Source organism: Bufo bufo, chromosome 2, assembly GCF_905171765.1.
Source record: "Bufo bufo chromosome 2, aBufBuf1.1, whole genome shotgun sequence".
NCBI classification, from domain to species: Eukaryota; Metazoa; Chordata; class Amphibia; order Anura; family Bufonidae; genus Bufo; species Bufo bufo.
The window spans coordinates 295,413,723-295,485,811 of NC_053390.1; the positions used below are offsets into that span (position 1 = coordinate 295,413,723).

At 44.4% G+C, this 72,089-nt stretch overlaps 2 protein-coding genes across 2 annotated transcripts; one reads left to right on the forward strand and one right to left on the reverse strand.

Annotated features, from left to right (window-relative positions):
- The first annotated feature begins 19,725 nt into the window (after window positions 1-19,725).
- LOC120990812 (olfactory receptor 6N1-like) lies at window positions 19,726-20,676 on the forward strand. Its single transcript, XM_040419715.1, has one exon. The coding sequence runs from the start codon at window positions 19,726-19,728 to the stop codon at window positions 20,674-20,676; it is 951 nt and encodes a 316-aa protein (XP_040275649.1).
- A 20,359-nt stretch (window positions 20,677-41,035) lies between these two features.
- Window positions 41,036-41,980, reverse strand: LOC120990814 (olfactory receptor 6B1-like). Its single transcript, XM_040419716.1, has one exon. It carries the CDS (start codon window positions 41,978-41,980, stop codon window positions 41,036-41,038), a length of 945 nt encoding a protein of 314 aa, XP_040275650.1.
- Between the last annotated feature and the right edge of the window lie 30,109 nt (window positions 41,981-72,089).

Genomic DNA, 72,089 nt, shown 5'->3' on the forward strand with positions numbered 1-72,089 from the left:
CAGATTTGGATGTAAATACCCTCAAATTAAAGCTGACAGTCTGCAGTTAAAGCACATCTTGTTTGTTTCATTTCAAATCCACTGTGGTGGTGTATAGAGCCCAAAATGTTACAATTGTGTCGATGTCCCAATATTTATGGACCTGACTGTATATAGGGGAGCAAATCCTGCACTTGTGGCCCGTTGCTAATGGAGATCCCCAGCAAAAATGCATACGGTGGAGGATGCCCGCGGCGAACCACAAGTACCACAATAGACATCCTACACAAGGTAGCAATTGTGTGGATTTTATAATCAATATAACAATATAACAAATTAATAGCAAAGACAGGTGCACTCTGCAGTCTAACTAAACCCTCAAACTGATTTTAAAATTGAGAGATTAGTCAACATGTCCTACGGTGTTGAACATGTCTAAGCCCGGGCACCACGCCAAGGTTTCTCAAGTAGCCCGGGACCTAACACTCTCCTACCTGAGCCATATGGGCAATACCAGGAGCCAGTGGGCAAATTACAGGAGCATGAGGCCGACTCACAAACAACTCACCAGTTACCTCCAGCATGTAACCATGCTTGCAATGAGGAGGAAGAGATAAAGAGAAAAAATTAAAAAAGAAAGCTAAGAGAGAAAAATATGAGTCCTAATAGAACTCAGAGTGTTATACACCAGTGTTGAGGACAATTGGAGCACTATTGATTAGGACAGAATGGAATTGAACTTGAATCCAACTTTTTGACTGAATTGGACCCAAAATTGGACCCAAAACTAATTTCAATAGTCTTACTTATCTCTACTCAGAATTCCTATGGAGCCTTTGGTTCCTTGCACAATTATTCACACTCATAAGTCATACACTACTGCACTGCATATGGGGACAAGTAACAGGAGTGAGGTAAGTATTTTCTTCCTTCATCTCTCTGTGTTTAGAGCGCCACAGAGGAACATTATTACTATGGGGGAGAACTATCTGCAAAGGTAGCACTCAAGGGGAGTATTATTACTATTGTGGGCACTATAGCAAGCACTTTTACTAATGGGCGACTCTTTGAAAGACTATCATTATTTGCAGCCCTTTGGGGGTACATTATTACTATTGGAGCACTAATTACTAATGGGGACACTGAATAATTAGTATTGGTTGCACTTTTGAGGTATTCTTTGTAAAATAACTTTTGCTGGTATCATATGGGAATATTTTGACTGCTAGGGGTGCAGTGGCCGGGTTTGGGGTAGCCCCAACTCTACACTATGCTGGAACACTGTCAAGGTGTCACCACGTGTTGCTGCTCTCCAGAAGGGATGCTTCTTTATTGGAGGAATTCGGGTATAAAACAATACAGGTGAGGCATTGGGCTGGCTTCTCTAATCTCCTTCCTGGCAGAAGAAGGATTTGATGCTGAGCAAAGGCCTGAGCTAGCTTTTCCTCTTTCTCTTCAGAAGGCTGGTACCCTGGTCCAAAGCTGGAGATCCAGGGTCTGTGGCAGCATATCCCCATCTCAGAATCTTCGTCTGGTCACTCAGTAGTCTGGCAGAGTCTCCTCCCTGGCAGAAGAAAGGTTTGATGCTGAGGAAAGGTCTGAGCTAGCTGTCCCTCTCTCTCTTAGAAGGCTGGCATCCTGGTCAAGTGCCCACAGTCTGTAGCTCAGTAGTCCGGGTGGCTCCTTGGTCACAGGGCTAGTGACCCATGGTCTGTGGCTCAGCGTCCTCATCTCAGCATCTTCTTCTGGTCACTCATGCAGGATGGCATGAGTCTCTCTTCCAAGCACTGGTCCCTAACTACAGCACACTAGGGGCTCTGACTGCTCTTCTTATATACAGTTTTTGCTAGACTATAACCTTCTAGTGGGAGGGGTGGAGTGGAGAAACTCAGCACAAACGGATACATTGTTTCAGCTCCCGTCTGGTATAGACTTACATTAAAGCTTATATGATACTCAATGGCAATGACACAGCAGGTTTTCCAGACAAAAACAAGTTTCCAGACATACTGTCACTACCAGAGCTTTGGGACGTTCTCACAGCTCTGTTTCTCCACCCCTGTGATGATGTCACTACTAGAGCTGGGAGGAGTTCTCACTACTCTGTTTACTTTTGGTTTCTTTCACCACAGCTGTCCTTCATGTGTTTGATTTTCCTCTCTTTATATCACCCCTCCTCCTATGATAGGATGTGGATTATAGTTCTCACTTCAGTTGTAGCTCTGGCTTTAGTTTCTTCACTTGTAGCTATCAGTTCACTGGACCTGTGTTCTGCTGCAGCTAGCACTCCGGATATTGCCAGCCTGTCCTTGGATCCGTCTTCTCTGCGGCTGCAACACCGTCAGCTAAGTGTGCAGACATTGTTGTGTTCCTGTTTATTTTCTGACTGGATCTGAGGTGGCCACGGTTCCCTCCATATACTGAGTAGGGCACTGGTGGCCGTGCCCCTTCCACTATTGTAGGGGTTACAGTGGTCATTAGTCTTAGGCACGTGGGCATGCCTCTTTCCGCCATTTGGATCCGGGCATGTGCTTTAGCAGAATAGGGAGAGCGTTGAGGGTCGGACAGGGGTCACCCGTTATCCTCCCTAGTTCTGGGTCCAGTCAGTAGCTCTGTACTGTGTATAACTATTGTTGCCCACATACAGCCGTGACATTATAATCCACCAAAACCGTCCTTTTTTGACATGGATCCGCTTTCTGGCCTGGTTGACCGCATGCAGGGTCTTTCTTTGGAAGTAGCGGATCTCCGTCAATCTATGACTCAGCTTCAAGCATTGGGCCCTGCTCCGGCTCATGGAGTCTGTTGCGAGCCAAAGGTCTCACTTCCGGAGACGTTCTCCGGGGGCAGTGAGAATTTTGTTCGTTTCAGAGAGGCATGCAAACTCCATTTTTGCTTGTGTCCTCACTCTTCTGGTAATCAAGAGCAGAGGGTGAGGATTGTCATCTCCCTGCTCAGGGGTAATGCTCAGACTTGGGCTTTTTCGCTGCCATCAGGGGATCCCTCCCTTCGATCCGTGGAGGGATTTTTTGTGGCCCTGGGGCAGATTTATGATGACCCGGATCGTGTTGCTCTGGCCGAATCTAACCTACGTGTTTTATGCCAGAACAAACGGTCTGCGGAGCTTTATTGTTCTGAATTTCGGAGATGGGCAGCTGATTCGGGTTGGAATGATGCTGCACTCCGGAGTCAGTTCTGTCATGGTCTCTCGGAGAGATTAAAAGATGCGTTTGCTTTCCATGAGAGACCAACGTCCTTAGAGTCTGCCATGTCATTGGCGGTACGCCTTGACAGGCGTCTAAGAGAAAGAAACGAGACCTCTCTGTCCAGCCATTGTCAGTCTAGGGGAAGTGGTGCGGACTCTTTCAGTGTGCAGGGGCCTCATCCTGTCTCGCTCCCCTCTGAGGAGGAGCCCATGCAGCTAGCTCGACTTGCCCCTGATAAAAGAGGATTTAGTCCTCAGAGTATGGTCTGTTTTTGTTGTGGGGGCATAGGTCATTTGGCAAATGTTTGTCCATCTAGGAGATTCTTGAACCGTACTAAGAGCGATAATAAGAGAAAAATCTCAAAAGGTAAATCATCAAGTTCTGCTTCATCTGCTACTTTGGGCAAAGTTGATGTAGGATTTGATGCTTTTCCTCTGACCTGCAGTTCCCGTTTTCTCCTGTCTGCCAGGGTGGCGCTAGAGAGCAAAGTCATTTCTTGTGAGATTTTTGTCGATAGTGGAGCGGCCGTCAATCTTATTGACACTCAATTTGTAGCCATGCATGGTTTTCAGGTTTGCACATTAGATAAAGATATACCTGTTTTTGCTATTGACTCTGCTCCACTCTCACAGAGATCTCTGAAAGGCATTGTTCACAATATCCGGCTAGCTGTAGGTGACACTCATGTGGAGGATATATCTTGTTTTGTCCTTAACGGATTGCCGTCTCCTCTAGTTTTGGGGTTACCCTGGCTCACTAGACATAACCCCACTATTGATTGGCAAGGAAGGCAAATAAATGAGTGGAGTGACTTTTGTAGAGAGAATTGTCTCACAGCGACTTTTGCAGAGGTGTCTATTAAAACGGTGCCATCATTTCTCTCTGATTTCTCGGACGTGTTTTCCGAGAGCGGTGTTCAGGAGCTACCTCCTCACCGGGAGTTTGACTGTCCCATTAACCTCATTCCCGGCGCCAAGCTGCCAAAAGCACGCCTCTACAATCTCTCACAACCGGAAAGAATCGCTATGCGAACTTACATCTCCGAGAGTCTCGAAAAGGGGCATATTCGTCCCTCAAAGTCACCTGTGGCCGCGGGTTTTTTTTTTGTTAAAAAGAAAGATGGCTCTCTGAGACCTTGCCTAGATTTTAGGGAGCTGAACCGTATCACGATTCGCGATCCCTATCCCCTTCCTCTGATCCCGGACCTCTTCAATCAAATTGTTGGGGCCAAGGTGTTTTCCAAATTGGATTTGAGAGGCGCGTACAACTTGGTCAGGGTCAGAGAGGGGGATGAATGGAAAACGGCCTTTAATACCCCTGACGGGCATTTCGAGAATCTCGTTATGCCTTTCGGCCTGATGAATGCTCCGGCCGTCTTTCAGCATTTTGTTAATAGTATTTTCTATCATTTAATGGGGAAATTTGTATTGGTGTATCTTGATGATATTTTGATTTTTTCCCCTGATGTTCAGACCCATCAGGATCATCTTTTTCAGGTTCTGCAGATTCTGCGGGAAAATAAATTGTACGCCAAGCTGGAGAAATGTCTTTTTATGGTATCTGAGATTCAATTTCTGGGTTTTCTCCTCTCTGCTTCTGGTTTTCGCATGGATCCCGAGAAGGTCCGTGCTGTACTTGAGTGGGAGCTTCCTGAGAATCAGAAGGCATTGATGCGCTTTCTGGGTTTTGCGAACTATTACAGAAAGTTCATTTTGAATTATTCCTCTGTTGTCAAACCCCTCACCGACATGACAAAAAAGGGGGCGGATTTTTCCTCTTGGTCGGAGGAGGCGCTTGCAGCCTTTTCTAAGATTAAAGAGAATTTTGCGTCTGCTCCCGTCTTGGTGCATCCCGATGTTTCCTTACCTTTTATTGTTGAGGTGGATGCTTCCGAGGTGGGTGTGGGTGCGGTTTTGTCCCAGGGCCCTTCCCCTGCCAAGTGGCGACCCTGTGCCTTTTTCTCTAAAAAACTCTCCCCGGCAGAGAGAAACTATGATGTGGGCGATAGGGAGTTGTTGGCCATCAAGTTGGCTTTCGAGGAATGGCGCCATTGGTTGGAGGGGGCCAGGCACCCTATCACCGTTTTTACCGACCATAAGAATCTGGCATACTTGGAGTCGGCCAGGCGTATGAATCCGAGACAGGCCAGATGGTCTCTGTTCTTCTCCAGATTCAATTTTGTTGTTACATTCCGACCTGGGATAAAAAATGTGAAGGCTGATGCTCTCTCTCGCTGTTTTCCGGGAGGAGGAAACTCCGAGGACCCGGGTCCCATTTTGGCGGAGGGGGTAGTTGTTTCTGCTCTATATTCCGATTTGGAGGCCGAGGTCCAGGCTGCCCAGACTGAGACACCTGCCCGTTGTCCTTCTGGGAAGTTGTTCGTGCCTCCTGAGCTACGTCACAAACTCTTTAAGGAGCATCATGATACGGTTCTTGCTGGTCACCCCGGGAGTAGAGCCACGGTGGATCTCATTGCTCGGAGATTTTGGTGGCCGGCTCTTCGTAAGTCGGTGGAGGGTTTTGTGGCTGCTTGTGAGACGTGCGCTCGCGCTAAGGTCCCTCGTTCACGGCCTTCAGGTTCCCTTCTCCCGTTACCCATTCCTTCCCGTCCTTGGACACACCTGTCCATGGACTTTATCACGGATCTTCCTCGTTCCTCGGGGAAGTCGGTGATCCTGGTGGTGGTGGACCGTTTTAGCAAGATGGCTCATTTCGTACCTTTCCCTGGTTTACCTAATGCTAAAACGTTGGCGCAAGCTTTTGTCGACCATATTGTTAAATTGCACGGCATTCCCTCTGATATTGTTTCCGATAGAGGCACGCAGTTTGTGTCCAGGTTCTGGAAGGCTTTCTGTTCTCGCCTGGGGGTTCGGCTGTCCTTCTCTTCTGCTTTTCATCCGCAGTCGAATGGTCAGACTGAGCGCCTCAATCAGAATCTGGAGACATATTTGCGCTGTTTTGTTTCAGAGAACCAGGAGGATTGGTGTTCATTTCTCCCTCTTGCTGAGTTTGCTCTGAACAACCGTCGTCAGGAATCTTCTGATAAGTCACCATTCTTTGGTGCATATGGGTTCCATCCACAGTTTGGGACATTCTCGGGAGGGGCTCTTTCTGGTTTACCTGAGGAGGAGAGATTTTCCTCGTCTTTGTCTACCATTTGGCAAAAGATTCAGGGTAATCTTAAAAAGATGAGTGAGAGGTATAAGCGTGTGGCTGATAAGAGACGTGTGCCTGGTCCGGACCTGAATGTGGGTGATCTGGTGTGGTTGTCTACTAGAAACATTAAGTTGAAGGTTCCCTCCTGGAAATTGGGTCCCAAGTTTATTGGGCCTTATAAAATCTTGTCAGTCATCAATCCTGTTGCCTTCCGTCTTGATCTTCCACGGGTTTGGAAGATACATAATGTATTTCACAGATCTCTCTTAAAACCATATGTCCAGCCCACGGTACCCTCCTCTTTGCCTCCTCCTCCGATTTTGGTTGATGGCAATCTGGAGTTTGAGGTTTCCAGAATTGTGGACTCTCGCATGGTCCGCGGTTCTCTTCAGTACCTCGTTCATTGGAAGGGTTATGGTCCTGAGGAGAGGATGTGGGTTCCGGTGTCGGACATTAAAGCCACTCGCCTCATCAGGGCATTTCATAGGGCTCATCCTGAGAAGGTGGGTCCTGGGTGTCCGGAGTCCACCCGTAGAGGGGGGGGTACTGTCACTACCAGAGCTTTGGGACGTTCTCACAGCTCTGTTTCTCCACCCCTGTGATGATGTCACTACTAGAGCTGGGAGGAGTTCTCACTACTCTGTTTACTTTTGGTTTCTTTCACCACAGCTGTCCTTCATGTGTTTGATTTTCCTCTCTTTATATCACCCCTCCTCCTATGATAGGATGTGGATTATAGTTCTCACTTCAGTTGTAGCTCTGGCTTTAGTTTCTTCACTTGTAGCTATCAGTTCACTGGACCTGTGTTCTGCTGCAGCTGGCACTCCGGATATTGCCAGCCTGTCCTTGGATCCGTCTTCTCTGCGGCTGCAACACCGTCAGCTAAGTGTGCAGACATTGTTGTGTTCCTGTTTATTTTCTGACTGGATCTGAGGTGGCCACGGTTCCCTCCATATACTGAGTAGGGCACTGGTGGCCGTGCCCCTTCCACTATTGTAGGGGTTACAGTGGTCATTAGTCTTAGGCACGTGGGCATGCCTCTTTCCGCCATTTGGATCCGGGCATGTGCTTTAGCAGAATAGGGAGAGCGTTGAGGGTCGGACAGGGGTCACCCGTTATCCTCCCTAGTTCTGGGTCCAGTCAGTAGCTCTGTACTGTGTATAACTATTGTTGCCCACATACAGCCGTGACACATACCTAAAACCAAACATTTAAAAAGGTCAGGCTGTCTGCTTTTTGTGGTAAAAAAAAAGTCTGGGTTTTTCCCTCCAAAACAGGTTGGTAAACAAGTCTGGGGTTTTTCCCCTCCATAACATGGTCTTCTTTAAACCCTATGGCAGCTGTGGAAAATTACCAGCTTCTCAATCAAAGCCCTAACAGTCTCTTAGTATTCATTAACCCTTTCCTCAGAGCCATGTAAATACAGTGATAATGTCACGACCATGGTTATGGTCGTGACTCCTGATCCGCATGCAGTTGCCTGCGGTTTGGTTTTTGTCAATCACATTGTGAGGGCGGCTGGATTGTTGCCTCACATGTGGTTGCCGCTGGCAACATGTTTATACTTGGCAGTTTAGCAGCCTGAACTGTTGCTAGGCAGCTTGCTGCAATCTGCATGCGGTTGCACCTGGCAACCTGTCTCTGTAAGTGTGCCTTTTTATATGTTTGGTGTGCACGAAGTTTGGGTGTGTGCACTGTGATAGTTTCCCTTCACTTGTGGCTTCCCGAGGCAACGTGTTGTATTCTGTACATGTGGTGGCAGTGTCTCGGCCTTCTGGCTGACTCCCAGGACACGGTTGCCATGCATGTCGTTGCCTGCGGTAGCTGCAGTGTGATAAGGGTTTGTACACTTCCCCTGCATGTGGCTGTTTTCCCTTGCCTGGTCTAGGAAGGGTTAACTCCCTTCTATGTGTGTGAACACTGGGTGTGTCTGTGTGGGTGTGGCTACTTGGGCCTATATAGCCTCTTCTGAGAGAAGTAGTCAGAGGGGTACTTCAGCCATGGTCTGCTGGAGTCATCCTCCTACTTTATACCATCTGCCAGTGAGGGCCACCCTTGTGGGCTAGCAGGGATTATTAGGTTCCGGTGTATGAGCCCTTCCACCATCAGGGTTGGCTCATATGGTTAGGAGTCAGGGTCAGATTAGGAACGCGATAGGAGGTGACCTGCTCCCTAATTCTGTCGTCCTGGCCGAGCAGCCACTAACATCTTCTGACAGCGCACGGCTGAGGGTTTCCCCAATCCTCAGCCGTGACAGATAATGAACAGGATATATATCACAACATATATGTAAAATACAGTAACATAGTATTAAACAGTGCAAGTTAACCCTTTTAGGTGAAATAAAGTAAGAAGATTAAACTTTGCATAGGGGAAATAGGCAAATGTCCAAATGTCAAAGTACTCCCTGCTCCAAGGCACTACACTCTCCCCTACTTTAACTGTGGTGTCCTGACACAGTCAGGACTATTTAACAAAAAAGATTTGTGCAACAGGGAACCAACTATGTATATTGTTTGAGATAATCCAGCTCTAGGGGGGCCTTCAATTTTCCCCAAGGTTTCAGGCTCTTAAATGTTACGAACTGTATTCATCATGGGCTTGTTGTGTTCCACTTCGGATTGGTTGATGCTGTAATCCATCTGACAATGATGTATCCTGGTAGTTGGTTCTATGGAACATGCAGAATGCATGTGGACAGGATGCATGTGGCTGATTAAGGCTGTTGTCATCAAGTTGGAATTTCGCAGAGATTAGCAAGGTCTTCACTCACCGCTGGGGTAGAACAGGATAGCAGGTACTGTATTCAAATCGCTGATTTAGGACAAGTAGGGCTAGGCGCTCCCCATTTTTTCATTGGCTCTCTAGCCGGCATCGGCACCTGTAGCAAAAAAACTCAAAAGAACACCATTAACTGGGCCGAACCAATTACTGGACTGGCAAACAGTATCACTAATATAGTCATCATGCACAATATACATGGTGTACATGAGAAAGCCCCTTCTCAACATGGTCATTACAGTATGTCAAGCATCAGTTTGACCCCTTTTCACTTCACCCTTTACAGGGCTGACCTTAAAGCCTTTTATCATAGCTTTCAGCAATACAATAATATTTTACAGATACAGATCTTCAGCATTATCAGCAAAAATGGGCAGCATCATAGATGAACCTTAGAAGCATAGGTATAGTCATACAATATATCATCACATACAGTCAGGTCCATAAATATTGGGACATCGACACAATTCTAACATTTTTGGCTCTATACACCACCACAATGGATTTGAAATAAAACAAACAAGATGTGCTTTAACTGCAGACTGTCAGCTTTAATTTGAGGGTATTTACATCCAAATCAGGTGAATGGTGTAGGAATTACAACAGTTTGCATATGTGCCTCCCACTTGTTAAGGGACCAAAAGTAATGGGACAATTGGCTTCTCAGCTGTTCCATGCCCATGTGTGTGTTATTCCCTCATTATCCCAATTACAATGAGCAGATAAAAGGTCCAGAGTTCATTTCAAGTGTGCTATTTGCATTTGGAATCTGTTGCTGTCAACTCTCAAGATGAGATCCAAAGAGCTGTCACTATCAGTGAAACAAGCCATCATTAGGCTGAAAAAACAAAACAAACCCATCAGAGAGATAGCAAAAACATTAGGCATTGCCAAAACAACTGTTTGGAACATTCTTAAAAGAAGGAACGCACTGGTGAGCTCAGCAACACCAAAAGACCCGGAAGACCACGGAAAACAACTGTGGTGGATGACCAAATAATTCTTTCCCTGGTGAAGAAAACACCCTTCACAACAGTTGGCCAGATCAAGAACACTCTCCAGGAGGTAGGTGTATGTGTGTCAAAGTCAACACTCAAGAGAAGACTTCACCAGAGTGAATACAGAGGGTTCACCACAAGATGTAAACCATTGGTGAGCCTCAAAAACAGGAAGGCCAGATTAGAGTTTGCCAAACGACATCTAAAAAAGCCTTCACAGTTCTGGAACAACATCCTATGGACAGATGAGACCAAGATCAACTTGTACCAGAGTGATGGGAAGAGAAGAGTATGGAGAAGGAAAAAAACTGCTCATGATCCTAAGCATACCACCTCATCAGTGAAGCATGGTGGTGGTAGTGTCATGGTGTGGGCTTGTCTGTCTTCCAATGGAACTGGTTCTCTTGTATTTATTGATGATGTGACTGCTGAAAAAAGCAGCAGGATGAATTCGGAAGTGTTTCGGGCAATATTATCTGCTCATATTCAGCCAAATGCTTCAGAACTCATTGGACGGCGCTTCACAGTGCAGATGGACAATGACCCAAAGCATACTGCAAAAGCAACCAAAGAGTTTTTTCAGGGAAAGAAGTGGAATGTTATGCAATGGCCAAGTCAATCACCTGACCTGAATCCGATTGAGCATGCATTTCACTTGCTGAAGACAAAACTGAAGGGAAAATGCCTCAAGAACAAGTAGGAACTGAAGGCAGTTGCAGTAGAGGCCTGGCAGAGCATCACCAGGGATGAAACCCAGCGTCTGGTGATGCCTATGCGTTTAAGACTTCAGGCTGTAATTGACTGCAAAGGATTTGCAACCAAGTATTAAAAAGTTAAAGTTTGATTTATGATTATTATTCCGTCCTATTACTTTTGGTCCCTTAACAAGTGGGAGGCACATATGCAAACTGTTGTAATTCCTACACCGTTCGCCTGATTTAAATGTAAATACCCTCAAATTAAAGCTGACAGTCTGCAGTTAAAGCACATCTTGTTCGTTTCATTTCAAATCCATTGTGGTGGTGTATAGGGCCAAAAATTTTAGAATTGTGTCAATGTCCCAATATTTATGGACCTGACTGTATTCATACAAATGCAGTTCTGACCCATAAATCACATAACAGAAATGTGGATGGAACATTTAATCTAGGTATCTGGCTGGTTTGATACCTTTGGTGGCTCTTTCAGATCTTCTGGGCTGTGTGTCGATCACAGGATCAGAAAGAGCATTGTTGGTGACCTCGGCACTGGAACCACAAAGTTCAGGAATACTAGACACAGGTAATTACATTTTTTGTTACCATCCACCATTCTAGAATTGAAAACCAGTTAAAGGGGGTCTCACTGACTGTAGCTGTTTTAATGTAATTTCCAGTAATACATTTTCAGTTGGTACATTTTCTTGAGACATAAGGGTTTCTTCCCCAAGTTCCGTCGATAAACACAGCTTCAATTGATTAAGGTAAACAATTTTTAGGTTCTTATCACCCTGTTTATTTATCTGATAGGTTTCAGCAGTTGGTATGGCTTTGATCTCGTAGGGCACAGATTCTCATTTTATTCCAGTTTGACCTGTGTTGTTTTCATAACCATACTTGATCTCTTACACATAGTGGTTTAGCCTCGGCTTTGGCATTATAGTCATCCATTTGTTTTTGTTGAGCCTCCTGGGTTGTTTCATTAGTTATTTGTTGGATCAGTTTGAGGCGCCTCAGTTGCTCTTTTGCCCAGTCAGTTTGTGGTAACCGGTTGTTATCATGGTCAGTTGGCACACTTAGCAATATGTTGGCCGACAACCAACTTTTGTGTCCAGACATTAATTTATAGGGTTCTTGTTTAGTTGAACAGTGTGGTGTATGGTTATATAGCAAAGTCAGTTTAGATACCCATGTCGGCATTTCTCACACTCTGGAAATTTATGCAATAGATTTATTATGTTTTGGTTAATTTTTTTCACATAAACCATTGCATTGTGGGTTATAGGCAGTTGTACGTATTTTTTTTTATATTGTACAATGTGCACATTTCTTGGAATAATTGTGACTCAAATGCTGAGCCTTGGTCAGTCAGAATCTTTTCTGGTGGTCTGTAGACCTCAATAAACCTCTTTTCAAACACATCCACAGTGGTTTGCGCTGATAAGTCTCTTACTGGTATCACCATGGCATACTTGCTATAATGGTCAATGATTGTTAGAGCGTACACATACCCATCTAGGCTGGGTCTTTAATTTAACATGGTCCAAGGCAACAAGCTCAAATGGTCTATGACTCTCAATTGGGTGCAGTGGTGCTTTTTGTCTGGGCTGATCATCCCTATTGATGGCACAGATAGGACACTCGCAAAACCATTTTTCCATGTCATTTCGCATTCCAACCCCAAAAAATCTCTGATTAGTGACTCTGTTTTCTGGCACCCAAAATGTCCTGATTAATTGTGGTATGCATCCAGGAACATATGGGCATCCTGTCTGTGTACCAAAATCTGTTTAATATGGTCATGTGTCAGAGGATCAATAATTCAAAATTCGACGTTTGAGCTGACCCTTCTCATAAAACAGGTGTTTCCTCTGTCTCAGCAGTTGACTTTCTCTCTGATGTGGTTTAAGGCTCTTACCAGATTGTAGCACAGTCCATAGTTCCTGTAGCACTCTGCTTTCACGTTGTAATTGGGTCCAATCCATTCTGGCTGCTTGTGGATGGATGGGATTTTGTTGACTGGCCTCTCTGTTAGTGATAGCAGGGGCGTAGCTATAGGGAGTGCAGAGGTAGCAGTCGCTACCAGGCCCAGGAGCCTGAGGGGGCCCAAAGACCCTTGTGCCACATAAGAAGACACCAGTATTATGGAAAGTGCATGCTGGTCAAGTTACACCTCTGGCTAGAGGGTAGGGGTTAGGTCAAGAATTTGGCATGGAGGGGATTTGGGGGTGCTGTTTAAATTTTTGCCTCCCTGGCCACAAAGCACTGAGGGAAGGGGGGCCCAAGCTGAAATCTTGCACCAGGGCCCATGAGCCTTTAGCTGATAGTATCTTGCTTGAGCCCCAAGATGAAAAAGGCTGGCATTTCAACGTCTTCCTAGTAGTCATCAGGCAGGTTGGCTGGTGCACCTATAGGAAATCTCGACAGTGCATCAGCATTAATATTACATTTCCAGAACAGTATTTGATGGTAAATTTGTAATTAACTAATCTAGAGACCCAGCGCTGTTCTATGGCACCTATATGTGCAGTGGAAAGATGAATCATCAGGTTGTTGTCTGTAAAGGCCACAAATTCTGTAGCAGTCAAATATTCCCTAAATTTTTCTTTAACCGCCCAGACCAAGGCGAGCAATTCTAGTTTAAAAGAGCTGTAATTACAGTCATTCTCTCAGTAGGCCTAAGTGATCGACTGGTGTATGCAATGACTCGTTCATGTTGGTCCTGCACTTGAGCCAACACTGCTCCCAAGCCATTTTTACATGCATCGGTATACAGTCTGAAGGGTTAAGTATAGTCTGGGTAAGCAAGAATAGGGGCTTCGGTAAGTTTCCATTTCAGATGAATAAAAACTTTTTCCTGAGCATCAGTCCATACAATAGTCATCTTATTTGAACCTTTTTTATTAGGCTGGCCTTTTAACAAGTCCTGCAAAGGGGCTGCATTCTTAGTAAAATCTTGAATAAATCGCCTATAATATCCAGCAAAGCCTAGAAATTTCTTCACCTCATAGATATTGGTAGGTGCGGACCAATTTTTAACTGCAGCGAATTTATTGGGCTCAGGGAGGACTCCTTAGGCACTGACCACATGCCCTAGATAGTGCACCTCAGACTGCAATAAGTGGCACTTGGATGGTTTTACTTTGAGTCCATGTTTTACGAGTATAGCAAATACTTCAGACAGGTGTTGTCAATAGTCTTTATAGGATTTAGAGTGTATAATATTATCCAGATACAATAGCACAGTCTTAAAGTTTTTGTAACCTAAGCAATACTCCATGAGACACTGGAAAGTGGCTGGTGCATTACACAGGCCGAATGGCTTATCATTTAACTCATAAAGTCCCATAGGTGTGGTAAAAGCTGTCTTTTCCACTAGTTAAATCTAAAGTAGAAAAGAATGCTGCAGAGCCTAGGGCTGATAGGGACTCTTCTATTCTAGTCAAAGGGTACATGTAGTTCGCTAGCTGTTTCAGTTGCTGGTACATGCCTGGTGGTATGGGTCTGTATCTTTCTTTAATGGGTAGGTGGGACCCAGTAGGGATGGTGTGTTGGATCACCTCTACTTTCCCAAAGTCTGTGGGGTGTCTACTAAAATCAGCCTCATTCTCCTTAACAACCTTCAGGACACCCTCCTTCCACTTAGCAGGGGTGTTCTGATCCACAATGTGCAGTTGCTACCACCAGAGACCCTCTGGACATACTTCCGTCTGGCTGGCAGACTGAGTCATGTGCTTGTGGCAGACCCCACAAGGGGAACACTTACAGTACAGATGCTTAAATGTTGCTGGTTCACCTCAGATACGGGCTGGGGCGTTCCTGTAGTTGCCACTGGCTGTCTTGATCCACTGGAGCTGGATCCACAATAACTGCTGGTGCTGGATCGGATACTGTTTGTGATGCCGAATTGCAGTGACCGGGTTTGGGGTGGCCCCAACGCTAAGCTGGGTCCCCCGGACACTGTTGAGGTGTCACCACGTGTTGCTGCTCTCCAGAATGGATGGTAAGGCATGGTGCACCCCAATGGGAAATGTGGCAAAACCAACCTCGCCACTGGGTTTTGGAAAGGACTGGCTGCTGGCCTCTTGCCCCTGGATTATGGGCCATATACTAACTTTTAAACCCCTGAACCTATTCAAGTGAATTTTGGATAGGTTTGTCCCAAAGTTATACTGTTTAAATTGATGTTAGATATATGTATGGCCAATGTAAACTCACAAAGTTGTAACAATTTATAATAAGTGTAACTTGTCAGCTTGGGAGGAAATGCTGGGTGTGTTTCTATTGTGCCATTGTCCCATTGTGTGTTTAAAGGGTGATGTCTGTTCTGTTGTCCTCACATGTGTATTGGCGATCTCCCTTTGTCCTCAGAGATAATTGGATTGCTCCTCAGGTTGTCTCCGGGACAGAGAGGAGGAGACCATGATGCATTGTGGGGATATGTTGTATCGGTCCTATGTCACAAATCTTCCTTCTGGTCCCCTAGGGGCGTGTACTTACATTGTATGTGTTGTAACATATTGATTGGCTGTATTTTAAACCCCTGTGGGCGGACCTGTATTTGCAACAACTGTAATAAAAACCAGGCTGGGTGTGCCAGCACCTCAGACCACTGCTTGACCCTCAACACGGAGCCTTGTCTCGTTATTGGGGGGATCCGCTGTATGCTGTTAGAGACTGATTGCCAGGAGTGTAAGCTGATTCCTGTTCGTCTGCTAGCAGCTATTCGTGAGGTTCCAGTTTGGAGTGCTATTTTGTATCCAGTTCGGGGGTTTGGTGTTCTGCAGTAGCTGGGCCTGTCTCTCAGAAAGGGGCATATCGCCTGAACGGATTTTAACCACTTGTCTGCTGAAACGGTCCGTTACAGGAAATAAGTCCAGAGAGTCAGGGTCTGCAGTAAACCAGGGTGCTTCTTTATTGGAGGAATTCAGGTACAAAACAATACAGACGAGGCATTGGCCTGGCTTCTCCAGTCTCCTCCCTGGCAGAAGAAGGATTTGATGCTGAGGAAAGGCCTGAGCTAGCTGTCCCACTTTCTCTTCAGAAGGCTGGTACCCTGGTCCAAGGCTGGAGATCCAGGGTCTGTGGCAGAGTATCCCCATCTCAGGGTCTTCTTCTGGTGACTCAGTAGTCTGGCAGAGTCTCCTCCCTAGCAGAAGAAGGGTTTGATGCTGAGGAAAGGCCTGAGCTAGCTGTCCCTCTCTCTCTCAGAAGGCTGGCATCCTGTCAAGGGCCCACAGTCTGTAGCTCAGTAGTCCGAGTGGCTCCTTGGTTACAGGGCTAGTGACCCATGGTCTGTGGCTTAGCATCCTCATCTCAGCGTCTTCTTGTGGTCACTCATGCAGTATGGCATGAGTCTCCCCTCCAAGCACTGGTCCCTAACTGCAGCACACTAGGGGATCTGACTGCTCTCCTTATATACAGTTTTTGCTAGACTAGAACCTTCTAGTGGAAGGGGTGGAGTAGAGAAACTCAGCACAAACAGATACATTGCTTCAGCTCCCGTCTGGTATACACTTACATTAAAGCTTCAATGATACTCAATGGCAATGACACAGCAGGTTTTCCAGACAAAAACAAGTTTCCAGACATAACAACATAGCTAAAACCAGACATTTAGGGTCCGCAATACACCCGGCCGGCACCCCATAGAACTGCCTATTCTTGTCCGCAACTGCGGACAAGAATAGGACATGTTCTATTTTTTTATGGCACCGCGAACCAGAAGTTCGGGGCAGCGCTCCGGAAATGCGGATTCGGACAGCACATTGTGTGCTGTCCGCATCCATTCCTGCCCCATAGAGAATGAATGGGTCCGCACCCGTTTCGGATAATTGCGGAACAGGTGCATACACATTCTACGAACGTGTGAATGGACCCTTAAAAGGTCAGGCTGTCTGCTTTTTGTGGTAAACAAGTCTGGGTTTTTCCCTCCAAAACATGGTTGTAAACAAGTCTGTGTTTTTTCCCTCCAAAACATGGTCTTCTTTAAACCCTATTGCAGCTATGGGAAATTACCAGCTTCTCAATCAAATCCCTAACAGTCTCTGAGTATTTATTAACCCTTTCCACAGAGCCATGTAAATACAGTGATAATGAACAGGATATATATCACAACATACAGTATATGTAAAATGCAGTAACACAGTATTACACAGTGCAAGTTAACCCTTTTAGGTGAAATAAAGTAAGAAGTTTTAACTTTGCATAGGGGAAATAGGCAAATGTCCTAATGTCAAAGTACTCACAGCTCCAAGGCAGTACACTGGCATTCTGCTTGCCATAATTATTTTTAGGGGTAGAGTTTTGGTGCTATTACTATTGGGGGCATTCTGGTTTGCAAATATTTTTTAGGAAAGTTCTGCTTGGGCACCATCACTCTCAGGAGCACAGTAATCTACTTGCCAAAATAATTTATTTTTGTTCACATAGTGAACATTAGAAAATACAGTATATGTTGAAGCTGGAAATCTGCTAATTTATATGAAATGAGCATAGCTAAATGTCCCTTTTGACCACTAAAGAATGCAGCTCTTTTGGACCTTAAATCTCCCATCGCGAGATTACGGCGATCTGACTTTCTGAGCAAGGAGGAGATTCGTGGATACAGGCTCCTTCACAGGGGGGCGTGGCTGGGCTCCAGAACGGTTAGTACAGCCCCTTGGGCTCCTTACCAGGCTGATTTACATATATATATAAAATAATTTTTTACACTCAATAAAACTACTCAGAGATATGGGACATGTATATTGCGGACATGCTAGCTGCGATCTAGCCGTGCATGTATCTCTATAGGGTAAAAAGAGATGACAGAATCTCTTTAATTTAGTGCAAATCTCATGGACAGACTTGTCCAACAAAGTGACAGAACTTATGAAATATAGCAAACGGCACAGAATATCAACACAGACTATATTAGTGAGTGCCATATAATTATCTTATCTACACATTGGTCAACAATAGACAGAAAGTGATCAACCCCTTTAAGGTCCAAAAGAGCTGCATTCTTTAGTGGTCAAAGGGACATTTAGCTATGCTCATTTCATATAAATTAGCAGATTTCCAGCTTCAACATATACTGTATTTTGTATTCCATCTTCCAAGTGTAGGTCATGATGACCATGGATGCAGACTTGTGATAACTCATTTACTTATGCTGCACCCATACAGATGCTCTGGGAAAGAGTCTGGTTGTCCAGTCCACTAATCAGCTGGAGATCAAATCTGGAAAAGATATGAAATGATAACCTAAATTGTCACAACCTCTCTAAGACCTTTACTTGAAGACAAATAATATCTCTAAAACAGTAATATCCAATCTATAGCTCTCCAGCTGTTGCAAAAATACAACTCTCAACATGTCCTGACAGCCTGTAGCATGTTCAGGAAGCTGTAGTGGTAAAAATTCATTAGGTGCCATATTTACTGTATGAAGCCACCGCACCACTTTTCCTGAAATGTGCAACATTGAAATAGATATTCTCCTCAGACATTTATGGCATATCCACAGCCTGAGAGAAGCTGGTCCAACCTCTGGGACATCTCAAGAACAGGTGTTTCCTGTGTTCAGAAACATGTAAAACATTCCCAGTCCGACATCTGCCAAGTTGAGCAATATATAGAACGTTGCCCTACTTTCACAAACTGGAGCATTGAATAGTTGGTGAATCTTAGTAAATGTCTTGGTAAATGCTTTCCAATATTGGTTACTTAAAAGGGTTGTCCGGGTTCAGAGCTGAACCCGGACACATCCCCATCTTCACCCCTCTGGCCACCCTGATATGAGCATTGGAGCATTTCATGCTCTGATGCTCTCCTTTGGCATTTTTTAGAGATCCAGTGATGTACAGGGCTCTCCATGGGGACTGATAGGTGGAGGCTGCCACATAGCAGTGAGCCCGGGGATGTCACCGGCACTAATTGGTGGGCTTTAGTGCTGCCCTAGCCTGTAAAACAGCTAGGGCAGCGCTAAAGCCCGCCCATCAGAGCCGGTGATGTCACCGGGACCACTGCTGGGTGGTAGCCTCCACCTAACAATGCGCCAATGTAAACAAAAGAGCCCTTGCCCTATGCCCCAATGCTCTGATGCTCATATCAGGGGGGCCAACCGGTGAAGATGGGGATATGTCTGGGTTCAGCTCTAAACCCGGGCAACCCCTTTAAAGGGTTTCTGTCACCCCACTAAAGTGATTTTTTTTTTTGGGCTAGTTAAATTAGTTATATAGCGATATCTGAAAATATAATAGTGTTCCTTACTTTGATCCAGCAGTTTAGTCAAAAAACGAAGTTTTATCATATGCAAATTCGGTCTCTACCAGCAAGTAGGGCGTCTACTTGCTGGTAGCTGCTGCAGAAATCCGCCCCCTCCTCTTGTTGATTGACAGGGCCAGCCGGGATCTCCTCCTCCGGCCAGCCCTGTCGGCATTTCAAAAATCGCGCGCCCGTGTTGAATCTGCGCAGGCGCTCTGAGATGAGGAGGCTCGTCTCCTCAGAACTCCCTCAGTGCGCCTGCGCTGATGACGTCTTCTATTTCGATGATGTCATCGGCGCAGGCGCACTGAGGGAGCTCTGAGGAGACGAGCCTCCTCATCTCAGAGCGCCTGCGCAGATTTAACACGGGCGCGCGATTTTTGAAATGCCGACAGCTATAGACGCCCTACTTGCTGGTAGAGACCGAATTTGCATATGATAAAACTTCGTTTTTTGACTAAACTGCTGGATCAAAGTAAGGAACACTATTATATTTTCAGATATCGCTATATAACTAATTTAACTAGCCCAAAAAAAAAAAAACACTTTAGTGGGGTGACAGAAACCCTTTAAGAATATTTTCCATAATTGCTATACAACAGAAATTTTCTTTCATTAATCTTTCATCTATTTTACTTCTAGCAACTACTCAATGAAATGGGAGGAGGAATAAATCAAACATTTGTGACAGAATTTATTATCTTGGGATTCCCCAGCCTGAAGAAGCTGTACCTGTTTCTGTTTCTGCTTTTCCTACTTATCTACTCATTTACTGTAACGGGCAATATAATAATTTTTATCACTGTGCTAACAAACTACAAACTGCAGATCCCTATGTTTTTTTTCCTTAACCATCTGTCTGCTATGGAAATATGGTACACGTCAGTCATTGTACCTAAGATGTTGTCCACGTTTGTGACAAACAATAGGGCCATATCTTTCAAAAACTGTATGATTCAGTTGTATCTATTTAGCTCCCTTGGAGCTTCTGAGTGTTATCTACTAACTGCAATGGCCTATGATCGCTATCTGGCTATTTGTAATCCTCTGCATTATTCTTCCAAAATGACCAACACAACCTCACACCATTTGGCCTCTGGGGCTTGGGTTGGTGGCTTCCTGTCTCCAATCCTCCCAGTTGTATTAATATCAAAGCTTGTTTTCTGTGGTCCTAATCAAGTTAACTACTTCTACTGTGATGCTCAACCTCTTCTCAAACTTTCTTGCAGCAGCACTCAGTTTACAGAGACAGCCATCTCTGTATTGGCTACTGGCCTTATATTTAGCTCCTTTGTCCTAACTGTACTCTCCTACATGTTCATTATTTCCACCATTTTACGGATCCCTTCAGCCATTGGAAGGAAAAAGGCCTTTTCTACATGTGCTTCCCACCTGACTGTTGTTATGATATATTATGGCACAATAACAGCCATGTACATGCAACCTATGTCTAGATTCTCACTAGACATCAACAAAGTGTTATCTTTGCTGTATACAGTGGTGACTTCTATGTTGAATCCCATTATCTACAGCTTGAGGAATAAAGAGATGAAGGACTCTGTGACAAAGTTTTTCAAAAGAATAAATAAAGGGAAGGACTTTGAATAAAACTTAAGACTTTATTTGATTTTGTGCACTTATTTAACTAGGTTTCAATGTATTTTGCTTGTTGAAACAAAAGAAAAATGTGCCATGGTCATTATTAGGCAAAAAGCACACATACTGTTTATGTACTTACATATCTAATGTACCTACATACAGTAACAGCCATCAGTTGCATATGGGCATGTGCTAGTGTTTCTGCTATATCTGTACATTAATGTGGAAGTTTGAAATTGCTAAGAAATGCTAGAAATTTAAATTTAAGAAATGAAATTACTAAGAAAAAATAATAATATGAATAGCATAATTTATCATTCTTAAGAGGTTATCCCATGAAACGTAGGTATTATCTATCCATATAGATAGGTGATAAATTGGGATCAAGGGGGGAACCCAGTAATCCCAAAGATGAGGGTTCCCTGAGCCCCCACTCTGAATGGAGATGCAGCGTGCATGTCGGTTCACTCTATTCATTTCTGACAGAGTGCTCCAAACAAGTGAAATTGAACAGTAGACTGGCATGTGCACTACCACTCCATTCAAAAAGTGGACTCAGGAGCCTCTAGTTTCTGGGAAAGCTGAAGGTCCCAGTGGTTGGATCCCACTTGATCGGGTATTTATCGTCTACTCTGTGGATAGGAGATACTGTAAATAAATTTTTCTATAAATCAAAACATGCATTTTCAAATAGCTACTTTAATAATACAGACAGCTACCTATAAATACAGGTGCAATACAGGTGTCTGTATTATGTATTATATGCTACAAACGAATATCGCCCGTATGGGTGATATGAGATACCGGCGCTGGGTGACGGACTTAATAGTGCTCCCAATATAGAGCTTTAAGGTTCTTTACTAGTTCTTCCTTTTCGTTGTAGGGCCTGTAGTCTGAAGGATATACAAAAATTGCCCTGTCAGTGTCCAATATAAAAAATAGGAGTATTCTCAGATACTTGTAGGAGTACTGCGATAAACATAAAAGTAAAAGTGTACACTGATGTTGCTCTGTGCGGTCAATTACCTGCTTGAGGTCTTCTGTGGACTTAGGAATTGCCGCCCTTATCTCCTGCTACTTGGTATTCCTCTCTGTTGGGATGCTGCAGAGAGCGTCCTCTTCGTTCACCTCCTGACACCAGCGCTGCTCCGGTCGGCTGCACGTACCATGCAGGGGAACCTGTGAGAAAGTTGCACGGGAAACCACTATTGGTGACGTCACCGTGGAAGATACCGAAGCCTCCGTAGGTCAAAAAGAATCCGATGTGTTTCAGAGCCTGCCGGGCTCCTTCGTCATAGACTTATACATGCTTAATACTCTTTTCCACTCCTCAGATGGAAAAGAGTCCATTTGAACCAGTCCTACTCCTATTAGGAATTTCAGGTGTATTCAACATGGCTGCTCACTCACCCCAGCCCTCGCTATAAGACTCATGACTATTCCCCTTAGAATTGCAACATCAGTGGAGTCACTAAAGACCAGTGCCATCTGCCACTGCTCTGCCTTTCTGCCAACATGTTATATACCATATGGCTGCTGCCACCACCACCGCACTGCTACTCCTCACTGCGAATCCCCTACTGCCACCAATATTAATGCTACACAGCCACTACTACTACTACTACCCCTAAACAGCTGATCTACTGATTTTTCTGTTCCATGCTATGCTGCTACTACTGCCACTACTGTTGTGGCCACAAGCAATCATTCTCCTGTTGCAGTGTTTGTAGCTTTTATGAAGAGCTCTCAGACATTCTGGGGGGAACAAAGAACTGGTTTACTTTACTTGGGGTAAAATAGCAACCATTAACTGTAACATCATCAAGATTGAGACTATCAGAGATAATATCTACATCATCCCCAGACAGTATATACCCTGGAATAACTGCACTTGAATAAACAGTGATGCTTATTACAGCGCTATCTACTGTCATTAACTTCAGCTGTTTGCTTAATATACTCACAGGTCTTTCAGATCCTCAGTGAAAATCACACTGTTGCTAACAATAATAATTAGAGATGAGCAAATTTTTCAAAAATTCGATGACTTATTAAGATTAGGGATGAGCGAACCCGAACTGTATAGTTCGGGTTCGTACCGAATTTTGGGGTGTTCGTGACACGGACCCGAACATTTACGTAAAAGTTCGGGTTCGGTGTTCGGCGCTTTCTTGGCGCTTTTTGAAAGGCTGCAAAGCAGGCAATCAACAAGCGTCATACTACTTGCCCCAAGAGGCCATCACATCCATGCCTACTATTGGCATGGCTGTGATTGGCCAGTGCAGCATGTGACCCAGCCTCTATTTAAGCTGGAGTCACGTAGCGCCGCACGTCACTCTGCTCTGATCAGTGTAGGGAGAGGATGCAGCTGCTGTTAGGGAGAGATTAAGCAGGGATTAACTCAGCAAAAACACTTAATGAAGTGATCGATCTACAGCTGTGAATCATTCAACTTCTGCTAGTTAATTGCTCACTGTTTTTAGGCTGCCCAGAGCGTTTTTCTGTCACTTTTTTCTGGGGTGATCGGCGGCCATTTTGTGTCTTGTGGTGCGCCAGCACAAGCTGCCACCAAGTCCATTTAACCATCAATAGTAGGTGTTTTTTTTTTTGCTATATCCTACATCAGGGGCTTGGCTGTGCTTATTGTCACCCCTAGAAACTCAGGATAGAATTTTCTATATTTTATTGAGGTGTCAAATTCACTTGCAAAGATAGCAATCCTCTAAATCTGGTGTTCCAGCTGTGGCTAGCCAAGTGTAATACTGTCTGCTGTCTGGCAAAGGATATATTTTTTTATGGGGTGAGATTCAATTTCCAAAATAGCAATACCCTAAATCTGGTGCTCCAGCTGTGGCTGGACAAGTTTTTTTGTGTCCGTCAAAGCATAGTTTTTGTTCTGGGTTGAAATTCAATTCCCAAAATAGCAATACCCTAAATCAGTGGTTTCTGCTGTTGCAGGCCAAGTTTAAATCTGTCCGTAAAAGGTTTTTTTACACAAACTGTTAAATTACAATTGCTGAAAGCATAAGCCTTTAAATTTGCACGCACTATTGTGCATCTAACATAGTGTATTTCTGTCCGTAAAAGGGTATATTACATTCAAGGTGCAAATTCAAGTGCTGATAGGGTCATCCTAAATAACGTCACACGCTACCGTGCATCTCCAAGTGTAATTCTGTCCGTAAAAGGATACCTTTCATCCAGGGCCTAAATACTAGGCCTACAATTTATATTCCCCTAAATCTGTGGTTACTGCTGTGCCTGTATTAGTGTAATACGGTACTTAAATAGATAGCCAGATAGTGTTAGGTGCCTGTAAAAAAAGACCTGAATTTGAATTCAATACATTGGGCCAAATAATTTTTTTCTAATTGTGGTGAACGGTAACAATGAGGAAAACATCTAGTAAGGGACGCGGACATGGTCGTGGTGGTGTTAGTGGACCCTCTGATGCTGGGAGAGGACGTGGCCATTCTGCCACAGCCACACATCCTAGTGAACCAACTACCTCAGGTCCCAGTAGACGCCAGAATTTACAGCGATATTTGGTGGGGCCCAATGCCGTTCTAAGGATGGTAAGGCCTGAGCAGGTAGAGGCATTAGTCAATTGGGTGGCTGACAGTGGATCCAGCACGTTCACATTATCTCCCACCCAGTCTTCTGCAGAAAGCGCACAGATGGCGCCTGAAAACCAAGCCCATCAGTCTGTCACATCACCCCCATGCATATCAGGGAAACTGTCTGAGCCTCAAGTTATGCAGCAGTCTCTTATGCTGTTTGAAGACTCTGCTGGCAGGGTTTCCCAAGGGCATCCACCTAGCCCTTCCCCAGTGGTGGAAGACATAGAATGCACTGACGTACAACCACTTATGTTTCTTGATGATGAGGACATGGGAATACCACCTCAGCACGTCTATGATGATGACTAAACACAGGTGCCAACTGCTGCGTCTTTCTGCAGTGTGCAGACTGAACAGGAGGTCAGGGAGGAAGACTGGGTGGAAGACGATGCAGGGGACGATGAGGTCCTAGACCCCACCTGGAATGAAGGTCGTGCCACTGACTTTCAGAGTTCAGAGGAAGAGGCAGTGGTGAGACCAAGCCAACAGCGTAGCAAAAGAGGGAGCAGTGGGCAAAAGCAGAACACCCGCCGCCAAGAGAGTTCGCCTGCTACTGGCCACCGCCACCTGGGACCGAGCACCCCAAAGGCAGCTTCAAGGAGTTCCCTGGCGTGGCAGTTCTTCAAACAATCTGCTGACGACAAGACCCGAGTGGTTTGCACGCTGTGCCATCAGAGCCTGAAGCGAGGCATTAACGTTCTGAACCTTAGCACAACCTGCATGACCAGGCATCTGCATGCAAAGCATGAACTGCAGTGGAGTAAACACCTTAAAAACAAGGAACTCACTCAGGCTCCCCCTGCTACCTCTTCTGCTGCTGCCTCGGCCTCTTCCTCCGCCTCTGGAGGAACGTTGGCACCAGCCGCCCAGCAAACAGAGGATGTACCACCAACACCACCACCTCCGTCACCAAGCATCCCCACCATGTCACACGACAGCGTTCAGCTCTCCATCTCACAAACATTTGAGAGAAAGCGTAAATTCCCACCTAGCCACCCTCGATCCCTGGCCCTGAATGCCAGCATTTCTAAACTACTGGCCTATGAAATGCTGTCATTCAGGCTGGTGGACACAGACAGCTTCAAACAGCTCATGTCGCTTGCTGTCCCACAGTATGTTGTTCCCAGCCGCCACTACTTCTCCAAGAGAGCCGTGCCTTCCCTGCACAACCAAGTGTCCGATAAAATCAAGTGTGCACTGCGCAATGCCATCTGTGGCAAGGTCCACCTAACCACAGATACGTGGACCAGTAAGCACGGCCAGGGACGCTATATCTCCCTAACTGCACACTGGGTAAATGTAGTGGCGGCTGGGCCCCAGGTGGAGAGCTCTTTGGCGCACGTCCTTCCGCCGCCATGGATCGCAGGGCAACATTCTTTGCCTCCTGTAGCCTCCTCCTCCTACTCGGCTTCCTCCTCCTCTTCTTCCACCTGCTCAGGGGTAAACATCAGCAGGCCATTCTGAAACTCATATGTTTGGGGGACAGGCCCCACACCGCGCAGGAGTTGTGGCGGGGTATTGAACAACAGACCGACGAGTGGTTGCTGCCGGTGAGCCTCAAGCCCGGCCTGGTGGTGTGCGATAATGGGCGAAATCTCATCGCAGCTCTGGGACTAGCCGGTTTGACGCACATCCCTTGCCTGGCGCATGTGCTGAATTTGGTGGTGCAGAAGTTCATTCACAACTACCCTGACATGTCAGAGCTGCTGCATAAAGTGCGGGCCGTCTGTGCGCGCTTCCGGCGTTCACATCCTGCCGCTGCTCGCCTGTCTGCGCTACAGCGTAACTTCGGCCTTCCCGCTCACCGCCTCATATGCGACGTGGAACTCCACCTTGCACATGCTGGACAGACTGTGCGAGCAGCAGCAGGCCATAGTGGAGTTTCAGCTGCAGCACGCACGGGTCAGTCGCACTGCGGAACAGCACCACTTCACCACCAATGACTGGGCCTCCATGTGAAACCTGTGTGCCCTGTTGCGCTGTTTCGAGTACTCCACCAACATGGCCAGTGGCGATGACGCCGTTATCAGCGTTACAATACCACTTCTATGTCTCCTTGAGAAAACACTTAGGGCGATGATGAAATAGGAGGTGGCCCAGGAGGAGGAGGAGGAAGAGGGGTAATTTTAGCACTTTCAGGCCAGTCTCTTAGAAGTGACTCAGAGGGAGTTTTTTTGCAACAGCAGAGGCCAGGTACAAATGTGGCCAGACAGGGCCCACTACTGGAGGACGAGGATGAGGAGGAGGTGGAGGAGGATGAGGATGAAGCATGTTCACAGCGGGGTGGCACCCAACGCAGCTCGGGCCCATCACTGGTGCGTGGCTGGGGGGAAACGGAGGACAATGACGATACGCCTCCCACAGAGGACAGCTTGTCCTTACCTCTGGGCAGCCTGGCATACATGAGCGACTACATGCTGCAGTGCCTGCGCAACGACAGCAGAGTTAATGTGTGCGGACTACTGGGTTGCCACCCTGCTGGATCCCCGGTACAAAGACAATGTGCCCACCTTACTTCCTGCACTGGAGCGTGATAGGAAGATGCGCGAGTACAAGCGCACGTTGGTAGACGCGCTACTGAGAGCATTGCCAAATGTCACAGGGGAACAAGTGGAAGCCCAAGGCGAAGGCAGAGGAGGAGCAAGAGGTCGCCAACGCAGCTGTGTCACGGCCAGCTCCTCTGAGGGCAGGGTTAGCATGGCCACAGCTAACTGCACCACCACCTGATACGGAACGTGTTAGCAGGAGGCAGCATTTCACTAACATGGTGGAACAGTACGTGTGCACACCCCTCCACGTACTGACTGATGGTTCGGCCCCATTCAACTTCTGGGTCTCCAAATTGTCCACGTGGCCAGAGCTAGCCTTTTATGCCTTGGAGGTGCTGGCCTGCCCGGCGGCCAGCGTTTTGTCTGAACGTGTATTCAGCACGGCAGGGGGTGTCATTACAGACAAACGCAGCCGCCTGTCCACAGCCAATGTGGAAAAGCTGACGTTCATAAAAATGAACCAGGCATGGATCCCACAGGACCTGTCCATCCCTTTATAACTACCTCCCCTTAACAATATATTCTTGTACTCCAGGGCACTTCCTCATTCAATCCTCTTTTTTTAATTTTACCATTATATTGAGGGGCAACCCAAAGTTGAATGAACCTCTCCTCCGTCTGGGTGCCAGGGGCCTAAATATCGTAAACTAGCCTGTTCCAATGGTGGGTGACATGAAGCCTGATTCTCTGCTATGGGACCTCTCTCCTCTGTCTGGGTGCCGGGGCCTAAATATCTGACAGTGGCCTGTTCCAGTGGTGGGTGACATGGAGCCTGATTCTCTGCTATGGCATGAAGCCTGATTCTTTGCTATGGGACCTCTCTTCTCTGTCTGGGTGCTGGGGCCTAAATATCTGACAGTGGCCTGTTCCAGTGGTGGGTGACATGAAGCCTGATTCTCTGCTATGGGACCTCTCTCTGTAGTGTCCCACTAGGTAAATGTGGGCACTACACAAGGGTTAATATGATTTTTATAATTGATATGATGTGTTATGTGTATTTTCCTGTGTTATCTGGGTATCAGGCCTGTTAGGGTGTAGTTCCTCCTCCTAGACATTAGAGGGAGCTAGGGAACCCCTAATATATATAGTTAGGCCCAGACAGGAAAGAGTAGTGTAATCTAGGTGGCTAGAGAGTGCAGACTAGCCAGCCTGAGGATATTGAGCCAGAGTTAGCTCAGAAGATTATCACCAGGGGAAGAGTTGCCTCCTGAGAAACCAAGTTCCCATAAGCAGAGCAGAGCCTGTATTCCAGCTAGACAAGTAAGCTGAAGGGCAGAAGGATTTACATAAAGCAAGGATATATACCTGAGGAAGTTTTCTACCAAGGATAAAGCCAGCATTAGGGCATACGGGCCTTGGGATAAAGACAGCCACGAGTTCTGAGGAATAGTGCACAGGATTTCTGAGGAGAAGAGTGCAGCCTGGTCTGTAAGTGTTGTTTTACCCTCTGAGTATCTTGCAAAGAACATTGTACCTGCCATTGATGTGAAAGCCTGCTTTACACTGGTGCATTACCTGGAACTTTACAAAAGACTGTATAAAGTTAACTGTTTCCAGTAAAGGAAGTTTTGGTTCACCATAACAACGTGTTACTCACTTATTACCACTATTATCAACCGGTGTGCCACCGTTACAGGCACTGGCGTCACAAACCTTAAAGGGACCTTGCCCTAGGCACATTAAACATCTGCAACATCCAGGGCACCTCACCCACCATCAGGCCTGGTCCCTATGTACAGAGAGTGCCCCAGAGGACTTCTGTGCCAGCCTCTCCATCACTGCTGTACGCCTGCCCAGGGTCTTCCTACAAACTGTGAGTAACCCATAGCAACCCTTGTTTGCCTAAGTAACCGTGACCTCATATCGCAATACCCTGCTAGGCTGCGTACTGCATATTTTGGCGTCACGAACAGGATCCGATCATTCCTGCGCCATTGTGGAATATAACCTGTGTGCGGTTATTTGCCCATAAAGTGACTAAGCCCTGACTGTTATTTGAAAAATTTCTGGGCCAAAGAACTGTAATAATCGCGGTGCGAAGATTGTATTGCTGTGGACTGTTTGCCGTCTATTTAAGCCACCGCTTGCTGTCAGTGAATAGACAGCGTTACACTCAAAGATGGCCGCCTAAATTGGACTGGATTATTTGTGCGCCTCGTTGTGTCCGTTTGGCACGAAAAAGACAAAGAGAAGGTACCGCCCAGCTTGCAAGAAGGAAAAACGCCGCCCTGTCTGGAAATAAGATACCGCCTACCTTGAATCCCGGAGCTCCAAGAGGCCGCGCCTACCTTCTGATGCTGCGCGTGGGACTCCCGTCTGACGTAACCACGCATCTCGCAAGATTTGGATCGAACATCACCGGAGTAAGTAAAAACTTTCATATTCACCGGCCCCTTTATATACCCGCACCGGGGAGGTCCCGGCCACTGCAAAGAGACGCGGGAAGGTCCCCCACTAGTGATAAGAGACTTAACCCGGGGGGAAGTACGTCCACCTTAGATCCGGTGTGCTCCGTTGTTTCTTAAAGGGCCATACCCACTCCATAGCCTCCTTAGCAACGCTATGTCCGCACCTGAAGAAGCGGGGCAGATGGCCCCCGATGTGCCTTCTGAAGTGCACGCAGCTGATAATAGGGCGCCTGCCGCTGCGGCAGCATCAAGCCTGATGCCACTGACCATGCCATATTATTTCAGGGCCCCCTGGTTCCCGCGATATTCCGGGAAGCCCATAAATTTGTGGAGGGAGCTAAAGATCAGGGTGATGGCAAGAAGACCCTCCAACCTGAAAGATTTGGAGCTCATTGCTAAAGATGAATGGGCAAAAATACCTGTGGAGACATGCAAAAAGCTGTTCTGCAATTATAGGAAGCGTTTGATTGCTGTAATAGCCAATAAAGGCTTTTCTATTGATTATTGATTATTGAGAAGTGTATGAATAATTTTGGACTGGACACTTTTTGCTCGAATGTAAATAAAAGCTGAGAAATGTTTTTTTCCACAATAATGCCTCTTGTACATCGTCTTATTATCTTTTGGGAGACACCTATGTCATTTCCCGTCACAAAATTACTTGCTGGTTGAATAAAAGTTACTTTAAGTCAAAATTTGCCAGGGTTATGAATAATTATGGGCAGCACTGTAACTATGTAACTATGTCTTTCCTCCCTATATCATCGGGCTGGCTCCTATGGCAGGTACTTATCCACCTCCTCCTTCATGGATACGGTCCTATCCCCAACAGCAGCAGGGCACAGCATCACTCACACTCACCTCCTTCCCATCACATGTGTCAAGTCACACTGTGTTGGAGCTGATCGGCCTGGGTGACAGAAGCCACACTGGCAAGCAGTTGCTACAGTACATCAAGCAGCAAACAGTCCACTGGCTATCACACCGCCAACTCCAACTGGGCTAAGTGATTAGCAACAATGGGCACAACATCCTGGCCATCCTGAACCTGGGGAAAATAACACATGCACCCTACATGTATTATTTTATTTTTTTTATTCACTGGTTTGCGCAAGGTGCTGGCATTGTCCAGGTGACTTCCTGTCTTTTCAGCTATTTTCATGTGGTGAGGAACGCTCTCCTGGACTTTCAGCATCTAAATGGTCTGCAGCTACACCACTTAATCCACGGTCTTCACACTCGGTTGAATTCAACATTGCATATGCTTAAGTGTCTGTACAAGCAGCTGAAAGCCATGAACGATTTTGTCATGCACCAGACCACCTTAGCAAGGAGCATGTGTTGGTTACAGGTCGGGCAGTGGCAGCTCATGCCGTCCATGCTGCAGTTGTCCCTCATCAATCTAATATGTATTTTTAAAGAGATGCTGACTCTCATGCAACAGGTAGCAATTAAAGAGGAGAAGGAAGAACAGCTAATGCATCTTGCTGCCTGCCCTGTGGCTTTTGGGGACCCACAATGAGAAACTCCCATGGGGAGGAGGAGAAGGTGCTGCTACTTGAGGAGTAGAAAGAGGAGTCAGATCTTAGGTCTGATATGTGGGTTTGATTTGAGGTGTGATCTGAGGTGAGATATGGGGGTCTGATCTGAGGTGTGATATGGGGGGCTGATCTGAAAGGTAAGGGGGTACTTCTTGTACTGACGCACATTATAAGGGGGGCATTTTTCTACTGGCACACATTATAAGGAGAATTGTGGTCAGGACCTAAACGATTGGAAGATGCCCAACCACCACCCCCCTACCTAATTGGCCTGAGGTGTGCCTTGGCCTCACTAGGTCGGTATGCCTGAAAAAGGGGGCATACCCTGAATGTGATGGTTGAATGACTGAATGAAGAATGGGAATGGGTGGGCAGGGGACGTCCGAATGCCGACGTGCTGCCTGGGAGAGCCAGACTGCTTAAGACAGGTACCGGCCCCTCCCACAAATCCAGGCTAGCCTGCGGCCAGCCTTAACACTTGTGGTCAGGACCTAAACGATTGGAAGATGCCCAACCACCACCCCCCTACCTAATTGGCCTGAGGTGTGCCTTGGCCTCACTAGGTCGGTATGCCTGAAAAAGGGGGCAAAACCCACCAGTGAGGGAAGGATTGGCCTGAGGTGCTACTCTGCCAATGTACTGAATGCTTGGACCAGCTCCGCTTGTGGCTCCGGGATATACCGTACAAAGCACCCCGAGCGCCAGCGCCCCAAGTGTTCAATGATATGCACAGGGACTCCATGCTGGACGCTGCGGATGCCGCACCGATGCGGAAAGAATGCCCCGAGAATTGAGCCGGATTCAATCCTACACTGGTCAACAGGATGCGAATATGTTTGATTACCTGGCTGGACGTCAGTGGACCAACAGGGAATGGAAGTAATGGGTCGGTGGGGCTGTGAAGACTGAGGGCCAGCAAGAGGTTGTCCAAGACTGTCACTGGACACCATGCGTTTGTGGTCTGGAAGAACTTTAACTACATGGCCGGGACCTACCTGCCTTGTTCTGTTGTGAGGCAACTGCAAATGAGTTACTGCCCATCCTGACTAAATCTCCCTTGCGGAGAGCCACCGCCCCTTGTCTGGCCTGTGTCACTTCACCTGGTCTTAAAAACCCGTAAAACGCCAAGTACATCGCCGCCTTGATCACCAGGCTGGGAAGGACTCCGAATGGTGACAATGTGAGAACTTCCGACAGGCTATGAAACGTGTCCCCCTTGATAGGTCGACGGACCAACTTGACCGTGACCTGGCTTTTTTGAATGCCTCTGAGGATGGCCTTGATCGGGTGAGCTGAAAATATAGAGTGTCTGTCTGGCTCTTGAAGTGCCAAAAAAAATGCTGCACCCCAGCCAAATATAGCCTAATGGTGTTGTAGGATAAAGCCAATACCGAATGACAATAAGACACGAAAGCCACCATATACTTGACCTGACCTGTGTCACCTCTAGGATATGCCAACTTAAAGTTCGAAAAACCACCCACGCTCGGCGGTACGACCGCAACGTACTGGCCGACAAAGACTTGGTAATGAGTGAACTGGCGACCCCAATCAGAGAGTCTAATCCAAGACCAGCAGCCGCCAGTCCGGTACCGGGGTGCCCACTGAGTCTGCTTCTGGGTTCTGTAAGAAAAAACGAGAAAATCAAAACGAGATAAAGCATCAGCTGCAACGTTGCTGACCCCGTCCAAAAACAGGGCATGAAAATGAAACCCCTGTCCCAGAGCTATCCAGGTCAATCTACGCATGAAAGACCTGATGAGTAACGATTTAGATCTGCCCTTGTTAATGATCTCTGCGGTCGCCATGTTGTCAGTGTGGAAAACCACCGTGTGACCCGACCACCTATGCCCCCAGACTATAGCAGCTGCTACGATAGGAGAGATCTCGAACAATGCCGACATCTGAGAAAACCCCGGCACCTGTAGCACGTGTGTGGGCCATGAGCCGGCGCACCAATGTGAGCCAAATATGGCCGCGAAACCTACCGAGGCAGCCGCGTCTGAAAATACGTGTGGAGAATCAGAAGTGGCCCTCGGAATAACCATGGAAATGCCGTTCCACCCACTGAGAAATCTGTCCCACATGAACAGATCTGCTCGGGCGTTCGCATTAAGATGCACTGATGCGTCCAAATCACTGGTCTGTTGTAATAAGACTAGCAATCTTGAAATGAATGATCTACCCTGAGGAATGATCCTCATGGCAAAGTATAACATGCCCAACAGAGACTGCAATTCTCTCTTGGTGCAAACCTGAGACATGAGCAAGGAACGGACACCTGATTTGATTATGTCGAGTTTGTCTTGTGGCAGACTGGCTGACATGGCACGTGAATCCAGAGAGATCCCCAAGAACGTGACAACCTGCGCAGGCCCTTCTGTTTTGTGTTCGGCCACTGGAATGTTTAACTCCTTGAAGACCTGCAAGAGAACCTGCAAGTCAACAGGTGCCTGTGAGGGTTCTTCGATCAACAGAAAATCATCCAGGTAGTGAATGACATTCTGGCAACCCTGTTCCAGCAAAATCCATTCCAGTGCCTGCGCTAACCTGTCAACAGACTGGGGCTGCTCTAGGAACCAACGTCAACTTGGTGGGGAATAGTACGCATCTCTCCATTTGATGCCATGCCACTGCCAGAGAGATGGGCTAATGGACAGCAGTTTGAACGCATCAGAGACATCTGCTTTGGACAGCCAAGCCCCCATGCCTGTCTGAAGAATGACCTGGATAGCCTGGTCTACGGAAGTATACTTCAAGGAAAATTCCTCGGACGGAATCAACGAGTTGGGACTAGGAACGTGGGAAGAATGTGTAGCAGACAAATCATGAATCAAACAAATTTATTGGAATATTTTCCCTGCACCACCCCCACCGGGCTCACCCTCCAAGTGCAGAAAGGAGGGGACTGGAAAGGACAATGATGAAACCCTTGTCCAGCTCAACTGCCAAGAGTGAATCCACCAGACCAGCATGTTTAGAAGCCGACTGCAAGTTGGGGCATTCATGAGTCTGCTGGGGCAGGTTGATGAGCCCAGTGTGAAACCCCCGTGAAACCCTTCCACCAGGAATGTACGGAACGGCTGAACCGGATGAAGCTGCAGCAGCTGGTCTAGTACCTCCACATTCACCCGGCTCAGTCACGCCGGCTTCAATGTGCAGGCCGTTACCGGATGTGCCCTAAAACATGTGGCACAGACATGCAGGAGCCTGCACTGGCTGAAGTTGCAGATGGCGTAGACCACTGCAAACAACACAACAACACCACAAAACAACAACAATAAAAAACAAAAAAAAACAACCTGTTAACCCTACGACCTGCTGCCCGTAAGCTGACAAACAAAATGATGGAATCTAAGCCCCTCCCCCCCCCCAGCAGCGTGAAACGATTGAACGAAAAGCCTTCGAGGCTGACAGGGAGTATGATAGTCGTTTCCACTGACGTATGAAGCGAGCCCGAGTTTGTGTGAATCTGTGACGTGGCAGATTAATTAAAAACGAATACCGCGGGCTAAAGAACCTACAGACGTGGTAGGTGATGTATGTAAGTATAGGATTTGTGGAAAACAGACCGTATGACGTATGACACTAGTCTACGAGATGAAACGGGGTGTGTATGTCGTGCGAGCGTGTAGCTGTATTGGCGGATGTACCTATGCTAGAGGTGTATGGATGAAGCTTGGTGGATAAAGTGTTTTTTTTTTTTTGTTTTTTTTTTTTTATTTATTTAACAATCCACTTGTACCCTTTTTTTTTTTTTTTTTCATTTGAACAACCCACTTTTTTTTTTTTTTTTTAACTTTATTTAACAATACACTTGTACCCCTTTTTTTTTTTCATCAAACTGCCTAATGTGCGAACTATGTGTCTAAGGTATGTATGTAGTGTATGTGATGAGTGTCAAACATGTGCACAAGCAGCAACTTTGTAAGTAAGCAGCGTGAAACGATTGAACGAAAAGCCTGCGAGGCTGACAGGGAGTATGATAGTTGTTTCCACTGACGTATGAAGCGAGCCCGAGTTTGTGTGAATCTGTGACGTGGCAGATTAATTAAAACGAATACTGCGGGCTAAAGAACCTACAGACGTGGTAGGTGATGTATGTAAGTATAGGATTTGTGGAAAACAGACCGTATGACGTATGACACTAGTCTACGAGATGAAACGGGGTGTGTATGTCGTGCGAGCGTGTAGCTGTATTGGCGGATGAACCTGTGCTAGAGGTGTATGGATGAAGCTTGGTGGATAAAGTTTTTTTTTTTTTTTTTTTTTTTTAACTTTATTTAACAATCCACTTGTACCCTTTTTTTTTTTTTTTTCGTCAAACTGCCTGATGTGCGAACTATGTGTCTAAGGTATGTATGTAGTGTATGTGATGAGTGTCAAACATGTGCACAAGCAGCAACTTTGTAAGTAATCAACTCAGTAATGGCACCAGGACCCAGCTGCCAGAGTTTAACCTGCTGAGCCCAGATGACTCGCAGCCCCTGTGTGAACTTAGATACAGGTTATGCTGAGACAGGCAATGAGCTCCAACTATGTGACAATGCTGCCCATTGGTGCCAAAACTTGAATTGCATGTGCCTGAACGCAGTGAGGAGAAGCGATCCTCCGGCACACTTCCCCCTCTCTACACACCCTCCTACCCTCCTCCACGTTGCCACGCTCCCTAAACAAACCAGTTATCTTGGAAAACGACCTGAACAGCTTGCAGACTGAAGGGAAAGGTACACCCGGCTTCTCTGAGATCCGACCCGTGCAGGACGCTTGCTGATGACGTCACACCCGGAAGTAGCAGACGTCCGAATGCCGACGTGCTGCCTGGGAGAGCCAGACTGCTTAAGACAGCCTTAACACTTATTACTACTGAGAGACTACTGGGAACATGATTACTAGCATGGGCACAATGGGGACATTATTATTATTATTGGAGGCAATTAGGGCAGGGACTCTGGGAGCGCTATTACTGTGGTGACCACTCTGGCAGAGTATCAGCTTAGCACAATTATTTTTGGGGGACTTCGGGGGAGATTTATCAAACTGGTGCAGAGTAGAACTGACTTAGTTGCCCATAGCAAACAATCAGATTTCACCTTTCATTTTCCAGAGGAGCTGTGAAAAAATGAAAGGTGAAATCTGATTGGTGGCTATGGACAACTAAGCCAGTTCTACTTAACACCAGATTGATATATCTCCCCTTTATGTTTACACTATTAGGCCTCATGTACACGACCGTATTTTTTCACGGTCCGCAAAACGGGGTTCCGTTGGTCCATGATCCGTGACCGTTTTTTCATCCGTGGGTCTTCCTTGATTTTTGGAGGATCCACGGACATGAAAAAAAAGTCGTTTTGGTGTCCGCCTGACCGTGCGGAGCCAAACGGATCCGTCCTGAATTACAATGCAAGTCAATAGGGACGGATCCGTTTGACGTTGACACAATATGATGCAATTTCAAACGGATCCGTCCCCCATTGACTTTCAATGTAAAGTCAGGAGTCCTTATTATACCATCGGATCTGAGTTTTCTCCAATCCGATAGTATATTTTAACTTGAAGCGTCCCCATCACCATGGGAACGCCTCTATGTTAGAATATACTGTCGGATGTGAGTTAGATCGTGAAACTCATATCCGACAGTATATTCTAACACAGAGGCGTTCCCATAGTGATGGGGACGCTTCTAGTTAGAATATACTACGAACTGTGTACATGACTGCCCCCTGCTGCCTGGCAGCACCCGATCTCTTACAGGGGGCTGTGATCCGCACAATTAACCCCTCAGGTGCTGCACCCGAGGGGTTAATTGTGCATATCATAGCCCCCTGTAAGAGATCAGGGGCTGCCAGGCAGCAGGGGGCAGACCCCCTCCCTCCCAGTTTGAATATCATTGGTGGCCAGTGTGCGGCCCCCCCCGGCCCCCCCTCCCTCTATTGTATTATCATTGGTGGCCAGTGTGCGGCCTCCCCCGGCCCCCCCTCCCTCCCTCTATTGTAATATCATTGGTGGCCAGTGTGCCGCCTCCTCCGGCCCCCCCTCCCTCCCTCTATTGTATTATCATTGGTGGCCAGTGTGCCGCCTCCCCCGGCCCCCCCTCCCTCCCTTTATTGTATTATCATTGGTGGCCAGTGTGCGGCCTCCCCGGCCCCCCCTCCCTCCCTCTATTGTAATATCATTGGTGGCCAGTGTGCGGCCTCCCCCGGCCCCCCCTCCCTCTCTTTATTGTATTATCATTGGTGGCCAGTGTGCGGCCTCCCCCGGCCACCCTCCCTCCCTTTATTGTATTATCATTGGTGGCCAGTGTGCGGCCTCCCCTCTCCCCCCCCCCCCCCCGATCATTGGTGGCAGCGGAGAGTTCCGATCGGAGTCCCAGTTTAATCGTTGGGGCTCCGATCGGTAACCATGGCAACCAGGACGCTACTGCAGGCCTGGTTGCCATGGTTATTTAGCAATATTACAATATTAGAAGCATCATACTTACCTGCTGCGCTGTCTGTGACCGGCCGGGAGCTCCTCCTACTGGTAAGTGACAGGTCTGTGCGGCGCATTGCTTAATGATCTGTCACTTACCAGTAGGAGGAGCTCCCGGCTCTGAAAAAGCTTTTATGCAGACGGATCTTCGGATCCGTCTGTATGAAAGTAACCTACGACCACGGATCACGGACGCGGATGCCAATCTTGTGTGCATCCGTGTTGACTTGAATGGGTCCGTGAACCGTTGTCCGTCAAAAAAATAGGACAGGTCATATTTTTTTGACGGACAGGAAACACGGATCACGGATGCGGCTGCAAAACGGTGCATTTTCTGATTTTTCCACGGACCCATTGAAAGTCAATGGGTCCGCGAAAAAAACGGAAAACGGCACAATGGCCACGGATGCACACAACGGTCGTGTGCATGAGGCCTTAGTGTCAGGGAGACCATTTCCTGGGTGCAGTTATTTTTTAGGGCACTGTGTGCCAATAATTATTGAAGAGGCAACTATCTGTGTGGTACTAATATTTTCAGGAGGACTGTTTCTGCAGTATACTATTGGGGAGCACAATGGGCACAGTATTGGGGGGTTGAGAAGGTAGGAGGATGATGGAAAAGTAGGAAACTAAGATGTCTTTTTGTCAAACTCTGCAGAGACAAGAGAAGGCTGAAAAAAATCATCATAGCAGTCTGGTCTGAATGGAGAACATGAAGAAAAAGAATGTCTACATCAAATGAGACATCACTGGATATAAGATGTATGTGGTGCTGTATTACCCGGAATGTTTTTCATCTCTGTATGTAATGTTTTCCAAGTATGTCTTTAACAGTAGGGCTGGAGGGAAGGGGTTAGGTTGAGAATTTGGCATGGGGAGGGTGCAGTTTCAATTTTTTGCCTTAGGCAGCAGAAAGGCTAGGTGCACCCCTGCCCCTTGTCACAAAGCACAAAGGGAAGGGGGCCCAAGCTGAACTGTTGCACTAGCGCCCATGAGCATTTAGCTATGCCCCTGCCACCACTTCCATCATGCCACGGCTGCGGCCTGCCAACCATCATCTTCCGTAAGGCTGCTGCTGCCTCGATCAAACTGCTGCTTGCCTTCCAACATGTACCATATGGCTGAAGCTGCAGTGCCATACATGTACGGCACTGGGATCCTATGGGTTAATCATCATCTGCCCCTGATAAGGGATAGTTTTTGGAAGCTTTGGAATATGAAAAAGCATAACACATGTGCTGGCAGTGTATGAGTCCTAGGAGACTAGAGGGAATTATATACCAATTTTCAGGACAAACTGAGCAACTTCGATTGAGCCTGAAGAAATTCGGCTCCAAACCGAACTTTTTTCAAACATTCAGCAATTCTGAACCGAACCAAATCTCAAGAGGCTCGCTCATCTCTGCTGCAGTGGTCACATGTTGCATGTAACATCACTACTGCAGCTGAGTAAACAGTGCCCTGCCAGGAGAATCAGTGCCAGGGCAGTGTCAGTTTATTCTTTACTGCAGGCGGATTGCATGTGCATTAAACAGCACAACACTTTTAACATAGAAATATGACTGCACTGTGAACACCGCAAAACCCATAAAGCAATGGCGGAATTGCATTTTTTTTCAAATTCCACCCCATTTAGATTTTTTCCAGCTCCCATTACATAATATAAAATAGTAAATGGTGTCATTAAAAATGCAATTTGTCCTGCAAAAAATTAAGTTTTCATACAGCTATGTGAATGAAAAGATAAAAAAGCATATTATACCTGTCAGTAATCAACTGACAGCCTACAAGACCCTGTCTCAGCTTTCTTAGATGACATACCCTGAAGCCGTTGTTGGGCATCTGGCTGCCATGACAACCATCACGTTCAGAGGAGGTCACCTGGATGCAGATGGAGCTCTTCTCATTGTCCACCTCTTAGATGCAACAGTCATTATCGAGCACAGTACCAGGGGTTAAACGGTCATCATTGGAGCTAACTCAGAACTTAGCCATTGTAACGGGAGCTCGGCTGTATATCACACTAGATACTGAGCTTGTGCCACCCCAGGTCAGTATATGTACGCCACTCAACAGAAGCTTCTCATTGTGCTGTAAATGTATGGAGCAGAACAGGGTTTGTTCCACAGGACTGGCAGAAAGCAAATGTGTTTCTACAGGAACTCCGTGCCTCCGTAGAGAGAAAAGGTCTAAAATTGACAAAAAGGAAACATGTGAGGAGTGGAATGTAATAAATGATGCATCACTACAGCAACATTCTTTCTTTTACTGCAATAGAGAAATACATCAAGTTTTGAGGTTTATCCCAGCTGTTACAATATAACTCAATAGTATGCTTAAGAATGAACTACCTCTACCCTGTTTTCTCTAGACGCTAATATGAATGATTTTAATTAATCCCAAATTGTCCCTCAGCACCATAAGGTATTGGTTGCGCATCAGTGGCTCCACCATTACCAGGAATCTGTACTAGTCCTAGAAGAAAATGCCACTGTACCCAGCTTCAGATATAGATCAAAAGTCCATTTCATGCTGTAACATAGTACATAAGGCCGAAAAAAGACATTTGTCCATCCAGTTCGGCCTGTCATACACATACAGTATATTAAAGACAATGTTTCAGCCATGCAATAGTCTTTTTCAATGGTTCTAACCTTGTTGTGCTTTCTAGGATATGATTTACCATTTGCATGATTTCCATCTGTATGTATTACTGTGACGTAAGTCTAAATTAAAGGGGTTGTCCTGCAATAGAAAAAAATGGCTGCTTTGTTCCACAAAAAGCACTACATCTGTCCACTGGGTTGTGTCTTGTATTTCAGTTCAGCTGCCTTGAAGTGAATGATGCTGATCTGCAATTCCAGACGCAACCTGTGGACAGGTGTAGTGCTGTTTTGAGAAGAAAGCAGCCATGTTTGGCAATCATTGACAGCATCGCCCATCTGCTAGGAAAAGAGAGCAAGACATACTTTTCCACGTTTTTATTCAATTATATTACAAAATTACATGACTGATATTGTAAACCCAAATTTGAACATTTTAGAAAATTATACTCAACCTGCTTATAGACTATGGGAGTCATTTACCATAACCCTCTATACTAGAAACTTGCATTAAAAAAAACTTTTTGAATGCCATTTTGCTAAGATTTAGGCACAAGAACGCTGCCCTTACCACATACTGAAAAGGGGGAGGTGGCAGGGACATAGTGCAGGAAGTGGTACATTCCCTATCATTTATGCCAGTTTACTGGCAGAAATAATTAAAATCTTCTCCAGCTACCAGGTGCACAGACTGCCAAAGGGTGCGCCTAATTTATGGCAAGGAATACACCTCTACACAAATTAATCACGTCTTCCAAAGCACAGGAGATACCAAAGACTGGGGTAAAATTCCAGTTTTTGATAAATGATAAATTCAGGTGGAATCGATTCAGAACCTTATTGTGCCTATGTACTGCATGCACCTTTGTGGGTGCCCTATTATGGCTCCATACAGTGCAGAGCTGTAATACAGTCATGTGCATGAGACTTAGGGATCTTTCACACAAGCAGATCCCATGCGTGGAATCAACTGCATGAAAGAGTGCCAAGCCCCATTCCGGACAGCAGACAAGGAGCAGTAACATGACTGATAATGCTCCGTGCCTCTCTGTTACCTTTTTACTACAAAATCACGGGGACAACTTTATCTCACTGTGATTTTGTAGTAAAAAGATCAAAGAGATCACTTTTACGCAGCAGATTACCCACACAGCATCCGCTCTTGTGAAAGAGCCCTTAGAATTCCGAATTTTTAGAAAACAACATTTTGTTTAAAATTTGCTGAACCTCCTTATTCCTCAAACAGTATATCATTGGGTTGAGTAAAGGTGTTATTACTGTGTAGATGACAGACACCAGTTTGTTGTAGTCAACAGCCCTGGCCCTATTTGGCCTAGCATACATAAAGAGGGTGGCTGCATAGAATATAACAACGACAACCAAATGAGATGTACAAGTCGAAAAGGCCTTTTGTCTCCCACTGGAGGTGGGAATGGAAAGAACAGTGTGTAGAATACAGCTGTAGGATACAAATGTTAAGAGCAATGGTACCAAAAGTATCAATAAGGCAAGTACAAAGTCAACAAGCTCAGCTAACTTCATGTCTGTACAGGCGAGATTGAGAATGGGTGAGACATCACAGTAGAAGTGATTTATAACATTGGAACGACAAAAGGTGACACGGGAAATGTAATAAACTTTAATCAGCGATGTAAGAAAGCCAGTGAACCATGATCCAAATGCCAGGAGGATGCAGAAATTCCAATTCATGATAGTAACATAATGTAAGGGATTACAGATGGCCACATAACGGTCAAAGGCCATGACAGTCAGTAAAATACACTCAGTGCACACCAAGGCAATGAAGAAGTATAGCTGTACCATGCAAGAAGTAAGTGAAATTTCTCGACTTTCAGCTACAAATACAGAAAGTAGCTTGGGCACGGTGACGGTAACATACCATGTTTCCAAGAAGGATAGGTGCCCTAGGAAAAAGTACATTGGCTTATGCAGTTTGGAATTAGTCCAAATTGAAATTATGATAATCAGGTTTTCCACAATGGTTAAAAGATATATAAAAAAAAAAATCAAGAAGAGCAGAATTTGAACTGGTCGAGAAGTGGGGAATCCCAGTAGGATAAAGGAGCTGATGCTTCTTGTTATATTGGCGTCCTCTTCCATTACTCAACAGAACTGCTGTCAAATAAATGGAAACAGTTGGATGAATGTTGTATAAGACGAACTGTTTCACATTTTAGTATTTTATTGTTTTATTAATTAGGTGTGAGCATATAAATGCTCAGATTTTTCTGCATCACCTGCGTTGTTGAACACACAAAAAAGCCACAAGGCCCAGAGAACCGTAATAATGTGCACATCTATAAAGTATAAAATCAATGAAGCAATTTTATTAGACTACATAGACATACAGACATTTAAAAAATTGTATACAATAAACCATGTGCTGGTAAGAATAAAACCAAACACAAACACAGCATCCACCAAAGTCCACAGATAAGGACACAACATGTATAGTCCGAGACAAAGGAAAGTACAATGCAATGTCAAATAAAGAATTAACAATAAATAAATAATAATGTAGCATCAAATAACATGAAATGATACCTAAGGGTACTTTCACACTAGCGTTAGAAGCATACGGCAGGCAGTTCCATTGCCAGAACTGCCTGCCGGATCTGGAAATCCGTATACAAACGGATATCATTTGTTTCCGGAACCGGATACGGATCCATCTAACAAATGCATTGCAATGCTGGATCCGTCTTTCCGGTGTCATCCGGAAAACCGGATCCTTTATTTTTTTCACAGATTTAAAGGTCTGCGTATGTGCAGACCGGGAACTGGACCCGTTTTTCTGGAACACTAGGTACCGGATCCGGCATTAATACATTTCAATGGAAATGGAAGTGCTCCGGAATTTGGGGCGGCCAAATTTCTCCGGCCAAATACTGTAAAAGGAACGGAACGGAAGACATCCTGATGCATACTGAACGGATTGCTTACCATTAATAAAACTGATGCGTTTTTTTCCGGTATTGAGCCCCTATGACGGAAATCAATACAGGAAAACTTTAACGCTAGTGTGAAAGTACCCTAAAAAGAATAGAGTACTAAAGTATGAAGCCTGGACTATATAGGAGGACCTCAGTCAATAGAAAGACGCCCGACGCGTATCGCCGGTAAAGTCCAGCTTCCTCAGGGGTGCCACCAAATCAGGTGAATTAGTAAAAAATTTGCTCACCTTTATTTACAAAGTTTCGTCATTATAAGATTTCTTCATCACTCTTCATTCCAGGAAATCTAGTCAATGGTAATCCAGGCATACTAACGGAATGCCTTGTTTTTATATCCATTCATTCTCTATGCAATTTTGGTAAATTAGTTTAAAGGGAACCTGTAACCATGAAAATCGAAAGTTATCTGCAGACAGCATGTTAGGAGTAGATTGATGTATAGTTTTTTAGTAAAAGATTCAGTAAAACTGTTAATTTACCCATTTATGCCTGTGCTCATTCTGGGCTTTGAAGTCAAGAGGGCTGTTCTATCAGTGATTGAGAGCTATGTGTGTACACAGTCATATAGGGAAGGCTGTCTATCACTGATAAGACCATCTCTTTGACTTCAAAGCCCAGAATGAGCATGAATTTAAATGTATAAATTACAATTTTTACTGAATGTTTTCCTATTAAACTATGTATTAATCTGCTCAACTCATCAACTCCTCCTGCTCTATAACACACTGCCTGCAGCTCTATGTGACAAGTTCCCTTTAAACAGAAATGTACAGTACTGGATACAATGCACTTTAAGCATGGACATACACAAATCTTAGAGGGCCTCATAGCAAAATTTTGTGTACACCCAACCTCACCCATTTTCCCAGTACTCAATTGGGAAACACTCCGGCGGGCGGTGATCGGAACAAGGTGCCTGCTCAAATCATTGAGCAGGCACCTTGGCTAAATGCGCGGGGAGGTCCAGTGACTTCCCCGTGTCGGCGATCGCCGCAAACCGCAGGTCAATTCAGACCTGAGGTTTGCGTCTTTTACCTGGTGCGGTGGCAGTGCTATCGGTGAAGCCCCCTAGATCTCACAGGCCCCGGAAGCTGTATGAGTAATACACACAGTATTACTCATACAGCCAATGCATTCCAATACAGAAGTATTGGAATGCATTGTAAAGGAATATACCCCCAAAAGTTCAAGTCCCAAAGTGGGACAAAAAATAAAGTGAAAAAAAAAAGGTTTAAAAAATAAAGTTTTCCCCCCAAAAAATTAAAAGTTTCAAGTAAAAATAAACAAAAACGTCATTTTCCCCAAATAAAGTAAAAAAAAATTGGTAAAAAATTGGTAAAAAATAGGGGGGGGGGGGGGAGTATACATATTAGGTATCGCCGCGTCCATATCGACCGACTCTATAAACATATCACATGACCTAACCCTTCAGATGAACACCGTAAAAAATAAAAAATAACAACTGTGCTAAATAAACAATTTTTTTGTCACCTTACATCACAAAAAGTACAACAGCAAGCGATCAAAAAGGGGTTTGCCCACCAAAATAGTACCAATCTAACAGTCACCTCATCCCACAAAAAATGAGCCCCTACCTGAGACAATCGCCCAAAAAATAAAAAAACTATGGCTCAGAATATGGAGACACTAAAACATTATTTTTGTTGTTTGAAAAAAGCTGTTGTTGTGTAAAAGTTACATAAATAAGATAAAAGTATACATATTTGGTATCGCCACGTTCGTATCAACCGGCTCTATAAAAATATCACATGACCTAACCTCTCAGATGAACACCGTAAAAAATAAAAAATAAAAACTGTGCTAAATAAACCATTTTTTGTCACCTTACATCACAAAAAGTGTACTAGCAAACAATCAAAAAGTCATATGCAACCCAAAATAGTGCCAATCAAACCATCATCTCATCCCGCAAAAAATGAGACCCTACCTAAGATAATCGCCCAAAAACTGAAAAAACTATGGCTCTCAGAATATGGAGACACTAAAACATGATTTTTTTTGCTTCAACAATGAAATCATTGTATAAAACTTACATAAATAATATCGCCGCGTCCGTATCGACCGGCTCTATAAAAATATCACATAACCTAACCCCTCAGATGAACACCGTAAAAAAATAAAAAATAAAAACTGTGCTAAATAAACAATTTTTTTGTACCTTACATCACAAAAAGTACAACAGCAAGCGATCAAAAAGTATACATATTAGGCCTCATGCACACGACCGTTGTTTTATTCCGTGTCTGTTGTTCCATTTTTCGTGATTTTCTGCGGACCCATTGACTTTCAATGGGTCCGTTGAAACCTCGGCTAATGCACTGTTTGTCATCCGTGTCCATGATCCGTGGTTCCAGTCCGTCAAAAAAATATAACCTGTCCTATTTTTTTCACGGAAAACGGTTCGCGGACCCATTCAAGTCAATGGGACCGTGACAAAACGCGGAGGCACACAAGATTGTCATCCGCGTCCGCGTCCGTTTTTTTCCTACCATTTGCATGGCAAACTTGACTTAGACTTTTTTTTACTTTCCTTCATGTCTGGTGATCCTCCAAAAATCAAGGAAGACACACGGAAACAAAAACGGAAACGGATCACAGAACAACGGATCCCCATTTTACGGAACGGAACACAACAACGGTCGTGTGAATGAGGCCTTAGGTATCGCTGCGTCCGTATCGACTGGCTCTATAAAAATATCACATGACCTAACCTCTCAGATGAACACCGTAAAAAATTTAAAATAAAAACTAGAGGTGGGACGAATCCAATTTTTTTCGAATCCGAATCCGAAAAGGTTCTCGAATATATCGAATCTTTCGAATCTCCAATCCTACGAATCCTGTACATAATTGTGTGAACGCACGGTGTAAGAAACAAAGTCAGACCGCGTCAGTTTGTCTGAACCTCCACCTCCCAGTCCTGGTCGCACCCTATATGACCGCGATGACCCCTGCTATGACCCCTGCTCCTATCACTACAGAACATACAGGGTAATACAGCGCCACATACCTCTTACTTCCAGTGACGTCTCTGTTGATGTAGATGTTCTCTTTCCTCATCTTCTCCTTTCAGACCTTCAGACCAGACACCATTTTTCGGCCATTTTTCGTCTGCAGTTTGACAAAAAAAAATCTTAGTTTACTACTTTTCCATCATCCTCCCATCTTCTGGACAAATCATCCTAACACCCCCAATACTGTTCCGCTGTGCTCCCCAATACTATATGGCAGAAACAGATAATACCCCTGATAATACTAGTACCACACAGAGCCCCCCATATAAAATACCCCTTCTTTGTGGCCTCAGTAGATGCCCCCATAGTGCCCCCCAATAATGTGCCAATAAGAAGTGGCCCCACAGTACCACCCAATAATGTGCCAGTAAGTGTCCCCATAGATGCCCCCTTAATCATGTGCCAGTATCAAGTGCGGAGTGCCTCTCTCCTCCCCCCATGTGCTGGTATCATAGTGCCATCTCCTCCCCAATGTGCCAGTATTATAGTGCCATCTCCCCCCATAATGTGCCAGTATTATAGTGCCATCTCCCCCCATAATGTGCCAGTATCATAGTGCCATCTCCCCTCATAATGTGCCAGTATCATAGTGCCTCCCCCCCCCCCCCAATGTGCCAGTATCATAGTGCCTCTCACCTCTCCCCCTGGCATCCACAGATCCCCCATCCTATAACAGTGCCATCCACAGACCCCCCCATCCTATAACAGTGCCATCCACAGACCCCTCCACCCCATAACAGTGCCACCCACAGACCCCCCCACACCCCATAACAGTGCCATCCACAGACCCCCCCACCCCATAAAAGTACCATCCACAGACCTCCCCCCCCCACCCCTTAACAGTGTAATCCACAGACCCCCCATTGCCGCTCCAGTACAGTTATAAAATGTGTAATTTAATTAATAATGAATGATTCATGCTGCCCCCTCTGTCTGTAGTACATTCAATATATCCTACTTACAGGGCTACTGATATCGTAATGCAGGCCGGCCGGGCAGACGAGTAGCAGAGTGACTGACTGACGTCACGGGCCTGCGCCGCCTGCTTTATGCCCGGCCGGCCTGCATTACGATATCAGTAGCCCTGTAAGTAGGATATATTGAATGTACTACAGACAGAAGGGGCAGCATGAATCATTCATTATTAATTAAATTACACATTTTATAACTGTACTGGAGCGGAGGGCCCGGAGCACAGTGAACGCACCGACCCCCAGCTCCTCCTCCCAGTCCCTTCCACCGGCATTCGTCGGATTAGTTTCAGGTAAATTACGTCAGGATTCGAGTCCACGAATCCCACGAATCCAGCAAGATTTGAGGAATTCGTGGATTCGACGAATCCCCCGTCCCATCTCTAATAAAAACTGTGCTAAATAAATCATTTTTTGTCACCTTACATCACAAAAAGTGTAATAGCAAGCAATCAAAAAGTCACACGCAGCCCAAAATAGTGCCAATAAAACCGTCATCTCATCCCGCAAAAATCATAACCTACCCAAGGTAATCGCCCAAAAACTGAAAAAATTATGGCTCTCAGACTATGGAAACACTAAAACATGTTTTTTTTTGCTTCAAAAATGAAATCATTGTGTAAAACTTACATAAATAAAAAGTATACATATTAGGTATCGCTGCATCCATGACAACCTGGTCTATAAAAATATCATTATGATCTAACCTGTCAGATGAATGTTGTAAATAAGAAAAAATAAAAACGGTGCCAAAACAGCTATTTCTTGTTATCTCACCTCACAAAAAGTGTAATATAGAGCAACCAAAAATCATATGTACCCTAAATTAGTACCAACAATACTGCCACCCTATCCCGTAGTTTCTAAAATGGGGCCACTTTTTGGGAGTTTCTACTCTAGGGGTGCATCAGGGGGGCTTCAAATGGGACATGGTGTCAATAAAAACAGAACAGCAAAATCTGCCTTCCAAAAACCGTATGGCATTCCTTTCCTTCTGCGCCCTGCCGTGTGCCCGTACAGCTGTTTACAACCACATATGGGGTGTTTCTGTAAACTACAGAATCAGGGCCATAAATATAGTGTTTTTTTGGCTGTTAACCCTTGCTTTGTTACTGGGAAAAATTTATTAAAATGGAAAATTTGCCAAAAAATTTAAATTCTGAAATGTCATCTCCATTTGCCAATAACTCTTGTGGAACACCTAAAGAGTTAACAATGTTTGTAAAATCTGTTTTGAATACCTTGAGGGGTGTAGTTTCTTAGATGGGGTCACTTTTATTGAGTTTCTACTCTAGGGTTGCATCAGGGGGGCTTCAAATGGGACATGGTGTCAAAAAAAACAGTCCAGCAAAACCTGCCTTCCAAAAACCGTATGGCATTCCTTTCCTTCTGCGCGCTGCCGTGTGCCCGTACAGCGGTTTACGACCACATATGGGGTGTTTCTGTAAACTACAGAATCAGTGCCATAAATATTGAGTTTGTTTTGGCTGTTAACCCTTGCTTTGTAACCGGAAAAAAAATATTAAAATGGAAAATCTGCCAAAAAAGTGAAATTTTGAAATTGTATCTCTATTTTCCATTAATTCTTGTGGAACACCTAAAGGGCTAATGACGTTTGTAAAATCAGTTTTGAAAACCTTGAGGGGTGTAGTTTCTTAGATGGGGTCACTTTTATGGAGTTTCTACTCTAGGGGTGCATCAGGGGGGCTTCAAATGGGACATGGTGTCAAAAAAAACAGTCCAGCAAAACCTGCCTTCCAAAAACCGTATGGCATTCCTTTCCTTCTGCGCCCTGCCAGGTGCCCGTACAGTGGTTTCTGACCACATATGGGGTGTTTCTGTAAACTACAGAATCAGGGCCATGAATATTGAGTTTGGTTTGGCTGTTAATCCTTGTTTTGTAACTGGAAAAAAATTATTAAAATGGAAAATCTGCCAAAAAAGTGAAATTTTGAAATTGTATTCTCTATTTTCCATTAATTCTTGTGGAACACCTAAAGGGTTAACAAAGTTTGTAAAATCAGTTGTGAATACCTTGAGGGGTGTAGTTTATAGAATGGGGTCATTTTTGGGTGGTTTCTATTATGTAAGCCTTGCAAAGTGACTTCAGACCTGAACTGGTCCCTAAAAATTGGGTTTTTGAAAATTTCTGAAAAATTTCAAGATTTGCTTCTAAACTTCTAAGCCTTGTAACATCCCCAAAAAATAAAATATCATTCCCAAAATGATCCAAACATGAAGTAGACATATGGGGAATGTAAAGTAATAACTATTTTTGGAGGTATTACTATGTATTATAGAAGTAGAGAAATTGAAACTTTGAAATTAGCAATTTTTTACAAATTTTTGGTAAGTTTGGTATTTTTTTATAAATAAAAATGATTTTTTTTTACTTCATTTTACCAGTGTCATGAAGTACAATATGTGACGAAAAAACTATCTCAGAATGGCTTGAATAAGTCAAAGCGTTTTAAAGTTATCAGCACTTAAAGAGTGTCAGATTTGCAAAAAATGGCCTGGTCCTTAAGGTGAAATAGGGCTGCGTCCTTAAGGGGTTAAATAAGTAGTTATTAACAAATTAATTTTAAATTAATTAAAAAATTCATAAAAAGTGAAATTCATTTTAAAAAGTTATATCTATAGGCCTTTGACAGGGTGGAGTGCTGGTTCCTATGGAGGGTTTTGGCGAGGATGGGCTTTGGGGAGAGATTTATAAATATGATCAAAACACTTTATAGATCCTCTACTGCCAAGTTGAGTCTCAACGGGAGCCTTACTGCCAGTATTGATCTAAACAGAGGTACTCGCCAGGGCTGCCCATTATCTCCACTTCTATTTGATATTTATATTGAGCCCCTGACCTTGGCTATTAGGCAGGATGTCCAAATTAAAGGATTTGGAACATTAGGAGTGGAAGATCGTATTTCTTTATATGCGGATGATGTCCTTTTTTTCGCAGATAATACAGAGATAACTGTCCCAAGAATTATCCGCATGGTTAAACTATTTGGTGAAGTATCAGGCCTGGATATAAACTGGTCAAAGACCATTCTGATGCCAATAGACCCCGTGTCCCAAAAGGAGTCCTTGATAACCCAGTTAGATGTTGTTGATACTTTTCAATACTTGGGTATGACGATATCTCCCGAGGTAGAAAATTCTGTACATCTTAATCTGACCCCATTGATAACAAAAACTAGGGCAAAAATAGGGATTTGGTTGAGACTTTCTTTATCTAGAGCTGACCGAGTTTCACTGGTTAAAATGGTAATGTCCTTAGGAATATACCTATTTGAATAGAGGATAAATATTTCAAATTAATGGAAAGAATAATCAATGATTTGATTTGGGGAAGAAAACGAGTGAGACTCAAATTAGAATATTTATATAAGCCGCTGGAGCATGGGGGTTTAAATCTCCCATGCTTTAAAGGCTACTTTATTGCTGTTCAGCTATGGATGTGCAATGAATGGCCAAATAGTATATTTTTAAGTAGCCTAGTAAGAAGCTCTGCACATAATATATTTACGCTTCTGGAATCTGGGCTACTGATTAATAGGGACTGGGGTCATAAAGGGATTACGAAATTACTATCGAAAATGTGGGCTGTTACTAGAGGATGGTTGGGGGTAAAGGGATCACTTATATTCACGCCTCTCTGGCACAATATCCACTTACAGACTTTAGATGGTATAGCAAGGGATCAATTATGGCAAAAGAATGGGATCCTATATATGGCACAGGTTGTTAAGAACGGAGAAATTAAGGCGTTTGTTGAATTATCACATAGTGTAGAGAATCTATCTTGGTTTAGGTATTTTCAGCTTCGCTCTGCACTTTTTAGTCTGGATGATAAATCACTGCTAGAAATAGATAATTCTTCTCCGTTAAACGAGAGGTTTGGGAAGATACCATTAAGAATAAAGATTTAAAATATATATAAATTATTAATTAAGTCACGGTTTTCTGAGACACAATCACCAGGGCAAAAGGCCTGGGAGAGGGACTGCCCAAATATACAAATGGTAGGGTGGGGGAGCATTTTCACTAATCCATATGTACTTTCTCATAACTTTAAACATGTTCTAATACAGTTTAACATTTATCACAGATTATATGTCACTCCTATTTGGTTAAACAAGTGTGGAATAAGAGATACATCCAAGTGTCCTCGATGTGATACTGTTGGTGCGGATTATCTCCATATGATCTGGGCATGCCCAGAACTCGGGGCAAACTGGAGTAGTATTAACAATTTCCTCACCCAAAAATTAAAAATACGGATCCCTCTTGAGCCACAATTGTTTTTACTGAACGATCTTTCGACATTAAGTAGCCATAAATCCCAAAAGATCTTATTAGGTAGAACACTACTACTGGCCAGACTCCTGATCAGTCGGAGCTGGTTTGCACGTCATGCCCCAGAGGTAAACAATTGGATAAACCTGGTTAATAAGGTTAAAAATTACGAACGGATTCTTTATAAGCAGAGGGGTGGATTAGGGAAATGGGTTAAGATATGGGACGGTTGGTAGTTCTGATAGGACTGTACTCGGATATATTTGTTTACTTATATATTAATTATTTTATTTTATTATTTTTTTTCCCTCTCTCCTCTTCTCTCTTCCCTTCTCCTTATTTCCTTTTGAGGGAGGTTGGGGGGGGGGGAGGCAGGGGTGGATGCATTGCAGGGTGGGGGGGATAATGGGGTTAAGGGGAAAAATTTAAAAAAATTTATAATAAGCTTGAATTGTATTTTGTGTATTTGCTTTTTATAGTAATAAAGATGTTAAATAAAAAAATAATAAAAAAAAGTTATATCTATAGGTACTAGTTTTAGCAGACTACATCATTAGTTGTAGTAAAGCAAACTCACACATACACACATTTTTCCTTCTTTTTCGTTCATAAAAAAAAAAAATATATATTATATTTAGTTTTGCAAATAGTATAGCGGACTTTGTGTGTAAAATATACAAATATAAGGTTTTTATTTTCCTTTTTGCTTTCTTAAAAAATTTAGAAAGGTTTTGTCTTGAAATCTTTTGTAACAAAAAAAAATTATAAGAAAGGAAAAATATTTATTTTTATCATTTTTTACAGTTTTTCCTTAAATATATTTTTTAAAATATTATATCTGTCATCTAATGGCACAAAAGAAAGGTCTAAGGTGTCCTGTGAAAAATTAACACATTAGCACACAAATTAATTTGTTATTTGCAGTTAGATAGGCCCATTGCAAAAAACGAAAAATTATCCTGGTAAGGAAGGAGGTAATGAAGCGGTTGATAAGTGGAAAAACTTTAAGAAACGTTAATTAAAAAAATAAATGCAATAAGAAAAAAGTCTCTGTCGACCTCACCCACTTTATCTGACTTCTTTGTCAAGTGGCATACATGTATTGATAAATCTCCCCCATACAGATCTATGTCTGTGGCTTCTCAAAGTGTATTATAAAACTCTCTGCTTGAAGCCACCAATAGGGAGAGCTCAGTGCATGGGAGTTTATAAAGTTACCATTTTCTAAGGGCTCATGCCTACGAACATAAGGGCTTCATGCCCGTGCTGCAGACCGCAAACTTGATTGGGTCCGCGATGCACCAGATACGGCCGAAGATAAGACATGTTCTGTCTTTTGCAGAGCGGAGGCACGGATCAGAAATCTACGGAAACACTACAAATCACTTCCGTGGGCTTTCGGGTCTGTGCCTTCACACCGCAAAAGATAAGACATGTCCTATCTTTTCCCATATCTTGCGGACCATGGACCCATTTAAGCATGGAGTGGAGACGACCGGTGCCTGTGCATTGCGGACCGCTATTTGTGGTCCGCAGTATGGGCACGAAGCCCTTACATTCGTGGGCATGAGCCCTAAATGGAAGCTGTAAAAATCTCTTTCACTGATCTCCCACTAGTGATGGCTGCTTGGAACAGAAGAAGGAATGTCAGGAACAGAAGAAGCAGTTCAGCACCAACCCCACCCTAGACCCCGTAGCAGTTGCTTGGTCTGCCTCCATGGAAGATACACCATGGACTGTAAGCCAATAGTTTATCACATCTGGTACAAAATTAGCCCAATAAACTAGTTTTATGGCTTTTGCATTTTCCATGGCGATATTTACATAATTGTAGACCAGTGCTATTTTCAGTGATACACAGATACAGCCTAAAGTGAGGAAAACTTTAACAACCTGCTAACATATTTATTTTACACACTTATATAGCGCTGACATATTCCACAGCGCTTTACAAACATTAGCATCAAGCTGTCCCCAATGGGGCTCACAATCTAAGTTCCCTATCAGTAAGGAGGAAACAAGAGTACCCGGAGGAAACCCACGCAAACACAGGGAGAACATACAAACTCCATGCAGATGTTGTCCTTGGTTGAATTCAAACCTAGGACCCCAGCGCTGCAAGTCACCATTGCTAAACACTGAGCCGCCGTGTCATTGAGACATACCAGACATGGCATCATTTGGGGAGTACATCAAGTGGTTTGTCCTATCAGCATAGCTCGTAGGAGGGTTACAAATAGTCCTTACCACTCTTACAAAATTTCTTTACACTTGTGAGCACAAGTGAGCCATGTAACTTGCATTTCTGTTGATACACAATTTGTTGTATATGTTATGTGAGATGTTACAAATGTGCTAAGTGGGTCTTACACCCCAGTTCACTGCCAATGTCCATGGTAACTTTCCCAAGTTATATGAATCATTGTCTTTGCAATATATCCAACTGTCAGGCCTCTTTAACAGGCCGATGTCCCTGATGAAATCCGTGGCAAGATGTTCAGTGGTTGATACATGAAGACGACCATAAAGGACCCATGTTTCGTTTGTGTGTCTGTTTTTGCCCTCAATTTGTCATCCATATTCTTTGTAAACTGCTAGGTTGAAAATTAGTTTCCAGAGCATCTCCTACCGATGGTTTGTGAAAATCGCATGTTTGCAAAACTTCATAATACACACATCAGCTGCTGCAGAATGTGATAATACACACCAGCTGCTACAGAACATCATAATACACACCTCTGCTCCTTCCGAACCTCATAATACACATCTCAGTGGCTGCAGAAAGTCATAATGCACATATCAGCTGCGGCAGAACATTATAATCCACATTTCAGCTGCTCCAGAATCTCATAATATACTCCGCAGCTGCTGCATAACCTCATAATACACACCTTAGCTGTTGTAGAACCTCATAATATACAGTCGTGGCCAAAAGTTTTGGTAATTACATAAATATTTGAAATTGGATAAGTTGCTGCTTAAGTTTTTAAATAGGAATTTGCATATACTCCAGAATATTATGAAGAGTGATCAGATGAATTGCATAGTCCTTCTTTGCCATGAAAATTAACTTAATCCCAAAAAAAACTTTCCACTGCATTTCATTGCTGTCATTAAAGGACCTGCTGAGATCATTTCAGTAATCGTCTTGTTAACTCAGGTGAGAATGTTAACGAGCACAAGGCTGGAGATCATTATGTCAGGCTGATTGGGTTAAAATGGCAGACTTGACATGTTAAAAGGAGGGTGATGCTTGAAATCATTGTTCTTCCATTGTTAACCATGGTGACCTGCAAAGAAACGCGTGCAGCCATCATTGCGTTGCATAAAAATGGCTTCACAGGCAAGGATATTGTGGCTACTAAGATTGCACCTCAATCAACAATTTATAGGATCATCAAGAACTTCAAGGAAAGAGGTTCAATTCTTGTTAAGAAGGCTTCAGGGTGTCCAAGAAAGTCCAGCAAGCGCCAGGATCGTCTCCTAAAGAGGATTAAGCTGCGGGATCGGAGTGCCACCAGTGCAGAGCTTGCTCAGGAATGGCAGCAGGCAGGTGTGAGCGCATCTGCATGCACAGTGAGGCGAAGACTTTTGGAAGATGGCCTGGTGTCAAGAAGGGCAGCAAAGAAGCCACTTCTCTCCAAAAAAAACATCAGGGACAGATTGATCTTCTGCAGAAAGTATGGTGAATGGACTGCTGAGGACTGGGGCAAAGTCATATTCTCCGATGAAGCCTCTTTCCGATTGTTTGGGGCATCTAGAAAAAGGCTTGTCCGGAGAAGAAAAGGTGAGCGCTACCATCAGTCCTGTGTCATGCCAACAGTAAAGCATCCTGAGACCATTCATGTGTGGGGTTGCTTCTCATCCAAGGGAGTGGGCTCACTCACAATTTTGCCCAAAAACACAGCCATGAATAAAGAATGGTACCAAAACACCCTCCAACAGCAACTTCTTCTAATAATCCAACAACAGTTTGGTGAAGAACAATGCATTTTCCAGCATGATGGAGCACCGTGCCATAAGGCAAAAGTGATAACTAAGTGGCTCGGGGACCAAAACGTTGACATTTCGGGTCCATGGCCTGGAAACTCCCCAGATCTTCATCCCATTGAGAACTTGTGGTCAATCCTCAAGAGGCGGCTGGACAAACAAAAACCCACTGATTCTGACAAACTCCAAGAAGTGATTATGAAAGAATGGGTTGCTATCAGTCAGGAATTGGCCCAGAAGTTGATTGAGAGCATGCCCAGTCGAATTGCAGAGGTCCTGAAAAAGAAGGGCCAACACTGCAAATACTGACTCTTTGCATAAATGTCCTGTAATTGTCGATAAAAGCCTTTGAAACGTATGAAGTGCGTGTAATTATATTTCACTACATCACAGAAACAACTGAAACAAAGATCTAAAAGCAGTTTAGCAGCAAACTTTGTGAAAACTAATATTTGTGTCATTCTCAAAACTTTTGGCCACGACTGTACACTTCAGCTTCTGTAGAACCTCATAGTACACACCTCAACTGTAGCAAAACCACATAATACATACCTCTGCTTGTACAGAACCTAATAATACACACTTCTGCTGCTGTAGAACTTTATAATGCACACCTCAGCTGCTGAAGAACATCATAATAAACACCTCAGCTTCTGCAGAACATAACATTACACAGTGCATTGCGCAGATCATTAAAAAAAAAAAATTTCAATTCAAATCACCATGTAAAGTATAAGACCATGCTTTTATGGAGGTTTGCAAAGTACTCTTTCTCTGCCTAGTACAGAGTTTGTAGTACAGCACTAGTTAATAATAGTACTTTATTTCTGTGTTGTCTGTGAGTTAGAGGAGTCAGTAAGGGTGGTAGATTATACTAGCAGTAGCAGGTCCATTGTGTATGTACATATAAAAATGTACATGTGTACAAATGTACAACTTGCACAGTGCCTGCTTCTTCCAGTGCATCCTTCCTCGTCCCAGACCCTCCTATAGATTAAGTCCCTCTCAGAGACAAAGGCTCACTAATTTGCACAGTGCTGGTGCACAGCTTTACTTGCATTACTTGAACCCTGTTGCTTTCCCTGCTATTATATGAAGATCAGGAAAAAAACCACATGAAAACATATTTAGGGAGCACTAGGGGACCCATGATATCACCACTGTTCATTTCTGAATCAGAATTCAAATTGAAGTCCATAAAAGTTTGCTACTTGTGCGCTCCTTCTTCCCAGTCCAATGAGTCATCAACCTGCACGGTGGCACCCCTCACCTGATGGTAGACATGGCTAAAGTTATAGGCTGAAGGAATAAAAGGAGCCAAACAAAACCCTTCAAAGGCTGTGAAATACAGCACTGACCTATCCCAAAGTACAAAACGTATGTTTCAATACCACACATGACAATCAGGCTTCATGCACATGGCTTTGTTATAGCTCCATACAATCTCCAACATGTATGGAACAATAATGCAGTGCCCACAGAAGTCTGAGGCCCTAACGTACCTACAGAAGTGTATGAGGTTCTAATGTTCCTGTGCCTCCAATTTTTGATAAAGATGTACAGAGGGTTTTTCTGTCTAGATAGTAATCTGACAAAAAATACACATTGGTGTGCTCCATTAGATGCCAAATTATATTACTGCTCTCCCTAAAAAGTATTGCTAAAACAGTGCCCTGCAGAGGCACCGCACATAGACACACAGTGCCTACAGCCTTTTAATAAGGAGCCTCTGTACAGGATGCAAACATGAAGCTTATTTAAATGAGAGACTTACTGGAATGTGGTCAAGAAAGATCACTCTGAGTCTTAAATGAACACTAGTGATGATGCACAATAAATGCAAGTTTCCACCTAATGTCAACAGCAAATCAAATGTCCATGCTATCCAAGAAGAAAACCAGTAAGTCATATGTGCTTCAACCTCACACCTATTTATTTCAGTTCATGCCAGACCAGTGACAGCATCAGGTTACTGGTTATTGGCTGCAAGTTCAGTTATTCTCAAAGTCTTTGCTCCTGTGGGATCAGATTCAGACAGCTAGCAAATAACAATCCAAAAGTTTCAAAGTGAAAGATGAAAAATGTATGAAGATGTTTGCATGTATGAATGTTAATAATGTCTACTCCTAGAACATATTTGGAGAGATGTTACACATTCAGGGGGTCGATGGTAGAAACAAAAGTGTTACTTTACTATTGACTTTCTATTTTCTACAGTGATAGAAATTTTTTGTTCCAAAATTTTTAGCAACTTTCATAGAAAATCAATGGGGTGAATGCACCACTAGCATACTCTAGTTTTGTGGTGTAAAAAAGTTGCAAATTGTGTTGTAACTGCTGTTTTGTGGCAAAATTTGTGACTTTTTTCATCTCCACTGCCTTCACCACTTTTACAAAAAGGGGGCGGAGAGGGGGCAGCAGAAAAGACACCCCCTTGAGTTGTCAGCTTGATATAGATCTAGCAGAGCAATACATGGGGAGATCTCTGGATCCATGTGAGGTACAGGGCTGGTTCTAGCTTTGTTAGAAAGAGATTGTCGTGTACTATAGGATGTCTGATTTTCATTTTTTACATTAGTCATGGGATAACCCCTTTAAGTAAAGTAATCACATGATTCTCAATGTAAATAATAGCAAACATTTTCAATGTCACAAAAGAAATAAAACCCATATATAATCATAGAATACACTGATAAGCTGAGAGTGGTAGTAAAGAGAGGCATCCTGCATATGAGAAAGCAAGAGAGTGGTCCATACAAATATTAAGTGCGACAATGCCTGTGGTGCAGATGTGAAAAGACGTGTGGCTGGAGGATCATATGCGAGTATGAGCCTGATGTGTATAATATAGCTGCTATCTTGCTCTCTGGAGACCCTTATGTCCTGTCCTATTGGACGCACTTAAGTGGTCCGTTTGGACCATGTTTGACTGTATCCTCAGTTTTGTGCATACATTCAACCTATGCTTCGACTTTGTATCTTGTAGGTGTCAATATTATCATTGTATCATTATTATTAGATCATCTATTTGTTTCTATTGCCCTTTATTTATCCCCTGATGAACATTGTCTTATGCTGGGGAAACACGTCGAGATTTAGGGTATTGGTATTGATATTCTATGTGAGGGCATACAGGGGCATTTTTAGGCCTAGGTACAGGGACGGAGGGCACCTACCATTAACGTGTTCCTCTGGGCTGAGCTAGAAATAGGGATTGGCCAGGGACAGATCCTCCCTATACCCGGACCCTGGTCAATTATTATTTCCCCTGCCCCCACTTTAATTTGTGTACTTGATGTGTATCACTTTAAGGTGCACCTGCGTCTAGAGGTGTCACCTGATAGAGAGAGTGCTATTGGTTGTGAACTAAGGGCATGGGCAAAGCGCATCTCCTGCGTTGTGCGCCATTACTTCATCAAGTCTGAAGAGCGTCGTTGCCAAGGAGACAACATGCCGGACATTTATAAGCAATAGTGAAATATACACTACCTGTCCAAAGAAAAGTCGCAACCTGGATTTAACTAAGCAAATAGTTATGAGCCTCCTATTGGATAATTACTGCATGGGCGATTATCTTTCTGCTGGCATTAAGTTATTTAACCCCAACTGGTGCAATGAGTTACTTCTCATTTCTTAAACAACCATGGCGAAAGACACATCTTATGGTCGTGGAAAAGATGTTGCAGAAACTACTAAAATTGGGTTAAGAACTATGCAACACATTATTAAAAACTGGATAGATAGTGGGGACCCATCGTATTCGAGGAAGAAATGTGGCGGAAAAAAATCCTGAATGATCGTGATCGGTGATCTCTTAAACGTTTGGTGAAATCAAATCAAAGAAAAACAACAGTCAAACTCAGGGCTATGTTTAATAGTGAAAGTAAGAGCATTTCCACATGCACAATGCAAAGGGAACTCAAGGGATTGGGACTGAACAGCTGGGTTCCTCCTAATGCAAGACAATGCTAGACCTCATGTGGCTGGAGTGTGTCAGCAGTTCCTGCAAGACGAAGGCATTGATGCTATGGACTGGCCTGCCCGTTCCCCAGACATGAATCCAATTGATCACATCTGGGACATCATGTCTCGCTCTATCCACCAACGTCACGTTGCACCACAGACTGTCCAGGAGTTGGCAGATGCTTTAGTCTGGGAGAAGATCCCTCAGGAGACCATCCGCCACCTCATCAGAAGCATGCACAGGCATTGTAGGGAGGTCATACAGGCATGTGGAGGCCACACACACTACTGAGCCTCATTTTGACTTGTTTTAAGGACATTACATCAAAGTTGGATCAGCCTATAGTGTGTTTTTCCACTTTAATTTTGAGTGTGACTCCAAATCCAGACCTCCATGGGTTGAAAAATTTGATTTCCATTTTTTTATTTTTGTGTGATTTTGTTGTCAGCACATTCAACTATGTAAAGAACAAAGTATTTCAGAAGAATATTTAATTAATTCAGATCTAGGATGTGTTATTTTTGTGTTCCCTTTATTTTTTTGAGCAGTGTAGCTCATAGCTGCCACCCATGAGCCACTAAAAAATCTTTACTGTGTTCATAATTTTCAAGGGTAAAACATATAGTTTCAGAAAATAAATTATTACTACCCCTTAAAACTATAACTTTTATTGGTATACACTAAAATTGTACTCTCACTTAAAAAATATTAAAGTGAATCATAAAAAGCTAGCAATAATTCTGGAAAAATTATCTGCAGGTGCTATTGATATACCAAATAATATCAATACAAAAAAGGAGGTTTCTCCGATGGGGCTTGCGTGTTCAAATTACACCCAGTCATTACTCGCGTGAAGGTATCATGGGTAGGTATCTCCAGGTCATGTAATCCTGCCATCTTGATAGATAATAGTCCCCCTTGATTCATTTGGAGGTTTTCCGGATTAGGATCTCTGGGTTTTGTAGTTCAACCTTATAAGTAGTAAGAAGCCCCTCTCGGTTCCTGCCTGAGAAGTGGAATTCCAATGTCCAGTTAGATATCAGGCTGGGATTTGATGATCCCGTCACTCCAGTATCCCTGGACTACCCTTGCCTACAAGCGGAGCACCTGCCCCAATAGGGGTGACCCCACTTCTCAGTGGCTAAATCCTGTCCCTTTCATAGCCCTGCTTTTAGTACCCAGCTTGCTGTACATAAACTGTCCCAGCATGTTTCCCCTGTGCCTTAGATGCTCTGGTTCTTCATGGGACCTTATGATAAAAAGGTAGTTGTTGATGAGTTACACCGTCAGCTGATTCCACATAGATTTCTACAGAACCTGTTTTGTTACATGCTGATACAAGTAGTTGACCCATGACAGAGGGGAGAGAGTGTCAGTAGTATGTTTATGTTGAGGTCACTGTTTACTTTTCCCTTCTTCTGATCTGTCATCAGAACTACCCCAAAAAAGGATCCGATCTTTTGAGCATCCACCTTCACACAGTCAGCATTTGGTCAGTAATCCATCAGTATTGCTAAGGCCAAAAAAAAAAACAGGAGTGAATCCAAAACAGAGATGACATGTGATTGGAATATTTGCATGTCTTCTGTGTTTTGTACCCACTCCTGCTTTTGGCTTTCAGATCATGAGCAAAGCCTGAAATAGGGACCATGTGACAAAGGCCTTACGGATGTTTTCCCATCCTTCAGACAGATCAGAGGCAGCCGCATGAGGAGTCAACATAGTGTCCCCGTCACAGAGTGGGGAGGTGGCAAACGCATGAAGAGTCAACACAGTGGCCCAGTCACAGAGTGGTGAGTGTGGCAACCGCATGAGGAGTCAACATAGTGGCCCAGTCACAGAGTGGGGAGGGTGGCAACCACATGAGGAGTCAACACAGTGGCCCCATCACAGAGTGGGGAGGTGGGGGACATCAGCAATGGCAGTAAGAGAACCAACATCTTCTCCTAGTGGCAGTTGGAGAATATGGCAGCAGAGGCAGCAGGTGTGTGGCATCATGCGGGTGGCAGCATCAGAATAGTGGCTGAAGCCGGTGGCCAGAAGACACAGGCCTTTTTTTTACAATGTTTTGGTGTGACACCCAGGATGATCTAGTCTGATGCATCCAGGACTGGTGCAAGGATTTTTGCCACCCTAGGCGAAAGCTAATTTTGCCGCCCCCCCTTGACTCAGCCCATTGACCACGCCCTTTGACCCGCCCCTTTTTTGTCAGCCACCTATTTAATGATTGTTGCATGCAACATTTTACTTGACCAGCTAATTTTAGATATTCTAGATATTCTTGGTGGTCATCTGTGCCATTTTGGCCTCAAAACATTACATGACCCCCTACATCTGTGGATGGCACTGTTATGAAGGATATGTGGATGACACTATTATGGGGGAACTGTGGATAGCACTTATATGGTGGATCTGTGGATGACACTGTTATGGAGGGGGATCTGTGGATGACACTGTTACGGGGGATCTGTGGATGGCACTGTTATGGGGGATCTGTGGATGGCACTGTTATGGGGGATCTGTGGATGGCACTATTATGGTGGATCTGTGGATGACACTATTATGGGGGATCTATGGATGACACTGTTATGGAGGGGGATCTGTGGATGACACATACAGTATATAGCATCTTATGCTATATGTGTCATCCACAGATCCACCTCCCCGCCGCTCACAGCAGTATACATTTATAAACTGTAATCTGTATCATGCAGTAACTTTAACTTTAAATCAGCGCTCATCTCTTTACTACCTTATACTCAGCTCCAGTAACAGGCAGTGCGGGCGGCAGCACTCACTCACTGACGTCATGCGCTATCGCCACCTAGTGGGAGGAGCAGGCGCGTGACGTTAGTGAGTGAGCGCCGCCCGCACTGCCTGTTACTGGAGCTGAGTGTAAGGTAGTAAAGAGATGAGTGCTGAAATAAAGTTAAAGTTACTGCAGGATACAGATTACAGTTCATAAATGTATACTCCTGTGAGCGCTGGGGCCAGTGTAGAGTAGCGCAGGAGAGTCAGAGCGGTGACTTGTATTGGGCCAGAACAGAGCCCCCAGCAAGAGTGCGCTCTACGCGGTGGCCTACCTTGCTTATGGGTGGCGCCGACCCTGGATGCACCAGGCACTGGCGTGTGGAAATTCTGGCTGATCCATGCCTGATTCATCTTTGCAAAGGTTAGTCTCTCAACATTTTATGTGGAAAGACGAGTTCTTTTTTGGGGAAACTATGTCTCCCCACCGCACAAACTCGGTCAGTTGCGGCCACAAATCAAGTTTGGCTGCCCAGTAGTCCAGGGGATCTTGGATCTGGGGTGGCAGGGTGCAATGCAAGTATGCCACCAGATGCTGGTTCAGGTTCTGCTTCATGTCCTGCCGCTGCTGTTGCTGGGTGGTTTCTTCAGTAGGTGGGTGAAGAAAAGTGCTCATTAGAGACTCTAGACTTAAATTGCTTCTGATGGAGCTGGTGATGCTCCTGTGTTCCCCCCCACCCCACCCCTCTCCCTTTCAGCAGTCATGGCAGTGTAGCGTGAGCACAGAGGGCCCCCTGGTCAGGCCTCAGTGAGGATGGGCTAAGGTGCACATAGACCGTGGCCAACTGACTACATAGGGTGTCTGAGCAGGTGGAAAAAAGGCCCCCATTATGGACCGGTAGTGAGGGTCTAAAATGGTGGCGAGCCAGTAGTCATAAAATACTTTCCGAGCAGAAGGAACAGAAAATGAAAGAGGCGGGTTCAGAACAGGTGGGGGCACAGAGTTAGTTCCAGGGCCATGCCGACTAAGCGCGGTGTCAGAGGTACCCACTGACTCCTGGCTAGGAGTGTCTGATGTCAGTTAAGATGATAATGAAGAGAGAATAAACCATTTAAGGACAGCTGGGTTTCTGGTCAAAACACGACCGCTGTATGACACTGGCCGCTCTGGAGTGTTGCTGCGACTGCTGCTACCACCCCCCATCTTCTGCTGCTACTTCTGCCAGCTCCAGAAACATTTTTGCCACTTCCTGTTGCAGTGTCCCACTCAAGTGACCGTGGGACCCGCAAACGTATTTTAATTATGTATTAATGTCATGTGATATGCCTGTATTTTGTATTTTATCTCCTGTCATATTTTCCATGTCACAATGTGATTTTATAGGCAAATATCCTTTACACAGGCCTAGTCAGGGTGCACTACACTTGTTTCTCCACAAGATGGAGCAGTTTCAGTGTGTATATACTGTATATATATACCGGAACTCGCTGCAGATCAATCTTGTATTTATTAGTCAGTCACATATACAGGGAATAAGTGACGCGTTTCGGTGCTACCGCACCTTCATCAGACTTATCATCATACAAGAAAATTTCATGTTTAAACACAGGGAAATGACATCACACAGAGAACCACTCCCACCAATCAGTGTTAAATCAAAACATATGAACAAAATGAAAATAAGCTTTGTTGTAGCATTTCTTTGGATTCAATAAATCAATCTATGTTACTATTTCCTTCCTTATTGTGTTCTCCTTTTCCTTAGGTCCGCTATAAAAAAATAGGAAAAAAAAATGTTATAAAAAAAAAATGTTATTTTCAAAAAAAAAATGCTAAAATTTTTGGGGGAATTTTTATTACAAAAAAACACAAAAAAACACTAAAAATATAACTTTTTTTAATATAAAAATTACCCAAAAAAATTGCATTTTTTTTTTTAAATAAAAAACTATTTTTCTTATTTTTTTATAGCGGACCTAAGGAAAAGGAGAACACGATAAGGATTGGATTTACCTCAACCAACAAACTGAACTGAACTGCACAGCACTGCACAGCCTAACTTAGGTCTGAGCTAAGCTATATATATATATATATATATATATATATATATATATATATAGCTTAGCTCAGACCTAAGTTAGGCTGTGCAGTGCTGTGCAGTTCAGTTCAGTTTGTTGGTTTAGGTAAATCCAAACCAGTTCAGAAGAGCTCAGGTAAATCCAAGTGAGAGTTCAGTTCAATGCAGTTCTCTCATGAGCCTACAAGAAAGCAACAGCCATGTAGCTGAATATCTGGAGGGAGGCATATTCCTAACCTCTCTACTCTGTCCCTGTCGGCTCCATAGCCCAGGGTTAAGGCCTGCAATCATTCTACCTAGAGGTGAGCAATCCACTCCTATAGATTGCTCTTCCAGGGTGACCAATGTCTAAACTGCATGCAGCCGATTATCACGTTTATGCAAGACAAAGGATTAGCAAGATAGTCATTACCCGAGGACTTATTAGGCACCTTTGTAGTAGGTGTAGGAGATAGCTTGAAGCATCTACATCTCCAGTTTAAATCCTGAGGACAGTCAGGCCAACTGTCAGAACACCATTGGAATAAAAGTTTCAGGATCCAGAAAAGCACCTTTAATCAAGGATTAGGATCAGGCCGGAGTTGTGACCAGTGTAAGACTTTCATTATTACCAGCCTAGTCTGAGCAGTAGCTTTCTTATGTATTACAAGAGCCTGTACTTCATTGAGGATTTGCATTTCCCTTTCCCCATATGCATGGGAGATTGTGCTTAATGCCGGATTGTATCAAGAGACTGTTTTAATGCATTGGTTGTGTTGTAATCAAGAGTCATCATCAGTAAAGTGCCATTTGGAGTTTCATCCTGCTTGCCTCAGACTCAGTTCCTCTATTAATACAACAGTAAATTGTTGTACCATACAAAAGGTACTGGCGTCACGACTACAAGGGACCTTGTCACTGGCACATTAATACACACCACCAAGGGCACCTCAAACCACCATCTGGCTAGTGTCCCTTATACCAAAGTGTGCCCCAGAGAATCCTTGTGCCGTTCTTCTTTTCACTTATGCGAGCCTGCCCAGGGACGACATAACCGTGAGTAACCAGAACTGTATTTACCTCGGCCCACCTATTGGTCACACAGTGACCTCACACATAATTCCCCTGCAAGGTCTGGCATACCGCACTGTTCCCTTAGAAGGCCCTGGCACCTGTCGGTCAGACATACTGTACTGTGACAGTAACTTTAAGTGTAAAATAGCAGTAGTGTCTGGCCAAAATTTCAACCCAGAACCAAGGATGAATGGATTTACTTATATTGTATAAAAGAACTCGAACAACCCAAAATCTGTAGTATCAGGCACCAATTTCACCCCAGAATGAAGGATGAATGGATTTACTTATGTAAGAAAGAATGTGAACACCCCAAAAACAGTAGTATCAGGCCGCAATTTCACCCCAATTACAGAAATCGAGGATTATGTATAAAAAAAATTAACACTACAAAATCAGTAGGGTCAGGCTGCAATTTTACCCCAATTACAGAATCAAGGATGAATGAATTTACTTATGTATAAAAGAACGTGAACCCCCAAAGTCTGTAGTATCAGGCCACAATTTCACCCCAGAATCAAGGATGAATGGATTTACATATGTATAAAAGAACGTGAGCCCCCAAATCAGTAGTATAAGGCTGCAATTTCACCCGAGAGTCAAGGATGAATTACAGGATTCAAGGATTAATGGATTAACATACGTATAAAAAAAGTGAACACCCCAAAATCAGTAGTATCAGGCCGCAATTTCAACCCAATTACAGAATCAATGATTAATGGAAATACTTATGTAAAAAAAAACAATTTAAACACCCATAACCAGTTGTATCAGACCCCAATTTTACCCCAATAACAGAATCAAGGATTAATGGAATTATTATGTATAAAAGAATGCAAACAACCTAAAATCAGTAATATTAGAATGCTTTTTAACCTCAGTTAGTGCAGCAAGGTGTAATAGAATAGCTCCTATACACTGTTCAATTGGCCCCTGCTCTCTTCCCTATAGTGTGGATACAGCCTCCCTATTATATCCCTACACTACCTCTAAGCTGTCACTGAACTGCTCAATAGTAATATTTAGTGAATAAAGTCTTTCCTAATCACTGTCCCTAGTGCCTGTCACATCTCTCCCTGCACTAAGTTCACTGGAAAATGGAGGAGACTGGGCAGGATCAGGCTTTTTATAGGGCTGTGACATCACAGGGACTGGCTATCTGCTGATTGGCTGGCTGCCCGGCATTATGGGTGATCCCTCATTCTCAGGCTTCTTACTTTCTCTTTGTAACAAGTTCAGCAGCCATTTTAGAAAAAATCAGATTCGTTACCATGAAGAGCGAGGAAATTCAGCTTCGTGACTAATCGAATTTTTCCTGAAATTCGGATCAACTTCCACTTCATCAACTTCGATTTGCTCAATAGTAGTGCTATCACCTCAGTGAAAAATGGAAACGTGAACAAGGCCTTACACTACCTAAACATGTGCAGATTATTGCTAACAAGCGTTAGTACGAAAGGTCATTAGCAATAATCTACCTGTGTAAAGGTCCAGACAATTACCCTATGAACGAGCTAAGCGCTTGTTCATCAGGTAATAGGATCAGTGGTGTGGATACTTAAAGGGGTTTTGCCACTTCAGCAAATAGCATTTCTTATGCAGAGAAAGTTTCCATGGCTATGACCACCCTGCAGTCCAGCAGCATGGCTGTGCTTGTACACTATAGAAAAAAGCACCAGCCTACGTGAACTCCCATGTTCCCAGCCACCAGAGAAACTGAAATTTTTCTGATGGATTGCAAGGTGGTTGTAACTATGGAAACGTTCTTTGGGTGTATTTTGCCTCTGGTCTTTATTGCTGCCTCTACAACCCTTCTACATTGATGCTGGCTCCCCCTCAGCACCCCGATCTGGCACCCAGGTCCTGTCCAGCACACAATCATAATTGGAGTCCTCACTATTTCTGATTCACTGTTCTCTCCTTCACTGATGAGAAGGCGACTAGAAGGAACGTTTCCTTCCTTGTCTGCTCAGTTAAGCTGTGTAAAGGGTCTTTAAGATGTAGGTCTTTTTACTCTCGCACACTAATAGTAGAGGAGCTGCTAAGGTATTCACTCTTGCTGCTTCTGGAGATGGTGTCCGTGCATGGAGGTGCCTGCTTGTAGGTGGGATTTGGGGAGGTCAAAAAGACTTGTCCCTGCCATGTTCCTGGGGTAATACCTCTCTGCTGACGGAAAAAACATTGACCCAGTAGGCTGTGGAAGAAATGTAATGTACTGTCCCTCCCCATAACAGCTGCTCCAGGTGCCCACCATGGGCGTAGAGTGCTGCCTGTCACACAGCAAGAATCGCAAGGAGCAGCCCGTGTTCTCCACCACGTGAGAGTACAGTACTACAATAGATATGGCAGCAACTGCACCGCCAGTAATGTCGACAGGTGGGTGTTCAGCTTGTAGACAAGTTAATATTGCTGTTGTAGAAAAGTTTTTCATGGTCAAACAATCTGTTATACAGTAGATGTCTCACAATGGAGCCAAGGACAAAGAAGAGTTTCAGCAGATGAGGTAATAAGAGGACCAGGAGAAGGAGGACAGACTTGTTCTTATTGGTAATGCTGGCCTGTTGTATTTTCCCAAATAACCTGGTGATGCCCTCTTATGTGCTGCAATGTGTTGTAATAGACCTCTAGTACCTATGATTGTGTTGGCATGCCTTACTTTAATCCTGCAAATCTTGCACATGGCTGTAATATTGTGTGCTGCCCTTGTGGTGAAAAAATGCACACACAGAGATATAGGCAGTCGAGCTCAGCTTGGCCTAACCCACCCACATTGTCAGCGGCATCACCACATCCTGAAGCAGATGTGGTCCTGGCTGTTCTTTGGGAGGTATTTTGCCTCTGGTCTTTATTGTTTTCTCTACCACCCTTCTTCATTGATACTGGCTCCCCCTCAGCACCCCGATCTTGTTACCAGGTCCTGTCCAGCACACAATCATCATTGGAGTCCTCACCCTCACTGCCACTTTTATGACTGTGAAATATCATGGTGGGCTCCTTGGCCCGCTTCACCTGCTCTGCATTTAAGCTACATTCACACGAACGTATTTTGTTTCCGTGTCCATTCCGTTTTTTTTTTTTTGCGGCTAGCATGCGAACCCATTCATTTCAACACGCCATGTTTTGTCCACATCAGTATGTCCGTTCCGTAGCCCTGCAAAAAAGATAGAACATGTCCTATTCTTGTCCATTTTGCGGACAAGGAAAGGCATTGAAACAATAGATCCGCACGGATCTACGGATGCCATACGGATGTAATTTTTTTAAAAAAATTTGCAGATTCGCAATTTGCGGACCGCAAAACACGTACAGTCGTGTAAATGTAGCTTTATCCTGAATGCTACTGTTGCTGCCCACACTGCCAATGCCTGTCACGGGTGAAGTTTGCAGATAGCTGGAACTTATGAATAAACGAGCGACTGGCTTGATCCCAAACTAAGGAGCTTATAGGTGAGCCCTATAAAACCCTAACAGCTCTCCCTGACTGCTATGCACATGCAAGGGTCTCGATGGTAGACGATTGCATGCCCACGTAACTAAGTCTGTGTGACACCTGAAAACCCTATAATAGTGAGGGGACACGACCACCGGCTCCCTGCACTTAATACGGACGGAGTCAGGGTCACCTAGAATAAAGCCAGCAAGGAAACACAATAAAGTAAAGGACTTATCTGAGCAAACAGCAGAAGCAGCCTCCAGCAGTGAACACTTCATCCAGGAAGTAGTATAAACCGCAAAGTGAGGCAGTATGGGAGGGAATATAAAGAAAGATGATTAGTCTAAATAAGTGACACCTGGCAGAAGGAAAGGAGATGAGAAAGTGAAACCAAAACAAAGAACATCATACAAGAGGTAGAGAAGAACATCTGCCAGACCTTTTCACAGAACCGGCGGTGACAGTACTCCTCCCTCTACGGGTGGACTCCGCACACTCAGAGCCCACCTTCTCAGGATGAGACTTATGGAAAGCCCTGATGAGATGAGGGGCCTTAATGTCCGCCACTGGGACCTACATCCTCTCCTCAGGACCATAACCCTCCCAATGAACGAGGTACTGGAGAGAACCGCGGATAATGCGAGAATCCACAATCCTAAAGACCTGAAATTCAAGATTACCATCAACAATAATCGGAGGAGGAGGCAAAGAGGAGGGTACAGTGGGTTGGACATAAGGTTTTAATAGGGACTTGTGAAAAACATTATGGATCTTCCAAGTCTGAGGAAGATCAAGACAGAAGGCAACGGGATTGATGACAGACAAGATCTTGTAAGGCCCAATAAACTTAGGACCCAACTTCCAGTAGGGAACCTTCAGTTTGATATTCTTTGTAGACTACCACACCAGATCACCCACATTCAGGTCCGGACCAGGCACACGTCTCTTATCCGCCACACGCTTATATCTGTCATTCATCCTCTTCAGATTACCCTGAATCTTTTGCCAAATAAATGACAAAGACGAGGAAAATCTCTCCTCATCAGGTAAACCAGAAGACCCCTATCCAGAGAATGTCCCAAACTGCGGATGAAAGCCATATTCACCAAAAAATTGTGATTTATCAGAGAACTCCTGGCGACGGTTATTTAAAGCAAACTCAGCAAGGGACAAAAAATAATACCAATCCTCCTGATTCTCCGCCACAAAACAGCGCAGATATGTCTCCAGATTCTGATTGAGGCGTTCGGTCTGACCATTCGACTGCGGGTGAAAAGCAGAAGAGAACAACAACCAAACTCCCAAGCGAGAACAGAAGGCCTTCCAGAATCTGGAAACAAATTGCATGCCCCTATCAGAAACGATGTCTGAAGGGATGCCATGCAATTTAACAATATGATCAACAAACGCTTGCGCCAGCGTCTTAGCATTGGGTAGCCCAGGAAAGGGAGTGAAATGTGCCATTTTGCTAAAACGGTCCACTACCACCAGAATCATAATCTTCCCCGAGGCATGAAGTCCATGGACAGATGCGTCCAAGGACGGGAAGGAATGGGTAACGGGAGGAGAGAACCCGATGGCCGTGAATGAGGGACCTTGGCATGAGCGCAGGTCTCGCAGGCTGCCACAAAACCCTCAACCGTCTTACTAAGAGCCGGCCACCAGAATCTCAGAGCAATGAGATCCACTGTGGCTCTACTCCCCAGGTGCCCAGCAAGGACAGTATCGTGGTGCTCCTTAAAAACCTTGTGTCGTAAAGCGAGAGGCACAAACAACCTCCCAGGAGGACAAAGATCAGAAGCCTCTGCCTGGGCTGCCTGAACCTCTGCCTCTAAATCAGGATAAAGAGCAGAGACGACCACCCCTTCAGCCAAAATGGGACCCGGGTCTTCAAAGTTCCCCCCTCCCGGAAAACAACGTGACAGAGCATCCGCCTTCACATTTTTTACCCCAGGGCGGAACGTAACAACAAAATTAAACCTAGAAAAGAACAAAGACCATCTGGCCTGTCTCGGGTTCAGACGCTTGGCCGATTCCAAGTAGGCCAGATTCTTATGGTCGGTAAACACAGTAATAGGGTGTCTGGCTCCCGCTAACCAATGGCGCCATTCCTCAAAAGCTAATTTTATGGCCAACAACTCCCTATCTCCCACATCGTAAATTCTCTCTACAGAGGATAGTTTCCTTGAGAAAAAGGCACACGGTCGCCATTTGGCAGGAGAAAGGACCCTGAGATAAGACCGCACCCACACCCACCTCAGAAGCATCCACCTCAACAATAAAAGGTAGAGAGACATCAGGTTGTACCAAAATGGGAGCGGAAGCAAAACTCTCTTTGATACTAGAAAAGGCTTTAAGCGCATCTACCGACCACGAGGAAAAATGTACCCCCTTTTTAGTCATATCAGTGAGTGGCTTAACAACAGAGGAATAATTCAAAATGAACTTTCTGTAATAATTGCCAAAACCGAAAAACCGCATCAGCGCATTCTGATTCTCAGGAAGCTCCCAATCAAGCACAGCGCGAACCTTCTCAGGGTCCATCCAAAAACCAGAAGCGGAGAGAAGAAAACCAAGAAATTGAATCTCCGGAGCCGCAAACACACATTTTTCCAGTTTAGCGTACAATTTATTCTCCCGCAGAATCAGCAAGACCTGACATAGGTGGTCCCGATGAGCCTTGAAATCAAGAGAAAAAAATTAAAATGTCATCTAGATACACCAGTTCAAATTTCCCCATTAAATGATAAAAAATGCTGTTCACAAAATGTTGGAAGACGGTCGGAGCATTCATCAAACCAAAGGGCATAACCAAATTCTCAAAATGACCCTCAGGGGTATTGAAGGCCGTCTTCCATTCGTCCCCTTCCCTGACCCTGACTAGGTTGTATGCCCTTCTTAAATCTAACTTAGAAAAAACTTTAGCCCCAACAATCTGGTTAAACAGGTCCGGGATCAGAGGAAGCGGATATGGTTCACGAATCGTGATACAGTTCAGCTCCCTGAAATCCAGACAAGGTCTTAAAGAAGCATCTTTTTTCTTAACAAAAAAAAAAAACAGCGGCAACAGGTGACTTCGAGGGTCGGATGTGTCCCTTTCTCAGGCTCTCAGAGATATAAGTACGCATAGTGACCCTTTCAGGTTGGGAGAGATTGTATAGTCGTGATTTTGGCAGCTTGGCACCTGGGATGAGATTAATAGGGCAGTCGTATTTCCGGTGAGGGGGCAACTCCTGGACACCAGTCTCGGAAAACACATCCGAAAATTCTGAGAGAAAAGATGGCACAGTCTTGGTAGAAACCTCTGAAAGAGATGCCGTGAAGCAATTCTCTCTGCAAAACTCACTCTAACCATTTATTTACCTTGCTTGCCAATCAATGGTGGGGTTATGTTTAGTGAGCCAGCGTAGCCCCAACACTAGAGGAGTAGGTAATCCGCTTAAGACGAAACATGACATATCCTCAACATGAGCGTCACCCACAGTCAAACGGATATTGTGAACTATGCCCTTTAACGATCTTTGAGAAAGTGGAGCGGAATCGATAGCAAAAACAGGTATATCCTTTTCCAAAGTGCATACCTGGAAACCATGCGTTGTTGCAAATTGATTATCAATGAGATTGACAGCTGCTCCACTATCTACAAAAATCTCACAAACAATGTTCTTGCTGTCTAGGGCCACC

Coding starts and splice junctions, on each gene's coding strand:
- LOC120990812 (XM_040419715.1), top strand. CDS start 19,726: ATGGGAGGAGGAATAAATCAAACATTTGTGACAGAATTTATTATCTTG.
- LOC120990814 (XM_040419716.1), bottom strand. CDS start 41,980: ATGGAAGAGGACGCCAATATAACAAGAAGCATCAGCTCCTTTATCCTA.